The 72,089-nt window shown below is 40.6% G+C and overlaps 3 protein-coding genes across 3 annotated transcripts in view; all 3 read right to left on the minus strand.

Moving 5' to 3' along the window:
• Nucleotides 1-5,227, minus strand: part of UTP25 (UTP25 small subunit processome component) — a gene marked incomplete at both ends in the record, with an annotated part of 13,921 nt that extends 8,694 nt beyond the window's left edge. The window contains 4 exons of the mRNA XM_079550211.1: nucleotides 1,843-2,058; nucleotides 2,839-3,088; nucleotides 4,202-4,241; nucleotides 5,127-5,227. Of these exons, the coding sequence (XP_079406337.1) occupies nucleotides 1,843-2,058; nucleotides 2,839-3,088; nucleotides 4,202-4,241; nucleotides 5,127-5,227 (607 nt within the window). The remainder of the gene's footprint in view (nucleotides 1-1,842; nucleotides 2,059-2,838; nucleotides 3,089-4,201; nucleotides 4,242-5,126) is intronic.
• A 4,803-nt stretch (nucleotides 5,228-10,030) lies between these two features.
• Nucleotides 10,031-16,048, minus strand: MRPS10 (mitochondrial ribosomal protein S10; the record flags this gene model as incomplete). The annotated part of the gene is made up of 7 exons (XM_079532643.1): nucleotides 10,031-10,117; nucleotides 10,389-10,478; nucleotides 11,508-11,616; nucleotides 12,040-12,179; nucleotides 13,693-13,765; nucleotides 13,857-13,915; nucleotides 16,013-16,048. The coding sequence occupies 7 exons, from the start codon at nucleotides 16,046-16,048 to the stop codon at nucleotides 10,031-10,033; spliced, it is 594 nt and encodes a 197-aa protein (XP_079388769.1).
• A 3,236-nt stretch (nucleotides 16,049-19,284) lies between these two features.
• TRERF1 (transcriptional regulating factor 1) lies at nucleotides 19,285-40,936 on the minus strand (the record flags this gene model as incomplete). The annotated part of the gene is made up of 14 exons (XM_079532648.1): nucleotides 19,285-19,606; nucleotides 20,273-20,481; nucleotides 20,971-21,159; nucleotides 21,912-22,025; nucleotides 22,890-22,978; nucleotides 28,221-28,296; nucleotides 29,470-29,573; nucleotides 30,295-30,434; nucleotides 31,178-31,238; nucleotides 33,357-33,726; nucleotides 36,920-37,168; nucleotides 38,076-38,226; nucleotides 38,950-38,996; nucleotides 39,569-40,936. 14 exons carry the CDS (start codon nucleotides 40,934-40,936, stop codon nucleotides 19,285-19,287), a joined length of 3,489 nt encoding a protein of 1,162 aa, XP_079388774.1.
• Nucleotides 40,937-72,089: the final 31,153 nt, after the last annotated feature.

Genomic DNA, 72,089 nt, shown 5'->3' on the forward strand with positions numbered 1-72,089 from the left:
TAAAAATAAAAAAGGAATGTGGGGAAAGAAAAAGCGCTTACTAAAGTAATCAAAGTTTAAATCACAAAACAAATGTTGGGCAGGAAAGCACTGTGCGTAGAAAAGATCAGCAATTTTCTGCCTCAAGCTCTGACACTGATGAACATCAGTTAGCACTTCCACTCCTAGCAGGTGAAGTGGGATGTCAACAGTAAAGATCTAAGCGAACTCACTGCCCTCAATTTGTGGTTCTGCTGAGGGCTTTGCATTGCTGGGCAGTGACATGACAACAGTTAGTGATAAAGCAGAGTAAGATAAGTTCAGGGGAAAGGTAGCAAGGATTGCCAGAAGTGAGCAAAATTACGATTCATCTAATCAGCAATTCTTTTTGGAAAGGAAAGAGATGAGGAACTGTAAAATCATATTATATTCAGAGCCTGGTATGCACAATTAACATGCGAAGCTTATTTTGAAAACCAAACCCTGTATACTGCTGCAGCACTGTAACACTCACTAAGAAAGAGCAATGAGAGGACACTAATGCCTGCCAAAGGATACCTAATCCACATAAAATTATCCAACAGAAGTCCAGACATTTGCTAATCACGACACTTGAAAATACCTTCCCAATAAAGCACAGGAATAGGAATCATTCACTCTTCAGTAAATTTTACTGATTTCAGCAGTTGTAAAATAAAGTCAGAGAATGACATGCAGCAGGGTCACTGACCCTGGAGGTGTTCAAGGAATGTTTGGACGTTGTGTTGAGGGAGATGGTTTAGTGAGAACTATTGGTGATCGGTGCTTGGTTGGACAGGGTGATCCTGTGGGTCTTTTCCAACCCTGGTGATTCTGTGATTCTATGATTTTCAGCAATTCTAGTGGCCCTGAGGATTCACTTTCTGCTGTCTTAGGTGATTCATCTTCCACAATCAGTTATAAAGCCGCTTCTATAACAATCCACTGAAAAGTAGTGCATCACTTACAGGTTGAACAAAGCTTTTAGGATACTCGGCATGCAGTTGGAAAGCGTTGGTTCTCATTAAAATGCAATGCCAACAGCCTAAGCAATATCCTCGTGGTAACAAGAATGAGCTGTTTCTTCTATCACATGGCCCTTTGATGCTTCCACACATTCCGTGTATCAACCAGGCTGCCTCCCAGATTTAATGTCAGCTGCTGCTCTAAGATGACAAGCCAGCATCACTAGGGATGCTACATACACATTCCTCTCTCTCAAACTATGCCATCTGATATTAAAACCACAGAGCATGAAATATGAATAGGAGCTCTGCAAGTGCCAACATGCGGCGTATCACTGAAGGATCACACACCCGTGTGCACAGCTATTTGTATTACACACTCCAACACTGGAGCTCAGATTTCACCCATCAGTGCACTGTGGCACCAGCATGCTGGGCTACACCCTTAGAAGCTACCATACAGACCCTCTATTGATGCCTCCCTGATCCTGGTGTAGTCAGACTCCTCTGCACATGCTTCAAAACCCAGAGAGCCTCAAGCATTTGTCTAAAAATTATAAAATGCCATTAAAACAAAAGAACAAGATAACATCCTCTATGTGTATTTCTAGATTCCACTAGTTTGGGCCTTAACCAGTTACAGCAGAAACCATGCACAAATCCCTGTCCATATCAGCTACAGGAAACAAACAGTTCAGCTGTATGCATGTGTTAACTTTAAATGTCCCTTATGTAACAGACTCACACGTGGGCAACACAATAAACTGCGTAACCAAAGAACTTGGCAGCTACATAGCATCTCATTAGAGAGTTTGATAATTTATGTGTTTACAGATGCTCAAAAGGCAGATCACCAATGAACAATAATACTACATTTTACCTTCTGAAAAGGCTTGTGAAGAATTGCTCTCTCTCTTATCTGCATCACAGTCTCCACTCTCCTCTTCCATGAAATTGGTTTCCAAGCTAAACTCCGCTTCATGTTTCACATCAGTAAACTCCTCAATTGCTCCATGATTCGGGTCACAGGAAGTTTCCACCCCATCAGCTTGCTCCTGGCCAAGCGCCTGTTCTGTTGGGTCTTTAGCTGTGACTTCTTAAAGAAAGAAACATGTTATATTCTCCTGGAAAAGCTACTATCAGTAGCCACTTCTGGCTGCCTATGTCAAACACTTGTACATTACACTTTTTCCTTCAAAAATCTTATGCAAAAAAATAAAAACAGGCCTTTTGTTTTACCTTTTTTGGGTTTTTTTATTATTATTTTTTAAAAGCTATCGTTGTCTGATATGCCAGAAGTTAAATAATACAGAACATAGTTTCCCTGAGAAAATTTAAGGAAAAATATATTCAGAGAATAGAAGTTTTAGCTTCCAAAGAATCTAAACTGAGAAAACAGAGTCGACTCCTCCCTCCCAGAATTTCCTTGGGAACTTCATGAATGAGGATGCTTCCTCAGATGGGAGGAGGTTTCCTTAAAATTTAAACACTCTTTACGCTGCTGTGAGGCAAATCTTTCCCTTTGCTCAGCAGCAGCAGCCAAGCCAGATGCTGTGTGAGAGAACAGCTTGCGTCTCCCAGCGAGTGGGTGAGAACCCCTGGTATGCTGCTCCATGTGGATTCCTCCTGTGCTGCCACACAAACAACATCTGAGGAAGAAGCAGCAGGCTGGCTGCTGGGAAATGAGCACAGCTACCCTTTGCCCTGCTAAATACTCCAGCAGTTACTGCTCACACTCACAAAGCGGCAATGGAGCAACAGCCAGAAGAGCACCCAGCCAACCAGCCTGTCTGCACCAGGATCAGGGCTAAAAACAGACACTATTCAAACTTGCTAACTGAAACAATAATTACCAAAGCACAGCAAAAGAAACTACCTTCTTCTTGCTCTTGTACATCATTCTGCTCTTCTTCACCTCCAACAGCTTCTTTGGGCTCCTGGGACCCTTCGCGGTCCAGTTCTGCTTCGCTCTCCTCAGCTTCTTCTGATTCACTTTCATCTTCCTCCTCCTCACTCTCAGACTCAGGAGATGCCTTCAGGGTGGCCAGAAGCTTGTGATAGACAGAGACTTGTTCCACTTCAGTCTCTGAATCGCTTTCCGCACTTGATTTATCAGAATTGTCAGACTAAATGTGAAAACAATAACAACAGCAGCAGTCTATTAGACAGCAAGCAAACACCCTCAGCTCCAGCTCCCATACAACATTTTTTTCTTCCCAATCTACCCCTATGCAGATGCAATGAGATTTTCCCCAAATCTCCATTTTATGTCAACAGTTTTATCAAACATTTCCACGTAGACTCTGAAAGGACCTTGGCAGACTTATGTCCTCATGCTTTGTTCTGCACTGATTTGACTCAGAGCATCACAAAGTTCTTTCAGCCCCGGAGAACAAATTTGTTCTCGTGACAAACAGGCCTTTGATTTTCCTACAAAAACCACATGTAGGAGGGCATACATACTGAAAATGCTTTTAGCTTTCAAAAAGAAAAATGGAATAACCTTCAGCTGACCAAAGTCCACCAAAGAACGGTCAGGTCTAGCTCAGCATCTAAAGCTCTAAGCTTCAAACAAGCCAGACTCCAAAAGTTAGGTCTGTCCCAGCCTTACACAAACTAAAAACAACATGCCAGGTTACAGCCAACTTCATAGCAAAACCAGGACTATAAGCACAGCAACATTTATTTCTTTCTTAGCTCCTTTCAGCGCAAAGCAAAAGCTCAGTAAATAAAAAAAAAAAAAAAAAAAAAAAGTGCTAAAGGAAACAACTGAGCAGAGTCATTAATTACTTTCTCCACACTACAACTTTGAAGTCTTTAATTGGTTCGATGATAATGGAGGTTAACAAGAACGAAAACTGAAACACTGTAATTTGAAGACAGGAATGAGCATGAACGTTTTTTCATTCAGCAGAGAACAAAACATCTCATTCCCTAACTCAAGCACCACTGTGTATAAATACAATAACTTAAAGCATGTCTTACTTTTTGCCATGGCTAAGTAACACTAAAAAAAAAAAAAAAAAAGCAAGAATAGCAATATTGTATCCTGTTTCTTCTGCTGTCCCTTGGTATTGCAGTTACGAGTCTGAAGAACAATTTGGAATCACAAAGAAATCATTCATTTTTTCCTCCTAAAAACAGGTTTTCTAAAAGGAACAACCAAATCTTCCTGAACAGTGTTCCACTTCACTGAACTATACAAAAGGTAAAGTGAGGAAGAAATAAAAATATATTACCAGTTCACATATTTGAGTTGCTTCTGGTCTTCCAGAAACCCTGAAAAAAATCACCAAAATATCTTGCTGTCAATGATATTATGTAGAGAATAAACACAGATGAAGAAGGGAAGAAATTGTTGAGCCTTAGAGTAGTTGAAACAAAGCTTAAAGCCACAGCAACACACAATTCTCCTTAGGGAAACAGTCAGGGCTCACCCTGACAGGCTACTCAGCTCATGCTACAGCCTCTGTGTGGAGCCTGGGTGTATACGATCATGAAGAGAAACATTTTAAAGCATTTCTGCCTTTAATCAGAATACCAAGTGTCAAAAAGAACCTGAGCACAAAGCATAAATACTGGGAAAAGTCTTCTGAAAGTGCTGAGCTTCCTGCAGGACACCAGAACCTTGCAGGACACCAGAACCTAGCAGGACTTGGAAAGAAATTCCTTCCTCCCCTCAGAGGGGACCAGACCAGGCCTGAGCTACGTGAAGGAGGCCTGCAGGGAAACTGCAGGGCTTACACAGGCTGAGCTGGAACTGTCAAAGCAGCAGCCTGGCTCAGCACAACGTTCATTTACATCTGTAAGCTGGACTCAGGGCACCCAGCCGTAACTGTTAGCTGAAGAGGAAGACGGAGCGGCGCGGCAGCTGAGGGCAGGGTCGGGCAGGAGCTGCTGCTCCCTCTGGCAGAAGCCTCACCCCGAGCGCAGGCATCGATCCCACCCGCAGCTCTCGGGAAGCAGCTCGTACAGCAGCCAGCCAGACGGGAGCCCACCTGTGGCACTGAGCGCTGCCCGGCGGAGCGGGGAAAGCGGACACGTGCTACGGGAAAAGCGCATCAATTCACCAGCGCTGGGGATTCTGCCAACGGGACGCTTTGACCCAACCCTTCCCAAAAGGCGCACGGCCTGGGCTCAGGGCACAGGGCCCGCAGCGCTCACCGGTCGCACACGGGGTGCTGCTCCCCGAACTGCCGCAGGTGTTTCCTCTGCCTCTTGCTCAGGCCGCGCGTCAGCTCGCTACCGCCGCGCCGCTTCCCCATGCCGGCAGCGCCGCGCTTTACGGCACGGCCGTCAGGGGCGGCTGTCGCAATGCCGCGTGGCGGCGCGCTGCGGGCGGCTGCCGCGCTCTGCTAAGGGCCGGCTGCGGCTACAGCGCCCTCACAGCAGGAGATGCGTTCCGGGACGCTGCCGGCTTTCTATAACGATGAGGGACGCTGCCGTGTGCTGTTAAGTTTTCATTGTATATATTTTTATTGAAATAAATGTATCGTTCTGTCTCTTATCCAAGTGTTTTGCTGTAAGTTACTTAGGCAGCGCAAGTTAAACCACAGATGGTAGAATTTTAATTCCCCTTTATTTCATACGCTTCATTTTGTTGTATATAATGAAGATGCAAACTAAGATACAAATCCCAAGTAACTCAGAAGACAAGGCAGCTCACTTCTTCCTTCAGCACAGCCCATGCTTGCCTATCGTTCTGTTTTCCATCCCATGCATCACTCCCATAATACCTGGCACTCCGTGATGCATTCCTGTCCTTTTCCTTACACAAAGAAAGGCAGTATCTTGGTGTTATCTTGACGTGCTATTTCACATAAACTCAGAGATTAAAAGGGAAATACCTGTGAAGATCCAAAAACAGGGCCATGACAGAGCCTCCCGCTTTGACAGCTGCTTCATGTTTTATGAAATAAAATATACAGCACAAAAATGACCCAAACTTTCTATTTCTCACAGGCACCATAATGAAGCTGAAAGTTCTTTGCACACAAATGGTCACTGAATCAGAGTGTGCCATTTCAGCAGGTCAGTTCAGTTGAGGGACTTACAGGGTGATATATGGTATTTTCAATTCAAAACACAACAGGTTTTGAATTATACACGTGGAACATTCTAAAAACAACAGAACGAATTTTACATTTCAAATAACTAAACATTGGTGTTGGTAATATTTGGTTTAAAGGGGTTGTTTTTCTTCATTGTACTTGCAGTGCCCTGATAGTTAAAAATTAATTGGATGAGGTACGTAAGCACTGGGCAGGTTCTACAAACCTGAAAAAACAAAACATCCGTTTATAAAATTGTTTACATAATATATTGGTCCGTATATTTTGACACCCAAAGTAGGCTGGCAACTGTTAGTGAAAAAGCATTTGCTTCAGGAAATCCACCTCTAACTTACAGTTACCAATGATTCTGATGACTGAACGGACTTGAAGACTTGCCTACCTACAGTGCCAGCATTTACCCAGTCCTATTCAGACTGAGACAGCCTTACTGACAGCATGCTGAAGTTCTTTGTCATATTAGGAACTTCTTTCACGATACTTCTCTTTGTACTTACTACAACTGTTTGGGGCTCCAGAACAGCTTTATACTGGCGTCTGTTTTCTGATTTATGGAAATTTATTTGCTCATACTGGCAGAAAATGCTAGAAATCTGCCTAAACAAACTTCAAGATGGTCATAAAGTAGTATTCTGACAGTAAGGAACTCTTACAAACACTGCTGCTTTCTTTCTGTTAAAGCAATGGTTTGAGTTGTCTGCCTTAGCTTTCAAAGTATGGGTGAACTTCATCAAATATTTGTCCAATATGTAACTGCCTGCATTCTTGAGCATTTTCAGTTCTCTTATTCTAAAGTGCTCAGTAAGAGTATACTAGCAGGCTGGAATTTAATAGATATGTGCAAAGGGTCAGAACTGATTTCAGACTACAAGACTACAAGCCTGTCTTCAAATGCCACAGAGCATAGGGAAACCTGAATTCTGAACTGGGCAGAGGGAAAGCAAAAATCTGAAGGTTTATTGTTTTACTGTTGCCTGAGTTCATGAACAGTAAGACTATATAGAAAAAGAAAAGAAAAAAAAAAGAATTAGGTTATACATGTTAAAATCTGGCCCTTTGAATGACTGTCCTGGGTTAATATTTGTTTGTTAGATAGGGCTAATGAAGTATCAGCCAGGATTAATCTGTGTCCAGGCTACAGGGTGAAAATGTGGGCTACCGCATATTGAAAGTTGAGCTTTGTTACTGAATGTTATCAAGACTTTTCATCTTACGTTTCCTTTACAAAAAGGATACTGATTTTGAACTGATGCTAAGGATTCAGTTTAGTTCCACGTCAGAAAACCACAGAAAGGAGGAAGTATTAGTTGATACACACAGCAATACTGACAGTGCCTTGACTGTTTCAGTCTCAGACTGGAGTCCTCAAAAGGTAGGAATACTCTGCTGCGATGCACAGAAAATCCCATGAAAGGTATGTTGTCTTAACTTCAGGGTGTGAAATCAGTGATCCTGGTGATTCTGCTCTATGAATGCAAAAGCAGGCATTTCAGACCGATTACAAATCTGCCTGCGTGTCATTTAAGCTTTGGATGTCTAACTTAAAAAAAAAACAATACTGCATGCTCAAATACTGTTGTTTATAAGTAATGTGAAGCATTGCATTTTCTTACTTCCTCTAAAATATGTACTGAAAGAACAGGAAAAGAAGTAAAGAATCAAAAGGGTTACTGACAGTATGGTTAATCCAAAGTTCTTAAGTGAGGATCAGGAACTTGCTGTGAAAGTCAGAAGCCACATCAGTGGATCAAAAAAGATGACCAGAACATACCGCAGTTACCGTGTTATGCAAAGGCATAACCAGAAATAAAGGTGTTGCTATGCCTGAGGAAATCCCTAAACATGGAGGGAAGACTACAACAGGTAACAAAGGATTACAGTCTCAAAAAGAAGAAAACTTTGTGCAGGGAAAAATAAGGATGAGAAGTACGGCCTACAAAGCAGTTCTGTTAAATACTGGCCCGTAACAATCAGACTCTGCACAGGTAATTCTGCTTCCTCGGGGTGGAGGTAATCTGACAACTGGTAAGTACAGTTCTGTCAACACTGCTGAGGTCCAGAGATCGTTTTAAAGGTAGACAGGCTTCCCCCAGTATACGGTGAGGCTGCAGGCAAATAATTCTCCACTGATAACACCTTTCCAAAGATAAAGTATGCCTTCCTCCCTGGGGGCCGCTTATGTGGGTTAATATTTTCCACAGCTGCTACCTAAGTCTGATCCTATTAAGGTCTGATGACTAAAACCGTCAGTCAACTGAAAAGCCACACTGACTGGCCATTTAGTCAGAAACTGAAGGCCCAGAATAGACACCAAAGACAATAAAACACAACCCCTTAACCTTACTGAGCATCGAACTAAGAGGTAGAAGACTTAGTATTGAGCACAAGCGCATTTTGATACTATATACAGCTGGGATTTGGCAGGTGGCTTATGCAAAACTAAGACATGGCAAATTTGAAGAAAACATCATGCAGAATTGAAAGAAGCTGCTCCTCTCTGAAGCATCAGTTTTATCTAACCAGGCCAGCACATAGTTTCTTCCTTACTATTATATAATATGTGATACGATTTTAAGAAATGCTATATTATACTAAAAAGAGGAAAAGCTTGAAATTGTGGAAAGCAAATCTTCCAAGGAATAATCAGGCAGTATATCTTCTCCTAAGGGATTGCATTAACCACATTTTTTTTGCTTCCTGGGCGTATTGCAGAAGATGCTCAGGCAGCTTCCCTTCTGTCACAAACGGTACCAGTTTTACTGACTGCCTTGAAACATCTCTCCTAAAACAATTTTGGGCCTCTCTGCAACTAGAAAACATAGCTGATTTTCAAGTACAAGCTTGTTTTCTCATCTTTCAGCTATTTCCCATTAAGATTCTGCACTTCTGTCTGATAACAACACTAAGCTTCTTTTCTTTTGTGAATGTGACTTTGAGTACTGTCAGCAAGTATGGTCCAGGCTCTTTGGCTGTCTGGTCAAGGGCATTCCTTATGTAAATTATTTTAACAGCAGTTAAATTACAGCCAAAGTAGATTTCTACAGCTCTGTCCTACCTGCTAACCTAGTAAAAGCAAAGTGCTTAATGCAGTCTGAAGTCACTGACTGTTTTGCACCTAGTAGTATCTCTTTTGATTGACAGTGAAGTAACCTTCAAGTTAGTTGAGCACCCTTTTACTATCTGTACTCTTTTTTTCTCCCTCTAAGCATCACCTGTGTCCAGCTAGACTACGTTTACTGAATAACCAACCCACCACTTTAGAAAAAGGCTACACCTTTCCCTACAGTGAAATAAGGCATTTAATGCACCATTTGTCCTATGTACAATGAGACTTTCTAGCATCCATTTACTTTGCAACAAGGTCCTACAGCTACTTCATAAAATTAGAGACTTACACCTGCAGAAAGCTCCTATTTGTACTGGAATCAATGTGTTCTCCTTTTAGCAAACAGTTAATAATACTGGAAATGAGGCTATTGGAACTATAAAAGCATAGAAAAATCTCACTATATCTCAGTGCTCCTTAAGACTGCATTTTCTGACATACTACACGTTAATACATAAGCTGTACACACAACTGGCATTTACTTACTTCAAAGCACCACTAACAAAACAATGTCTAACAGTCTGGCATCCTTTACCTTAAACTTTACCCTAATGCAAGCAGTATCTCCTAAGTACTTCAGAATTCAGAAGCCACTCAGTGTCAAATGGGGATCTAGGTTATTTACAAATACGTTTTAGCCTTCAAAAAACACTACAGATGATCACAGTTTTTGATCACAGCATGCAGTCAAGCTTCTTCACATTACAGATGCTCGGTTAGTCTAAAAGTTCTGGAGCTATGATCAAGAATAACTCAGTAAAATAAGAATATTTACAGAATATTTAAGAATATTTATAAAACAGGACTTTTATTTATCAGTAGATTGTCTTAGTAAATTAGGTTGATAGGAGCAAGTAGTTCCAGTACTAACACCCAAGTACCTGGTGAATTCATGATTTGACTTCTGTTTCTTCTACTTGAGGTAGAGAGTCCCAAACTGGCTCCTGGATGTGTTCAGGTATTTTCTCTATCTTTGTCTAGTACGGAAGGAAGGACACAATTTATTATACCAACTAGTTAACATCTAACTACCATGCCTTGTTTATTTTGGTTTCAGATATTTATGGGATTAGAAGTGCCACCTAGTGACGTTTTTGAGTAATACAGCCTCCTTTCAATATTTAGAAAAAACAGCCTTCACAAACTACATGTGTTTCTTCTAGTGACTTTCTAAAGAATTCAGTAATTATTAGTACTTGCATCTTGACTTAATCTCACAGCAGTTAATAACATGAGATGGAAACTTACCTTTTTTACTTCCATGGCAACCCCTTCAGGTAGGTTTCGTTCAACATACTCTAAGTACACTGCAGCAGTACTGCCCGTTAGGTGTTTTAACTAAAACAGAAACAATGTGCTTTTTTAGTGAAGGACTATTACTAATACTTCAAATGGAATATGAAAAAAAGGAGTTTGCTCTGACTTCTCTAGTTTTTGCAGTGGGTCCAAGCATCTTACACTAAGCCAGCTCCCATAAAATTCAATACAGGCAGGTAAGCAGTACATATCTTATGCAAGTATAAAGTAGCAATTCCATGCAGAGCTGTATATATACTGTGTGCTCATACGTATTGATCATGATAGAAATGGACCTCAATAGTGCAAGAATCAGATGAAACTGCAGGTTAGGCAAGAACTCACAGCTTTTTTATACTCTCAAAATTCAAGCTGGATTGAAATCCCCCAACTCCAGAACTCTACCATGTTCTTGATTCTAGTTTCTCTTGGAAAGCAGAAGTTGTGTTTATGGTCTGTGGGCAGCCATCAGCAATGCTCTACTGTCTGAGGACTGAGGGCAGAGACACATTTTACTAAGCACAACTACACCATAATAGACCTACAGGCCACAAAAAGCTGGCAGTAAACTTTTATTCTGAGAAGGTCAACCACAGCTGCATACTAAACCATATATAAGTCTGCGTCACCAGCCACAGAACTAGCGGTTTGTACACACTTCCTTTCTGGTATTTCTCCCCTTACAATTTTAGTTTGTCACATGATGTTGCATAGGGCGAAAGTGTTCAAAATATCAAGCACACTCATGGAGAACAGAACTCTCAGTTACCACCACGACAATGACTTACCTGCAGCATTTTCCCTTCCCTGAGAAAGTTCTTACCCTACAGATTATTGGAAATTAAGAGCATAAAATATATAAAGGTAACTCTGATAACTACCTTATTTTTAAATCATTCTTTCATATACTGGTCAAAATCAACATTGCAGACAAAAATAAGATGGGCTACACATTCAGAATAAGTTGTGCTACATTTGATGTACCTACATCATTGCCCTCCTACTTTATTCCCAGCATTCATCTCCCCAAGCTAACTGAATTAATATTTCTTCCTTTTACATCTTTCTTACCTCCAAACAGGTGTAATGTGTTCTCATTTCATATTGAACTCTGTGCTTCTTGTAAATGTGCACAGATTTTAAAAGCGTAAGTCGTTCTATCTTCTTTGGAGGTCTATGTCTGAACAAAGAACAAAGAGAAGATGCTGTAATGTTGAATTTTATATAGATGATGTTAATAGAAATTATCTGAGATTATGGTGAAATTTCTGCTCTTATCTGACATTTAGAAGATCCACGAGGCAGTATGAAGTACTGGTACACGTTAGTATTAATGCTAAAGCACTGATGATTGTAACAAGAGTATTTCTGGTATCTTTCATGCAGTTACAATGCAACCCTACTACAGCAGCAAGTAGCACTGCTTCTGCTTTCTATCACCATGCTACCATCTAAGAAGTATCAGATTTATAATCTGAGAAGGAATGTCAGATTAAACTCATTTCTTCTAAAAACGGAAATACCTGCAAGCACAGAATTTGAGTTACAGTAGATCAGGTAAAAAGCATCTGACATCACATCATGCTACAGATCGGTTACTTACACTTTTTCAACAGTGATGCCAAGTTCTTTAGCTGCAAGCACAGCAAAATACTCGTAGCTGTCCAACACAGCTTTATCGTGGCCTTTAACCAAAAGGGACAGTCTCCGGTACAGTATTTCTGGTTCATCTGAAATAGACACCTGTGTTTTTTAAGAAAAGGTAAGTGTTACTGCTCCATGCTCTCCTTTATTAATCCAATCACTGCATATCTTCTTAGCCTGTGTGTCCCGTTTGTAAAAGAAGAAGCCCCCTCCCCCCCCTCCCCCCCCCCCCCCCCACAGTTATCCGCTCATTTGATATTTACCTGCAAGAGGATAACTGTATTAATCTCGATCAACAGAGATCCTTCATCTTACTGTCCCTGGTAAGTGTGAAGAGAAACCTAACTTCTGAATATTCAGGCAAAATTTCTCAATCAAGAACGCAAAGGGAATGTCAGCTAAAAGGACAACATTTGCAAAGGCAAGAAAAATAACTTCTTGTTAAAGCAAGATTGGAGCAGCAATATGAGCGTTCTAAATAGAAGTGTGAAAATACATGAAATTCTCAAACGTCTATTGGTTATCATTATGGTCAGGTACAAGAATTCTCACCTTCCTAAAATAAAGCTACTTAGATATACCAGTCTTCCCCAGGCATATTATCCTTTCTATTTGCCTAGGTTAGAAGGATAGAAAGTTACTATTGTAACTTTCAAGTTACAATGTTATGACTCTTAGTTTGAGCATTCATTTCTAATGGCCTGGGCTCACTGTTCATCTGAAAAGCCCTGGTTTATTCTCCTGCAGTTCAGAGCAGTAACTCCAGCACGCAGCACATGTGGCAGGAAGGCTGGTTTTGAGTTGTGGTTGAACCTGGCAGGCAGCTGAGCACCACAATTTGTTCACTCACTGCCTCCTCCCAGTGGGGAGAGAACTGGGGGAAAAAAAACCAACAAAGTAGAACTTGTGGGTTGAGATAAGAACTATTTACTGCAACAGAAAAGAAAGAGGACAAAAGCAACAGTAATGTAATATAAAAATAAAAAAAGAAATATGTAAATATGATATATGTGTGTGCGTGTATTCCTCTCTCACTCTATACACACACGCACACAAAGCAAGGGATGCACAACAAATCTGCTCCCTACACACTGATCGATGCCCAGCCAGTCTCTGAGCAGCAGCAGCCCCTCAGTCACCTCCTCTCACTTTCTAGCTTTTACAAGAAGACTCCCTATGGTATGGAATATCCCTTTGGCCAGTTCAGGTCAGCTGCCCTGGTCCTTCCCCCCCCTTACCCCTCAGTCCCCTCGCTAGCAGAGCAGTAAGAGAAGTTGAGAAACCAAACCATCCTTGGCTCTGTACAGTGCTGCTCAACAGTAACTAAAACACTGGTGTGTTATCAACATGGTTTTTCTCCTAAAGCCAAAACACAGACACTACAGAGGAGAAAAGCAACAAAGAGGCGACTGTGAGCTACAGGAATCATGCTGAAAATACTATCTCAAACAGCAGTAATCTAAACTGTTTCTTACTCTAAGGCCAATTTGACATCATCGAGACTTAAAAAAAAAAACACAACAAACCACCTGAAATAGAGGGATTTACTTCTTCTCTCCATTCTCTTCATAATTACAATGGCATACAATACCCTGCTCTATTAAAAACTTACCAGAGGATTAGTCTTAGGTTCCTCTGTATGAACATGGGATCCAGAGAATCGTCCTCCCACCAAGTCAAAGTTTCTAGATTTATGGGGAGAAATTAATGTTGAAGTTGCACTTTCTGAGGAAGCGTAGGGGAAAAGTGGAAGGGAAGAGGGTCTGTTAAACTTACGGAAGAAAACATTGCTTTTGCATAACTCTGCTTGCATAGTTGACAGGAAAAGATGATCCCTGTACAAAACAAATGGTCAAATTGCTTTTTTTTTTCTTCACTGGAAAGTAGGCAGCAAATAATACAGACTTATCAAAGGTTAATTGTATGAGCAACAGAGCATAATGCATTGCTTGACATTGATCTGCCAAACTGTAAAGCTTGCTCCATCGGAAAACACAGGAAAACAGGAGCATGGAATTATCTACAATCGTGTCATAAAAATAACAGCAAGCCCCCTCCACACATACACAAATCTCACAGAGCAAACAGACAAACAATCATCAAACAGAAACAACAAGAGAAATCCCACACATTAGGGAAATAATACAACAGTTTGCAGCTATGATTAACCAGGCACCCAAACAGCAATCACAAAGTAACTCTTTATTAGAAAATACATTTTGTGTGGTATCAGATCATTTTTATATATAGTAATGCTTTCTCCATAGTTGTACTTTGACAGTACAGTGAAACCTCCTCAGATGAACAGAAGTAGGACTTGCTGCTGTAAAAGCAGTTGAGAAGTGTCCTATAAAGGATACTACAGAAAAATTCAGCTTCTGAACTTAACTTGAGATTTCACTTTTTTTTTTTTCCAGCAAAACATTCCCTGTGGTTTTGACTATTTGTCCCATTGAAGAGAACACAGAAACAGTTCCAAAAAGCACATTAATTACTGAACTTTTTTTTTGGTGTGCGTTAAGTATTGAACCCAAATGTCAATTAAGACATACCATACATCTTTCTTACCAAAAAAATCTCTCCCTTCTGACATGGCTTTTAGCTTCCTACCACTAACTCACCATTTGGCAAAGGACTCCCTGAGACCTAAGAACGTTAAATAAATACATCTAAGGAAATTACCCTGATCCTTACACCTTCATTCTGTGTCTGAAATCAGAATACCATCTTCCCCCCCATTAAAGGCAGCAGGAAGTACAGTATCATCACCTGACGTCACATCAAGGAAAAGATATGCCCATAAGTGTAGAAGTTTATATTCAGCAAAGGGCTTACACTGTGTGTATGAGTACATGGCACAGAACCTATGCAGGTGACAAAGAGATTATAGATTGGGCAATCATTGGGTACATAATATGCTGCTGTAAGAAGACCAAAAAAGTAATCAGTGCTTTGCTTTTGTGCATATGCAGTCTCTGTTATATAGTCTGTTGCTTTATCTACCTGGCCTTGGAGAATAGATTACTTATTTGCAGGCAAAGATGCACACCCTTAGAGCATGCATACCATGTACCATGTCCTGTGCTTTAGAATACATAAGGTACAGCCCTTGTAAAACAGACAAACAGAACACTTACCTAACTCTAGTCTTTACAGTACTGCATGATTGTGCATATTATCCCAACCACCTGCAGCTCCATTTTGTCACTAGAAGTGCAACTATACACCGAATCTAAAGTTCTTGTAAAATAAAATTAAAGGTGCTCTATGCAAATTTGAATAAAGCAATGCTTGCAGTATCCCATGTAACAAAGATGGCATTCAGCATTAAAGTGCTTTAGCAGCTTCTTTTACCCTTTGACTTAAATACTTGATGCCCTTTTGCTAATGGCTGCCATAGGAGTAGAAGGGACAATCAAAGTGATACAGAATTCAATTCCCAATTTGAAACACCCCCAGTGCCAATCAGCCTCAGTCGGCTGGAGGAGGTCCTGGAGCACACAGGAGATGGATGCGTCCAAGGGGAGCGAGTCCACAGGGCAGCACATGCGCACAGGGGCTGTGTGGGGCTTCAGAAACCCAACGGGAAATGCATCACATCAAAATCCTCCCAACGTGTGAGAAGGCAATTGCTTTTCAAAGTCTGCAACAGCAGAACCACCACTACTTTATACTTGAAAAGATTTCCCAGTTTTCACATTGTAGGTTCAAGACCAGAAACAAGCGCAGTTCAAGACCTCCAGATCCCACTTACCGCTCCTCGTTACCCCCTTACAACCAGAGCAATAGTTACGACAGACTATAAAACAAGGCATTCCAGAGTCCCGACACGTATGGCGACGGGCAGAAGCGCGGCCACACGCCACAGAAACCTAACCCGCAGCTGCAGGGACACCAACGAGCAGGACGGGCCCCCAGGAAACGCTCCCCACCTGGCAAAGCCTCCTCCACAAGCACCGCGCCGCCATCTTGCCTCCAGCCAGAGCAGCGCGACCCGGAAATAGAAAGCGGCCTCATCCGCCACCTTCCGCTCCCCGCTGTCCTGATTACGGAAGAGCGCCCCCAGCCGGCATGACGGAGCCGCGGTCCCCTCAGGCGTAGCACTGCGGCACCGGCGGGCAGGGCCTCGCGCGGGGGAGGCGGAGGCAGGGCGCCGCAGCCCGTATGGCGCCCGCAGGCGGGCTGCCCTCAGAGCCGGGCTGGCCGCAAGGGCGCTGCCGCCTGTCACACGCGTTCCCTGCTGACAGCAGGACCTGAAACCAGCACAGATCACGGGCTGTATGAAACGCATCGATATTTTTATTTTGTTACTTCCTCTGCCGCCTAGAATTAACAGTCTGCCTTTTTTTTTTTTTTTTTTTTTTTTTTTACACTAAAGCACCTAAAATATGTACAACCATCTTCTAATAAAATAACAGTTAAATACTGAAAATAAGATTTTTTTTTTCTCATAAAATATGTTTTCTGTATGTACAGGTTTCAGCAAAGAGGACCGAGTTGAACAGCGAACAGTTTTCCATCATCAACCATCAGTAATAAAACAGCTTGTGTGCAACACAACTGCCCGACATATGTACAAAGAGAACAACAGCTGTGTAACATCAGCCAGTGCCACACTTGGGCAAGTCCATGTCAGGTACCTAAACCGTGTACTGTGTACGAAATTGCTGCTTTTGTCTTCGGAATGGTTTCTTTGGTTGTTGGATGACTGTCTTGGCTGTGCAGTACAGCGGCACCCGATGGCTATGACAGAAGCAGGCATCTATACACGTGTATTCATGTATCCACGCCAGGAGCAGCACAGCTACCTGCCCAGCGGTTGCTACAGAGATTTCACTGTAGATTCTTTAGCACAGAGCTACTCTTCAGAATGGAGCCCGCAATTTCCTACTGTACTTCACCCCGTTCTTCAAGAACTCTCACTGACTTCCGTGACCATTTTGCTTTCACACAGCTTTCTTCCCACCACCAAGATAGGAACCTGAAAACGTTTCCATTTTGCCAGGGTAGCAGCCTTTCTCAGAGAGGTTCTTGAAATTCAAAATGATACAGGCTTGGAAGAGGAAGCAGGCTCTACTGTATTGTTTGTGCCACATGCCCCTAGAAGCCAACCCAGGTCACAGCTCACCAGAGCTCCCACTTTGCAAACGCTAAGAGTTGTGCAGACTACAAGATTTACCATTGGGATTTAGCTGGGAGCTTACAGCTGAGCACTCAGCCAGCTGAACCTGGGTTGCATGGGCCCTGTGAAAGTGATGTCACAGCACGGACAGAATTGTTAGGAAGTGTGCTGACAGACAGGTCAGGAAAGGAAAGAAGGCTGGTGCCTCATCTCTTGAAACACACAGGCACAGCGATTGAGAACATCATCCATTCTGTAGCAATGGGAGCAAAATCCCACCCTCTGGTCAAAACTAACTAAAATGTCTCTGAACCCCCAAGACAAATAGAACAAACCACACAGATGGGAACTTCACTAAACTAAAACTGAGAAGTGACTGCTGTTCTCCTAAAGGGTTGTTCTTTACTATCAGAACGTTTGACATGAAGTGAAAACTTCAGGCCATTTGAATTTGCGTATTTGGCTTTGACAGAGAAGTCACCTCTCTGCTAGTGAGTCCCACTGGTTTTGAAACTGTGGTCCAGTGCTCCTATACAAAGGTACTGTGGCTTACCCTCATTTTGCATAGTTACACAAAAAAGACAAGACAGTAGAAAATAAGATCCTCCATCTCTCAGAGTCCACTTAAAGTGTTAGAAATGTGGCAAAAAGACTTCAACAAAAAAAACCAAAACCCCACCCATAAAAAAAAAACCTGGAAACTGGAAGATCTGAAGTCAGTCTTATAAAATATTTTATAAAATTAGCAACACTCCTCCACTGTGAAAGATTCACAAGATAATCAGTGCTACTACCTGTGAAAGTTCAAAAATCATTGCTCTTGTTGTACTGTTCAAGGTCCACTCAATCTAACTCAACTTCTTCCCATGATTAGATTTTCTAATGATTTTGTAGGGTACAATTGTTTTTAGATTTTATTGAAGTAGAAAACCAAATCCAGATGTACAGAAGTGAATTTAGACATCAGGCAGGTAGATCTGAGCCTGAAGAAAGAGAAACAGTAATTAAACAGTGTCATCTCACCTTTGGGATATGTTTTATGAAGTAAACAACACTGAATTTGATGTAATGAGGAAGACTGAAAACGGCACAAGAACAACACTTCATGTGTAGAAATAATAACTAACATATGCTGAAGGCATATACTCCATCAATCTCTGTTCCACAGACAAGAATGTCTCCTTGTATTTGCCTAAGAGAGTAAGCTCCTGCAATGCTCAAAAATATGTTCCTAAAATCACTGACATGGCTATTCAACAATGTGATTTATTGTCACATCAAAATATATTTCCTGTGCAATCTGATTGCCAAGGCAGTGTTCTTGATTCAGTGTTCCCATGAGTTGATGTGAACCACAGCACAATCATCCTTCTTCAATTCCTGAATTAGGTCATTTTAAAATCAGCAGATCAAAGCCTTGATAGAAATGAAGCTCTAAAATGTACAATGTAACCAAAGCTTTTATGAACTGCCTAACATATATGCATTAAGGCAAGACAGAACTGAAAAAGTACTGTGATACTAAAGATGATACAGTCACTCCTGTATTTATTTCACAGTTAAAGCAGATTTTTTTCTCTACTTCCCTTAAAATTACAGCACAAAGAAAAAGAACATAATCATCTCCTTAATAAAGATGACATTTAGTTTCTAGAAGATGCTGGAAATGATCCAGTGCAGGCAAAAAATAAAATTAAAAAAAATCCATCAGAAATGTGTGAAGATATCCTTGTAAGTGGAGTAAAGTGAAACCTGGAAGAGTTTAAGACTAAAGATCCTACCGAGGGAAATGACAGCAGAACCGTGACCTTTTCCGATTACTGGCCTTGGAAGACACCAGCAAAATAAGCCCAGATAAAACACCTTATAAGAATATTTGTACCAAGTATTTATTTCCTCCCCCCAGAAACACAAATTAATAAAAAAAGGGAAAAAAGCATATTTCTTTTCTGGACCTGGATAAAAGAATTATCATTTTTCATCAGGTAGTTTACAATCAGTGGGGAATAAACGAACAGTCCAGGTTCCCTGACTGATGCATTCAGGGTGTGCTCAGTAGCTGTCTTTATCAAACAACTTTATTTACAACTCAGCATCATCCTGCAGTAGATCTGCATCTTCATCATCCAACAAAAGGTCAGCATCCATGACTTCATTCTCTTCCATGACGCCACCTAACTCCTGAACAACATCGTCATCAATGTCACCGACATTTCCAACATGTTTAACCAAACTCATGTGATCCAGAGGGATCAAACTATGCCCAGCTGGCCCAGTAGTTCTCACAATAGTGGCTGCCATTTCTGCTGCCACTGCAGCTTTCTGAGCCTTCTGCCTTTGCTGTTCTTCATGTTGTCTGTGTGTCTTCATATGAGCATTGCGGCTTTTGATTTTGAAAAATACTCTAAAATTTTAAAGGGGAAAAAAAAAAAAAGCAGATAAAAGTACATTGCTTTTGATGAAGGGAGCCAAAAAACACTCAACAACCTATCAGTACATTTGCCTCCTTGTCCTGAAATAGAAGTCTGCAATGCCATGGTGAGAATTTCAGGGACCGACTACCAGATTTGTACATCCTGTCAGCATCAAAATGGCCTACTCTGACTCTGCTGAAGCTATTTTGCAGTTCCTGCAATTGCTTCAGTATCTATGCACATCCTAATTCTGCCTGAGCTCAGTTTCACTACATTCTTCCACAAAAAGCAGAAAGCGGAGGAATCTCATGTTAGAATGGAAAAACTCAAGCAAGGAAATAAAGAAAGTTACCCACGCCCATGCCATGCAAGTCTGTAACAAAGCAGGAAACTGGAGTGTCATATGTAGGAACTCTAATAGAGAAGTAAATTCAGGAATATTACATGAAATGCTGCAGGGGAAGCATCCAGATTGTCATGCAAACCTCCAAACTGTCATGCAAAACCTCTGAAGAATTTGGTAAGAGAACATGATGTTTTATGGGGAAACTGTTCTTTCGAGACCATGAGAGCAAAATAGTTTGTTGCAATACTATTCATTTGAAAAACCAATAGGCAGAGGCGGTGCAGTACTGCAGACAGTTATATTCACTTACTTGCCACATTCCTTACAAGGAAAAATTGTTGTTGGGTCGGTCTCGCCACTTGTTGTGCTGTGGGCAGGTGAACTCTTGATGGAGCAGTACCCGCTCTGTGTACCAGATTTCTGCTTAGTGCCTGCAATGGTGCATCGTGGCTTTGTCACCTGATTTGTACCTCCATGAATGCGAGCGTGGCCATTTAGTGCTTGTCGGGAACTGAACACCTGATGGACAGTAGAGTGGAGAGAATTAAAAATAAAAATCAAGACAGAATTCACTGCAACAGGAACTGCATGAAGAAGTATAATGAATGCATACAATAAAAAACATCTGTACGTGTCAGATATGCACATTAACAATTTTCCCGTTCAAATGTTGCTTGCTCTCAGCTATTCCCCATTAGAATTAAACTAACCTAGTTGTAATAAAAGAAAACCAATGAGCTATCTTACTCTTATAGTTATTTAATAAAAAGGTAATCAGGGCTGTCATTACACAGCACTTCTCATCCCTACATCATACAATTCTATGTACAGATCAGCATACTGTCTGTATTGAATAATAAGGCATTTCAAAGCAGACAAAATCATTTGTCCAAAGATATTCAGGAGGTATCACTGGCCAGGAATAGCCTAAACATCTGATTTCCAAAAATCACTATATGTTAAGATACGAAGCCCCCGCTATTATTTGAAGACATCAAACACACGTACAGCACCACAGTCTGGCATTTCACAGATGAAAGAGGATGAAGAAAGTGAAAGACTCTGAAGGGTAGGCAGGTCTATAGGTCCAACAAGAGGGATAGCTGGTGGGTCAGGAGACTTCTGCATTTCCCTTTCTTCCTTTCTGTCTTCTTCAATCTCCTCATCTTCCTCTAACACTTCCTCTTCTCCACTTGTCTGAAATAGATGGAGCATTTAAGAAATACTAGGAATATGGCGAAGTACAGACACTAGTGGACAGCAGTACACAGCCAAGTCTGCTTCTAGGGTTCAGTGTTTTTCCCCATCCTGGCTGAAATTCTCATCTTGCTGGAGCTACCACAACTTCACAGATAAAGTGCAGGTAATGAAGCTTCACTGCTGCACTCAAAATGCCCTCCAACTATAGTACAGAGTTATGGTCCAGAAGCCTACAGATGCCAAGGTGCAATACTGCCCCCCACTTTTAGGATGGTGATGTACACTATATTCATAGTTGAATTAAATGATTTAACTTAAAAAAAATTACAAAAAAAATCAAACATGCCTCTTAAGAATGCTCGGAGTACCTTTAATTCAAGACCTTGCACACTATGAATTCATTGCCAGCCTGTATAAATGCTAGTTTTATCACAGTGTCTGAGCTTTTCAGGCATGCGTGGTCACACATACATATACAGAGGACTGATTTATAGATGTTTAATAGTTGAACTAGAGTTAGACAATGCACTGGTCAAAACACTACAGTCCAGGAATACAAAACTTCGGTGTAGCTGAGGTACCAGAACATTCATACAGAATATAACTTAGAATTATGGAATAACAGAAGTCAGAAAAGACCTATCTCACCTAGCTCATGTCCTATGTCACCTAGCTCAACTTCCTGCTCAAAACAAGATAAACGTCAAAATTATCAAGTGTTACATTGATATGATTTCTTCTGTACTTACCATGCATTCCTCTCTCTTCTTCTCTAAACGTGTTCTGTGTTTCCGTCCCCAGCGCAGGATTTTCTTCCAGGTATAGTAGTATTCCACGCATTGTGCAACTGTCTTAGACTTAACCTGCAGTTAAGTAATTGCAGAAATAGTTCAATCTCAAGTTTTCATTTTAATTCAACACAACTTTAATATATTCCAAGAGAAAGGTTTTATTTACCAAATATTCAAATGGAGAAATAAAGGCAATTCAGATACAACAAAAATACTCTTGCAGAATAATTTTTTTAATTATTGTTTGTAAGTCAAATTTGTGTTGACTGTTTCAGCTCCAGTACACTTCCCTGGAATTCTCTAGATTCTAACTGGATAATGACTGAGGATGTACACTTACAGTGTGTATATATATATATATATATATATATATATATATATACTATATATATATATATATATATATATGTATATGTATATATATATACACTCCAAGAATTAAGATTTGATTTTCAAAACCCTGAATGTTTTCCAACATTTTAGCCAACAACCAAGGTATTTAATTCTGCCACACAATTTGTCCTTTCCGCTTTGTGACACAACATGTCACAAATGAAGCTCAAACACAATCTCACTTTAAGAACACGTTTCAAGGCACAACACCTGTGACATAGGTAGCTGTTAACAAACTGCTGCAGAACACAAAGGCATTATTAGTTGGCCACCGCGTGTGTCCCACACTCACAATGCCATGACTTGGATTTCAGTGTGTCAGTTTTTACATATAATAACAAGAGGAACAGATTATTTATCTTTTTACCGGTGCTGCAGTTGCATAAAGAAGTACATCAATGGAAAATACCACTCCTTACAGCATCCTTCTATCTGCTACTAGTTCTATGCCTGCAATAAACTGGTCTGTCACTGGAGGGAAACTGAAGGGGAACAGAATGCAGCAAATGGCAAAAAGAGTTGGTAGGACAGAAGCCACCTTACCATTTTCTGTACAAATATAAAATCTTTGCTGTAGGTGGACAATGCCTCTTTGAACAGCCTCCTTTCTTGATGTGTCCATTTGTCGGAGCCTTAAAAAAACAACACACAGTGAATTCATTAAAAGCAATGAAAGCCTACCACCTTGATGTTGATGTAACACCAAAAGTGGGAAACCTCAAGCACATGCTTGTGACTGCTGCTACCCAAATGCAAGTATGGCTGTACTGACTCAGACTTCAAGTCCACCTAACCAGCGCTCTGTCTCCAGCAGCAGTCACAGGCAGTTGCCAAGGAAACAGTAAAATCAGGGCAAGCAAATATAACGCCTCTCCCTAACTTCTCCTAGCCTCTGACCACTTGCAGTTCAGAGGATTTCTTTAATCTGTTGCGATTTGCTTATTTCATAACCACTCTTCTAAGTGCTGATGCAATCTTCTTTCCAATTAATTGGGTCTCTTGCCACCACAATATCCTTTGCCAAGGAGTTTTGCAGATCAGCAGACCTTCTGCATGAAGAAACCACCTCCTTTTCTTTGATTCCTAGCTCCCAAGTAGCTTCACTGGATGACCTCTTGTTCTTCAAGTGGAAGAAAAAACAAACCCATTCTTTACCATCACTTCCATGCTATTTGGGATTGCATTTTGTTTCTGTCACTTCATTTTTTTCCTCCTCTCCAGACGAATAAGCCCAAGTCACTTCTACACCACTGGTCATGACTGTTGTCCCTCTGTGAACACTTCACTACTAAAACATTCCTTTAGAGACACAGGGACCAAAAAGGCAGATAATACTCAATCTGCAGACCTGCACAGTGGCACCACCATGTTCTCTAGTTTCTTAACATCTGACTTGTGGTTATTTTTTTCTTTAAGCTTCTGTAAAATGCAAAGGTGACATTTTCATAGAGCTACCATCATAATCCCAAGGACTTTTTCTAATGGGCAAATATCACCACGGAGTTGATCATTTTAGACGCAATGCTTGCACTGCCTATTCCTACATACACCACTTTATCTTCAGCTACACAGAAGTCCACCTATTGTTTAATTCTCCAGACACTAACTCTCAAAAAATCCCTTCACAGCTTTTCACTTGTATGGCTTGAGGTAAAACACAAATTCTTTGAGATTGAGGCCTCAAGTAAACGGAGAGGGTACAGCAGTATGAAAATCATGCAAAGTGCTTCCTGATCAGTTAATGGAAGCTGTACATACAGCTTTCAAATATTATTATTCTGTTTGCTTCACCAGCCTAACTGCCCATGAAAATGCAAAATCAACATTTAAATAGAAATAATGTGTGTCTCCTCAGCATCGGTCAAACAGAAGGAACACAGAACTGCTCTACTGCATCAAATACCAGTGTCTTGATTGTAAGAGTAGGCATCACTTACATTAAAAGAAGGATATACAAGAAGCCATAAAGCAGATGCTTTGAAATGACTCTGAGAAGATTCTACTGCAGTCTGTCTGAGAGTATGTGGAACTTTCATCATTAAAAGAAATTGCAAATGTTCCTGTCAGTGTTACCATTCTCCACACAAATGCTTGCCTCTGCATTGAACTCAATTAACTTGGGCTTGCCACCATGTGTGGTATTCAACTCTGCAGGTTATTTAAGTCTAATAATATACACATTTTTTATTAACTGCAAATGTTTTGCTTTTCAGTGTCAATTCCCAGGCTCACAGGCCTAGAGAGAGTATCTCATCACTCTGTTATATACTGAAAACTACAAAATTAACTTTTCTGCAACCTGTTTTCTGTACGTTTTCCCAGTACTGGCTATAAGCGTGCATTAGCTATTTCCACAGAGATTTACAGTAAAGCTCTCAGTTTAAGTGTCAAAAAAAGGCACTGGCTTCAAGCAGCAAATTTTATTTATTCTGTTATCACCCAAAGATCTTTCTGCTGACACACTGCCTTGCTGTCTTTCCTTCCCTGAACCAGTGTTGTTCCCTTTCTACACCACCTGCCACTCATTTGCTTTCACCCTCCCTTTGAGAAGGGGTAAATGCACTAATTCAATCCAAAGCCTACTCTACTATGCCAAAATAACATTTTAAAAAGCTTGACAACAGCCCAGGATGGATTTTAGTTTTCAGCAAACCTCTCCAGTTCTCTCCTGAAATAATAATAATGATAAAAATCACTTCTTTGAACTAATTCTATTGTACAGCTAGGGATAATTCAGGCCTTACAGATTTTCCCCAGTAGCTACGGTATTAGCAGAGACCCTTATAAGATTATGAGGGTTAATTGGAAGTAACCTAATTAATAGAATAAACCCTGCATTAGGAAAAGAAACAGAAGAAAAGCTGTTTTTAACTCCGGTTGCTGGGAAACCACTTTTGCTCTTGTTAGCTTGAGGGAGACATACAGAATGTGTATAGAGAAATCTGCAATGCAGCAAGAAAGAATTTTGGACTTAGGAATACAGATCAAATTTTAAAGATGATCTTTAGGCTTAAACATTTATTATACATTTCTGCCATATTAAAATACTGGTTTTGCTCTGATTAACTCACAGAAATATCTTTTAAGGATTTGGGGGCTTTTGGCCCAATCTGTGGGTTTCAAGGGAACTACACCTCCACTTAGGGAGCTCTCCTTGAGAGGCAGCTCAAATCTATTCCATTCAGCATATGCTAGATCTGACCCACACACTGTAGCATCTATCAGAAGTTTTAAGACTACCTGAAGCACGCTATTTCAGAGAACACCTTTCCTGCCATTCTTACTGCAAGAGACCTGAGAAATTCCACTGCTCAAATGAAAAACAAATCAAGCATCTAAAAAAGCACTCCTCTTGTATTGGGCACGTGCTCCCCCTCTCTTCCCTAATACACCGTCCAGACAAATCATAGAATCGTGGAATGGAAGAATGGTTTGGAAGAGATGTTAAAGCTCATCCACTTCCAAGCCCCCTGCTATGGGCAGAGCTGCCACCCCCAGCTCTGGCTGCGCAGGGCCCCATCCAACCTGGTCTTGAATGCCTCCAAGGATGGAGCATCCACAACTTCTCTGGGCAACTTGTTCTTCTGCATCACCACCCTATAAGTAAAAAATGTCCTCCTAATATCTACTCTAAATCTCCCCTCTTTCAGTTTAAAACCATTCCCCTCTACCCTATAACTATCAGACCAAGAAAACAGTTGGTTTCCCTACTGTTTATAAATTCCCTTTAAGTACTGGAAAGCCACCATGAGGTCTCCCCAGAGCCTTCTCTTATCCAACAGACAGCAAAGGATAAGGATGAAGAGAGTAGTGTGTTCTTCCAAGGAGCTGTCAGTCAACATGCCCCACTCTCTTCGTGAACAGAAAGGACTGAAGTTTTACAACTTCCTCTCACAAACCAACAGGTTTCAAGGACAAGCTACCACTTGAATCTTTGTCTGAGGTCAGTGCTGAGTCTGAATATTTACTGTCTGTGGTATCAGTTGATTCTCAGAAGTTCACTGTCATGCTCTATTATGGTCTACTCCACCTTAAATTGTGACCGTTCCTGATAGCTGTTACTTCTGAATACAGAGCAGGAAGCCCAAAGAGTTAACTGAAACAAATACCACTTCAAGTTACATTAAAGTATTCACACATTAGATTTTGAGAAATTCCCATATGCCTCGAGTGGCTGCTTATCAACCACAAAGACTATAATTCAAGAGCTACACAGTGCTAGAACATAGCTGTCAATGTAAGCTGCAATCACATGCTGCATTTGAGAGCATTATTAAGTAATGCTTTGTCTTGTTATTTTCTGTTGCTTAAATCCACACTGCTGAGATTTTGTCGGGCTCTAAAATACAGACAATTTCTTTTCCTCCTTAAGAAGTAGAGCTATTCTAATGTCCACAGGTTTCAGTGCTAGGTACAAATATTAGCATCTTCCCATGTGAAAGATGAAATAAAACATATTTCCTAGCTCCTCCCAGCATCACAATAATACACTTATTAAAACTACTGTGAATTTGCCTCAGCAAAGGCTACTGCTCCTCTGACACAAGCAAAAATTTTTTATCTGCTGAGCTAATTGAACCTCTCACTGATGATGAGGCTGCTGGGATCTCTCTTCATCTCCCTGATTTCCTCCCCTGGCCCACCTCACATATGCTTTGTGTTACCTCTTCAGACAAGAACCCCAGTTACAGCTCCTGGCTTGACATCCTCCTTCATCCAGCCCCATGTCCACCCTTTGGACTGCAATGCAGTTGTTTTCAAAGGCACAAGCTATCTCCCTCCTCTAAAAATCACAGAATCACAGAATCACAGAATTGTAGGGGTTGGAAGGGACCTCCAGAGATCATCGAGTCCATCCCCCAAATCTGATCTTCACCGTCATTCACTCTTGTGATTAGCCACCATCAGACACATTTCTGTTCTTGTCTCAGGTCCTGGCCAGGAGTTTGTTACAAAAGAGTCCTTGTTACTTAGAAATCTGCTACAGTCAGCAAGTAACTTAATTCTACACTTAAGTGACACAATGAGTATAACTGGAAATGAGTATATGACCCTGAACATTGTGATTGTCTGACTGAATACCAGAAGATTCTCAGCTTATTTCCACCACAGCCTAAACTGGAGATAAAGTCTTATGTCCCTTATGTAAAACTCCATGTGTCAAAGTAGCTGTTAGGCACTACAAAGCCTTGAGCAACAATGTGGACTTCTGCAGAGGAGGGACGTTTGCTAGCTTGAGCTATGCTTAGGTGATGATAACATCACTCTGTATTTCACAGAGCACTTCTGCTTCATAACTGAGATTTTTGCTGTGTTTGTTAAAGTTGACACCATTCCAAACCTGTTTCTTTTAGGCTAGATCCATGCAAATAGAGGCTCTGCATTCTGCACAAAGACACAAGAGAGCTATAGTACTGTCTCTTTCGACGGATGCTCATGATTATCACATTCACAGCACCACATTAGAAGAGAAAGGCATTACAGCAGACACAGAGTAGGAAAACACAACAGAGTAGGAACACCTTACTGCCTGTAAATTAATAATCTATAAATAGTAGCAGTTTTAAAAGAAGATCAACATATTAAATTTTAGTTAAAGAAAAATAAAAACCCAAGGCAGTTCTAAACCTGCAGAACCCTACACAGAAACATGAATACAGGGTTTCTCTACATAATTCGTCAAGTAAAACTGTCAAACTTGTAAACAAAAGGTTCTGGAAGTTCCACTCAGCACTGTCCACATCACCCTCTATTAGAGGCTGCCATCCCAGCAGCAGACAGCAGAGAGTGCAGCGGGATCCCACACACCAAGCCTGGGATGCCAGCCTTGGACTCTGGATACAGAGTAGATACAGAAATCGCAAGGAAACGTACCAGCATAGTGGTAATTTGCCAAAGGATGACACTTCAATCTCACTGGCTTCCTCAACAGCAGCTTCTCAACAGTAACCTAAATGAATAAGCAGAGAGAAAAGAAAAAAAAAAGAATTAGCAAATGCAGTCAGTTGCTCCATGCATTTGTATTTAGAAGGCTATTTGGTAGGATAATATGAAATCAGTTTGGTTTTTTTTTTTTGTCATAAAAAAAAAATCACAACAAATGATTCCAAACCCCACTGACACTGTAGCCGATGTAAGAGCAATTAATGCACACTTGTCTGTCCTTAATTAGCACAAATGCGGCTATTATCAATGTCCAGCAATTCCCTCCCTTCTCTTTGCCACAAACCAATGCAATTACAGTGTTTAATTTGATAGTATTAATACTAATATTTAATGACTGATTTGGTAACTTTTTTTTAGAACATCTGCTTAAGTCAACATCTGCAAAGAATGACACCAAAATAATTAGTTCTAGTTCGGATCATGAAGAAAGGTGATTTGGGGGATTCCTGATTTTTATCCCTGACAATGCATACCCCCATATAGTAAGTTTCAGTTTCTGACAGTCACCTGTCTCAGAGCCCTCAGGTACATCTAATTGAGCCTGAAGAAACTGAGATGTGAGCTAAAGAACACTGTGCCGGCCAATCTTGCCAGATTCATTCTGCGTTCTGCTTTATTTTGTTTTAAATTGGCATTCCAGAAGCTGGGGCAAGGCTTTGTCTTTCCTGAATGCTAGGCAAAATGGAGATTTAGCCTTAGTTAGTAATGTCCCCATCACAAAGCTAATGCAAATATTTGAATACATTATTTATATGAGAACTGCATGCAATTACCTCGCAGTTCTGAACAAATAAGTAGATGTGATTGCTGCTACAAAAAACGGAGTTGTTGTAAGGGCTAAAAGAGGACTAAGCTCTCTATGGCCAAATACAAAGCTTGTGAAATATCAGGTCTGGAGAAAGCACTGGGAGACATTCAAAACCCCAAGGCTATAAACTAAGTAATCTTATCTATCTGAAATATACAGTAAGCCTTCAGAGAGGCAGTGCTTTGAAATTTAAATTTATTAAAGAATAAAAGGGAAAAGTCATTCCCCAAAAATGTTGCAGGATGTTTAAAGCATCACTGCTAATCAATCAGAAATCTCTTTTTTATATAACCGTATCTAAATCCATTTAATAAAGCATGCTAACTTATCTGCAAAGAGGAGCATCTCTCCCTTTTCAGCTTATCTTACCATAATATCTCCTTTTGCCTCAAAGAGAGAGTGCAAAGCATATTCTGAGTTAGTTCCTCCACCAGGTAACACGCTGGAACAGCTCATATTTAAGAGGTCTTCCACTGTCAGAAACAAGTCCACATGTTATTGCCAATACAGTACCTGTCAGTTAAACAACCTGAGACAAGGATCCTGCAATGTCACTCACAGGCAATGCAGTCCAGGGCAGCAGCTTTCACATTCTCCCCTCCCCCCCCGCCCCAGCAACTATCTCCCGATTTCAGGATCACTCTCTGAGGAGAGGATATGCCTGGATTTGCAGAGTGCACCCCTGGGGTGTGATGGGGCATTACAGAGCTAGAGACAGAGGCCTGGCTGTGAGCAGTGGCTCGCACAGGCACATATGGTCACTGATGTTGCTGCAACAAGAAGATTCCAACTAGGGCATAGAAAGGGAAATGCACTGCACTAAAAGCAGGAACAAACTCTGCTCAGGTCTAGGAGGAGTCATTCAGACAATCAAATTTATCTATGTTATGGTCACAGGACAAACCCAGGAGCCACCTCTCATCTGTGATCTCTGCCCTTATCATGCAGTTCATTGCCCAAAAACCTCAGCAATGACCTATGCCTGTTTGCTACTAGAGAACACTTCATCTGCACTTCACTTTAAAGGCCTATGATACTCTGAATCTGTAATATGTAGTTCTGGTCTCTTGCCCTGCACTCTCAGTAATTAATGCTGTCTTGAATGTTTTGTACAGGACAAATGAAAAATCAATGGGAATTTCTTCAGAAGGCACAAGGTGATGTATGAGCTTCTAAACCAGCAAGTCATTGTACCTCTTTGTTGGAAGACTTTGTTCTCCAGTTCTGGCCACGGTTTCCAAACCAGAGTAGCCTTGTGCACATCTTTCTCCATTAGCAATTTATCCTGCAGCTCAGGAATATCAGCCTGGAACCTGGACCCAATATTAATTCGTCTGTAATAACAAATGAGCAAATAGGTATTCAACTACACAACGTGCAGAAAAACCAGAAGTCACATTTGTGTTCACTTTGTTTCCAAAAAAACTTTTACTATACTGGAGTGGCAGGAAATTGTGTCAGATTGCTTATTAAATGCTTTACTCTCAACAGGGTAAGTATTTTGAGTATTAGAGAGAATTGATCTCTTGGGAGGAAACTAAAATTTCAGTGCATGATTTAAACTATATCAAGACATCGTACCTTACAGATAACCTGAGTGAGCCTATGCACAGACTGCCTAGCAAAAAAGCTAGATGCAGGAAACACTAGCTTTCTGTTCCACAGAGAATGACTCTGCGGTAAAGAGCAAAAAGACATTACTGTCAGGAGGGCAACCTTGCTTGCAGACTGCCCCAACGAACCCACCACACAACGTTTTCCTCCAAAGCGCCAGAGGCAACATAAATATAAAAGCAAAAGTAGTGGAACTGTACGTTCGTGTGGTCCTTTTCCCGGACATTACCAAAAGTTTTCCACCTTCAGCAACTTCCGCTAAGCATCTCCTAACATTTTAGAACCAGGACATCCATATCTCCCACAGTCACTGCTCCACATACAGTAGTAGCCTTAAACACATCCAGTCCAACACTTTCAGGCAGCTGAACACTACTTGCTTGGTCCAAAATATTTCATGCTCAAATCCTAAGCTGAAGCTAGTCTACAGAAGCAAAGACAAAAGAAATATTGTTTTTCTTACGGTTCAACAGTCTGTTCGCCAGGGCCAGGCGTCACTGGAACTACACTTCCATCAATGCTATCTGAAACAGAACAGAATTCCTGAGTTTACAAAATATTTTGGTAACAACCATGCTGATGCTCCTCCTCCCAGGCTATACTGCCACATTCCTATTAACATCCTGCAGAAATCAGACATCAAGGTACCTCTGAGATAGCCAGCAACACCTGGGATATATTTGGCTCAAAATAATCTTGTTCATGCATAATCAGGTGTATTTCTCATGTAAAAGAGCAATCAGGCACAATACATGGGATTAAGAAACAGCTGGGAGGTTAAAACAAGTTCACTTTAAAGGTCACAGCATCAATAACAACTAAAAGTTTTCTGTGTTCTGCTGGTCTGCATTAGTCAGGGCAGTAAAATGGCTGAGTACAAAGAACACACACAATATTTCAGGTAAAAATATTAAAGCAATCCTTAAAGCAATCCTTATTTTGGTATTTGGATCTGTAATTGCATATACAGAAATCAGCTATACACACTTCTCTTTGAAACAGAACTTTAGTTTAGTTTAGTTTTTTCCTGTTTCTATCTGAAAAGAGGCGGTTTTCTGTCAGTGTGCCCTAAGTTTACAAGGCTATGCAATTGTAACTATGTAAGGCCTTTCAGCGATGCCTCACCCCTGCCTCTGATTGTATCCATCAACATTACATCTTTGTTATACCTTCAGTAACTGCTACAGCATTCTTGGACTTGTTTGCCACAGTCAAAAAAGTTTCTTCTGTAACTCTCTCTCTGTAACCTATGATTTCATCTAGCTTGACTAAAAACTACAACCTCTGCAAGTCAGAGGTACCAACACTTAGTATTCTGAGAACATCCTTTCACTAAAGCACCAAGAATGTCTTCTGTGAAAATAAATAATTTTGTAAAAAATTCTGCATCAAAATATATCCTCTACCTCCACTCCTACTCCCCCGAACAAAAAAACCAATCCTGCAGTCAGGGGCTTCCATTTGGCTTCCGCTTTTTTAGGAAACTAACAACTACATTTTAACAACATTACAAGAATATAAAAGATTTGCACCCAGACCACCTTCCTGAAGGAGGAGATAGCCAATCCCAATTGGCAGCTCCAATCCCAAAAGCAGCTCCAAAAAATAGTAGGCAGACAGGCAGACAGGAAGATTTTAAGTCAAATTTGTAAGACTAACATAGCTCAGAATCTATGCCTTCCCCAGAGCATGACATAAGGCTATAGCATTTACCCTTGCTCTCTCCAAGAAAAAGCCAGCCAGCATAGGTAGTTCATGTCTTTTTGTCATTTGTTGAGCATTGGTGCAGTTCTGCACCACAGAAAGGAAAACGGGGCTAAAACCAAATCAGCACTAATTACAGGAGTTTGTCACATGGCTGTTGTTGACTCTGAAGTCAGTGGTTCTAATGGCAGGACAGATATCAATTTGCCAGCTTCCAAGAGGAGAGCAGGAAAAGTGATATGAGCTTCACTTTTTCTGGATTACAAGACAGAGGTGGTGGTCTGGTGAGTAAGACTTTTAACTTGCTTCTTAAGTTTTCATACTAGTAACCTGTTCATTTTACAAAGCGAAAAATGAATTGAGAGCAATTGAGAGCAATGGGAGCTCTAAGGCACCGTTAAAACATACAAGTGTTTGGTGACCATGTCTGAAGTAACTCAGAGTGCAGCTACCACCTTCTTTCTGCTGGGAAAATTCTTCCATTCTATTATGGAAAAATGACCCTTCCTCAATATTTAGGTATAGAAATAGTCTAGATTGCTATAGGTTAGAAGCATCTTAACTTGCATGGGTTTCTACTACCATGATCAAGTATGATTAGGCACCCTTTCTTGCAAAACATTGAACAAAATCAGAAAATTAATCCTATGTCTCAAAGCAAGCCTTTTCCTTCCACTTCAGAAGACCCTATGTATGCAGTCCTTACAAAGGCAGACCCCACTGAAAAATCACAGCTTTATTCACTGGTTAGGCTTCTCCACTCATTTTATGCTCTACAAAATCCAACGCAAAACCAACAACCAAAGATGGATTTTTATGGCACTGCAACATAACGAGCCATGCACACGTGTACATGTAAAATCATCCATGAGATAACACTAGAAAAGAGCACAGCAGTATTCACTACGTAACTGCCACACTCCGAACATAACACTTACTGGACCGACAGAGGAGCACCCGTGGAGTTGGTGTGAGTGGAGTGAGCGGCAGCTGAGTGTGCGAGGCACTATGAGATGATGTGATAACACTACTGAAGAGACCAGACCCGTGCCGAACAGGACTAAGCATCGGTGGTGGAGTGTAGGGGGGGAGCTCGTGTGTTCGGTCCAGCAGATGGTCTCCAAGGACACGGGGAGAGCGAAGCTGGCTCTGGTACAGCGTGGCACCAGAGTGGGATGTGCTGAAGTTGAAGGAAGGAGGAGGTATGAAGAGAGGTTCAGGTCTGTGCCGATACTTCTTCTTGTCTGGTAATGGTTTGAAGTTTTCTTCCAATTTTGCAGCATTTTGATGAGGTTTTTTGCTAATTTCCTAAACGAAAACATACAGAACATTAATACTTAGCTATACTTAAATGTGGTTTGCATTGCACACAATCCCCTACAACCTAGGGCATATATTACAACCACAGTAAAGCAGATACCAGCAAGCAGTTATTTGGGTGCTGCCACAGTAACCCTGGTCAGTACAGAAGCTGATCCTGCCTAGACACCACAGGAGAGAGAGGAAAGTCAGGAAGAGCTGCCTTCCCCTCCCACATGGATCCCTTTGGGTCAAGGCAGGGCTGAGCTCAGGCATGGACTTGGGGAGGCCTCTGCTATAACTTTTGAAAGTGCAAAGAACAGCCTTCCCAGGGCTGTAATCTTTTTGCTCACTCCCAGCACCTCAGGTACTTCTGTTTGCACTGAACACATACATGCTATTGGAAGTTATTTCCCTATCTAGTCCCACTTCATGTAAGATGTTTTCCAATGCATTTATTTTGTTAGGCTAGGAAGGACGTATAAGCTCAGTGAAAATTACTGCAGCACTCAGCAGCAGGGAAAGAAAAAAAAATGTAATAAATTCAAATTCTTCGGCTCTTATCACTGCATTCCCATCAGTTTGAGTACAGTCCAGCTGCAAAAAATCCTGAACTTAACCCTCTCCTCTTTTCCTGGAAGGAAATTAATCTTTTCCCGTTCGGGAAATTAAAGTGCTCTAATGCTCTAGAGTTTGAATGTTAAACATCATTTAACACTAAATATCCCCAAAATCATAGAAAGCAAAAGGTACAGAAATTGTGAATCCTCAAACCTCTCGGATTTCCTGAGGGTGAGCATGAAAAAAGTTTACAGGGTATACTTCAAAAAATGGACAGAAGCTGGAAGGTGAACACAGCAGTAAGTACACTACTTCCAGGTGTTCAGACTGTAGATCTTACTTAGGATCAACTTCCAAAGCAGAAGAAAATTTTTGACAGATATTCCAGATGAATCACTCCAGAACGTCTGCATCATTTATAAATACTATTACTATATAAAAGTAAATTACTATGATGTATGTTTAGACAACATATATCTTTACACCATGGGTGGTTTCTGAGAATCACATTCACCCAATAAAACTCATGTTAGAGGAGCATTAGCACTGTCACCCTTTATCCGTTATGTTAATGCATTCCAGCTTGTGGAAATGTTTTTGATTACAGAGGTCCTGTCCTCTCTGTTAGATCATGGCTGTATCGTCTCCAGCAGCTGTTGACATCTTTGCTTTCCAAAAGTTAAGTTTCAGAAAATTCTTCCTTTTGTAGGAAAAAAAAAAAATAGCTGTTTTACAGAGAATTTTGTAGATAATGAGCATTCAGAATAGCAAAAGGGTGAGGGTCACCTTTAACCAGAGACACAGTCCATTATCATGGTAACCATTCAGTGTTCAACACAGGCCAAGGGGGAAAACTCCTAAACTTAAGAAAACAACACCAAATACAAACTAACACTGACTACTAAAAGAGATATGGATGTTCATAGACTCTCAACGCAGAATCACGCCAATACTTTTCTGAAGCTCCAGGAACTGCTGCCCATTATTCAAGATTTTATGTATCTACCTGGGCTCTGCTGCCCCACACTGACAAACACAGTCCTCCCTGGACAGAACCCATCACCTCACCATCCTGTACTCTTGCTGAATATTTACTTCCTTTAGCTATTTGATTTTCACCGATTGCATCAATTTGTGAACGCTTTACTGGACAACTGAAAGCACAGTACAAATACAACACAGCTCCTGTTCCTTAGGATAAAAAAATGAGAGCGTCCAATAGCAAAATTCCCTTATAGAAGAGAAAGGAACTGTAGATCTCTTGATCTTTGAGTATTCCCAGTGCTATTGCTTATATAAAAGATAGGATCTAGAAAGGAAACTCTTTGAATTTAGTTTGCTTGGGCAATGATAAAGGCTTGCAAGCATAATTTTGAGTGAATGAATGCGCATTTAGCCAGACACTGGTAGATTTAATCACAGTCACTTTATAAGTGTTGCAGAAATACACAAGCCCAAGCCACCTACTCTGGTGTCTCTAGAAATCTCCCACTCAGAGCTCACAAATTCAGAAAAGACTGTCCCTTTCCTCTCCAGAAACTAGAAATAGTAAAGTGAAGCTGCACTGCTGAGTTACAAGCTAAGTACTGTGACATGCTGGCTTCCACAATAGAATGGAAATTAATGTGTAAAACCTCCATCTAAATGGATAAGAGATTTTCAGATTTTCTGTGTATTTAAATTAATGTGTATGTCCGAATGAAGGATCAGGAGAGGGTGATAAATACACAAATACTATAAAGAGCTACCCACAACTGTACATGTTGTTGCCTCGTCTTGACGCCAGATTCATGAGGAGGAGGAAAAAAAAAAATTCACCAGAGCATGTCTCTACATCATAGAGATAATACTGTAGAGTGCTTTATGCTCCTCAGTAATCACTTATCATGATGCAGTCTGCAAGTACGGATTCAAAGAAACGAGCAGCATCTATTCCTGTGCTGGAATAGAAATAAACAACACCACTTGTTTCAGGACTCTTCGGGAAAACAATAAAGAGCATTCTCACATCTCACTCAAGGGCTCATCAGTTCCTTGTGCTGCCTGACAACTTCAGCTTTATAAATGACACGAAAGCAGTAAGCATAACTATTTTTCCTATGTCAGAATTCCAGTGATTAACCCTTAGATCTAATGCATGCAGACAGAAAGGGGAAAACGACTTCATTGTAAAACTCAGCCAGCAAGCTTCATACTGGCTTAGAGTGCTCACTAAGTACTACACACTGCTTTCCTATTTACAGCTGAAATAAGAAGCACATACGTCTGATTTAAAAAACAGGAAGAAACGAAACTGCTGAATTTAAGCAATAACATAAAAACAAAGCAGCCTGAAAAGGAAAAACAAAACCAGTAAAAAGATACTAAATCCCTTTGTTCTAGTGGGATAAAAAGAATATCACATTCCAATTTCGAATGACTTGTTTTCAGCTGAAGTCTCAATTCCTCAGTAAAGAGAAAATTAGTATTTTCCGAAGTCTGAGGAAGAAATGATACGATGCCACAGCCTTTTTTGCTTATTAGGCATCATTAAGATTCCAGAAAATGTTCTAAAACATGAACATTTTAGAACACGGCAGCACTATAAGCAAAGGGATTTAACAGACACAGCAGACTTAGCGGCAAGAAACGCAGCACTCACAGAGGATGAGCAGGGGTTGGCCACTTTTGGACTGCACGGTGGAGAGAAAGTCATCTTCACGAGAACGGGCATCTCATCGTCTGACATAGAGCTGGCAGACTTGTCTTTGACTGTGGCAGTGCTGGCAGAGGGCTGCGTGCTGGGTTCGGGTGACAGAAGCTTTACAGGGACAGACACTGGCATGACGATGGGCGCGAGGCTATCCACCTCTTTAGGCAGCGGCTGCTGTGGTGGCTTCTCTCCTTCATCCTGTACAGACAATTAAAGGCTTTCAGCCCAAGCGAGGGAGGGCCACTTCTGGATTGATAAACTATGCAGTGTATGCACTGTGGCTGAGAAGAAGAGGCCAGGGTTACAATACAGAAAATAGCCTTGCTTCTTGGACTCTGCATTTGCCTTGAAGGAAGTTGACAGGTTACCTGACTCCTATGTAGGATTTAGCCTCAGTGACAAATAACCACATTAAGCATCTTTATAGGATCACTTGCAGAAGGGGCAATAAACACATGCCCTTCTTTTATCACTATAAAGGCAGAATTCCCCATCACTCACGTAGAACCTGGTAGCTCTCTGGCTTTCTGTAGTACTCCCCCATCAAGAGAGAATTTTTAAAATATCAGGACACTGAAAAACTGGTCGATGGGGCAAATTGCCTTTATTCAGAACAATTCAAACCCACATTTTTCATTTCGTATTTGTTGATACCTGTAGAACTACAACACTTTGGAAGAAAGCTGTCAAAGATTCAATAATCCTGCTCCTTCAGTTAAAGTCTGGGAATGCTTCCAATAAACATCCCTTAGTCATCTAAGTAGTCCAAACGAAAATAAGGAAGACTTGATGTTCCTGATATTTCTGATATAATAAACAAACACGAGGGGAAAAAATTCAGAAGCTTGTGCCATGATTTTGTAGAGTGTTCTCGTAATGTGCAGAGACATAAAGAGGCACAAATTTTGTTCCGTCCTCCACCATTTCTCACTTTTAGGTGAAACTGTAAATCATCAGAATTATTTGTGTGCCTCTACATAGACGGGGTGTGACATAAAACAGTGCCGAGGAGAACAGGTATGATAGCAAAGCAAAGCGTGGCAAAGCAAGCAAACATCAACATGTAGAGAAGAGAATCAAATACTGAAGTAAAATGAACTGCTACCTGTTTGAAATTAGGAGATGTTCTTACTCCTCCATGAGACCTCATGTGACCATTCAGAGCAGGCAAACTCTTAAACTCCTTCAAGCATACTGAACACGTTAGCTTGCTCTTCCCATCAGCTCTCTCGGGAAGTGTTTCTCTGTTCAGGCCACTATTGTTAGTTGAAATTTTTTTAGCATGGAACAGAAGAAGAGACATCAGTTTGGCATGTTCCTTTCATTGCAGAGGAAGATTTTCTTTTTGTCAAGGAAGTCAATAAAGTTTTACAGCTACACTTTTAAGAAGCCACAGGTAAACACTTGGTGAGTGCTCTAGAATACATGGGTGATAACCCAGATCAGTTGCTCGCAAGATACGGAGAAGGAAAGTTTTGAGTAGAACATGCTTGTCAAAACATGACTCTTGGCTTGGATAAATCCAAGAACCCAGGAGAACTAATGTGACAGACCTTCAAATTCAGAACACTCGGACGTAATGTCCCTAAAAAGGACAGATAACAATGTTGGAAGACACCTCAACCCTGTAAGGGTGAGATCTTAAAAAAAAAAAAAACCAGAAGGTCTCTGCTGCTGAAGTACAACTGCAAACCATGCATCATCAGTCGTACTCTTAAAAATGCAGTGTTAAGTATGGAGTGTTCCTTTATTGGTTTGGATTGGTTCACTTTTTGTGGGCAAAGACAAAGCATTCAATTTTATTATGGAGGGATGGGGAATGGAAATCACACAAACTTATCACCACAAAACACTAAGATAAAGATGTTTCTAGAAAAGAAACATCTATGATCTTCATGGAGTGCATTCCTCTCTCTTCAAACTGCAGCACTCCTTTGTATTTCTTACATTTAAAGCAAGAACACAAAAAAATATAATACCTTTGTTCTGGGGACAGTGGCTGCAGTCTGCCATCTGACAATTGCACCTGCCATTATAGGAAGAAAGTGGAAAAGAGGGGAAAAAAACAAAAATAATTTTTCAGGAAATTCTGATATATAAATGAAGGTTCTGACAGCTTTATTCTTGTATTTTGCATATGCTTCTACTAATATTGCATGCCTCTGAATTGAGAACCTTACATTTATCCAGCAAATCAGTGCCTCCACGAGCAATGCTAATAAAAGCTTTCTTACACTCACCTCTTGTTTGAAGGTTTCCCTCTGCTGCAGTAGTATTATGTTTGGAAACAAGGAGCTAAATTTTTATGCACATTGAGGCATATGAGTGTTGAAAAATGAGCAGGAGCACCTTGACTCTGAGCTCCCCAAACTCTCTCACGAGGGAACCACTAGCCTCGCAGCAGCTGCTTCATGCTGCTGCCCACTGGCCCAAAGACAAGACAGCGATGTAGAACTCTGTTAACACAGTTCTCCAAAACATCCCAGCAATGCCCACTGCTCACATCTTGACTACCCAGCTCCACCATAACATTTCATTTGCATACCTGGCTGCTTTTCCGCTGGACAAGTTTGAGCAGGGATCCAAAATGTCACCTACCTGAGGCCACCCAGGGCCGGGAGAGTCTTGCTGAGAGCTTCTGTTGTTCAGATGTGCTCCTGAGGATGGCAAAAGAGTTCGATGAGGTACAGTGTTACCCGCAGAATTGACCTCCGACCGCGCAGGATCCTCAGCTGTCCCCGGTGGAGTGAGGCCGACGTGGGAGTTCAGAGATGCAGCTCTGCCTTCACTTGTGTATTGCTTCTGCTGGTCGTGCTGCTGCAGCAAACCCTGCGGGTACAAATGCCTGTACTGTTCGTGCGGATCCTGGTAGCAATACGGAGGCGCTGCTCCCAACTGGATGAGCTGCACAGGATGACTTGGATCCTGGGGGTACTGGTGGGGTTCATGCACAGTCTTTGGATCGGGTTCCCTGTGATACGGAGGAAGCTGCAGTTGCATTTGTTGCTGTTGTTGCTGTATCTGCATGACAGGCTGCGTTTGGTAATACTGAGCTATTTGCATCGGACACTGCCTCTGCTGCTGCTGCCGAGTTGGCTGTTGCTGCTGCTGTTGGATCTCATGTATTGAGAGTCGCTGATGTCCCTGCTGTGGCTGAGCATAGTACTGAGTCTGCTGCAAGTGCTGCATCTGTTGCGGTAAGAGCTGCTGGGACTGCATTTGTTGAACGTGCGTCTGTCCTTGCTGAAACGCAGAATGAATCTGCATTTGTGACAAATGCTGCTGGTAGTCATAGTACAACTGTTGGTGCTGCATGACTTGCATTTGTTGCTTTTGCTGTGTGCTTGCAAAATTCTGCGTCTGCTGTGGCACTGGTTGATATCTTTGTATGCTGGAAGTTACAGGCTGTTGCTCAACTGCTGGCTTCTGGGACAGTAGCTGCCTGAGCGCACTGTCACCAGAATTATCCGCCATGGAAGTCTCAGTGTGTAAAACCTGAGCCATGTTGTTGACTTGAATTCTCAGATTTTGGTTAGCAAATACTTGTGTAAAAGAGTCCAACTTATGCAGGACCCCACTGGTAATTTTTTGGGATCGATTTTCGCTGGGTTGAGAATAAGAATATTGGTATCCATCGTGAGATTCCCCCTGCCCAAGGGGGCTCCACATTGCGCTTTGATTACTCAAATTGTTCCGCACTGGGACGTGGTTTCCTGAGCCAGAATGCGTCCATGTTTGTCTAAGTGTATCCATTGACCCAAGACTTTTTGAACCTACAGGCAAAGCTATACTGTCTCTTGAATCTTGGGGAAAGTGAGGGGAGAGAGGGGACGCCTGGGGAGCATCTATAACAGATGTCCCATAACTATGATTTAGAGATGGAAGGGAGTTCATTTGGTGTTGGTAGTATAAGTTCTCATTGCTGTTGGCAGTATGGTTAGTTTTATACAATTGCTGGTCCCCCATTTTTGGTCACTTCTGTTCCAATCTTACAGGCACGCGAACCATTGAAATCTCTATGAACCCTGAGATAGCTGAGTGAGGGAGTGAGGGGAGGGAAGAGAAGCTAGGATTACTTATAATTCAGCATGTGCGTGTGCAACAGAAAGACTAAGATTTCCTCCAGTCTGTCAGTAATTCCAATCAGACTCAGCGTTGCTTCACATCTTCAAAAAATGGACCACAGCGCAAATCTTACACACAGTAATAGATTCAGTGTGCCAGGCATCTACAGAGTAAGAGAAAATAAGAGTAAGTGTCAGCCTTCTACACATTCTGTTATTGTTATTGCCTCAAAGGAAACCAAAATCTCCTAATTCAAAATGCATAATCATATACAAAATTGTAGTAGCTGGCCTACTCCAGTGCAGTTAAGTTACTTCATCTCATCCCATTATCCTGCTTCATATCTAGTTCTCACATAAAATCATTCTGCCAGATCCAAAAAGTCCCATTCTTTAAAACCGAACTTTTTATTTCTCCTGATGCATATGAACACTTGAGCAGCTTTAGCTGGCCACATATTGCTCTCTTTTGACTAGCTTTAGACAGCTTACTATAAAGCCAAACCATCTTTTCTAATGCTGCTAGTTGTCAGAAGCAAAACACTCAGTTTATAACACAGAATAACAACAGATACCTCCACAAAGGCCTGAAAAGGAAAGTAAAACAAAAGCCAGGGCTTTGAACAAAGTTGACAGAACTCAGATTACCAGTACCTGTACAGGACCAACACCTAAAAGTACAAACAAAGAAGTGAATTGCTGCCCAGAATTTGCACAGAGAACTGCAGAGCTTCTCGCAACTTCCAGGGTACTTACAACACATTCCAGTGGTATGAAAATACACTGTCACTGAAGAATAAGAAGCAAGACTAATGTTCACTGCTGTAACAAAACAAAACAACAACAACAACAAAGTAACCAAAAAACCCATACTACAATCAAAAATCACCAGCATATAGATACTCAAATGTATCTGTGCTTGTAGATTTATTTGGTTTTCCATTTGGAATCTGATTAATGCTAAAACCAAATAGGTCCTTAGAAATCACACCTTGGAAATCAGAATCAACAGAAATCTGTTAAAGTCATTCATCTTACACCAGGGATGCTGATTTTCAACTTCTGCTCTCCTCTCTCACATTCCTTCAGTTTGCAATATTTTAATAGACTAATTTACAGTAACTGCAACCATTTATCATTCTTACCATATAAACCACAATTCAAAGCAACATTTTAAAGATGCCTGTACTGTCTTTCAACATTTCAAACAACAACAAAAAATAAAGGTATATTACAAGGTTGTTCCTGTTTTACGGTGGGAAGTGATCACATTGTCTAACGTTATGCACACATGCACAAAGGCACAGTATGCCTATGCACATACAAGTATGTTTCAATGCAAAATATTCTTCTGAACTTTATCAAGACCAAAAAAAAAAAATATTAGGCAACAACCTTAACCCTGCCCCTTTCCCATCTGGCTTTCTAAACATAATACTTTCCATCTCGGGCTCCTTTGTACTCATGTCTTTACCTTTTTAAACTCAGGAAAATCCTTGACCTGAATGAATAAATGTGAGGTCACCGATAAAGAAAAATTTAACAATTGCCAGATGTATATTAATGAGTTCTGTGCTAGCAACAGTAAATAAGGCTAATATTTAGCTGTGGGCACAAAAAACCCCTACTTTTGCTCTAGCATAATGTAAGAGAGAAAACCATAGCTCCCAAATGAAGAAGGTTTTCAGTGTGTACATAGTTTTTGTGTAAGCAATCACTAGCATGTAACTTTTTCACATGACAAATGATGGCAGAGAGTAACTGCAAGTTTATTTCCCCTTTCAGAAACATACATTGCTTCCTATTTTCTCTGAACACAGTCCCTTCCAAGGGAGTCAATGGTCAGGTTGCCAAAGATTTTTTAGCCACAACTCAACTTCAAAGAATGCCTATTTAAAGTTAGGAGGAGAAATTAAACAAAGCCTGCAAAAGCATTCAAAGGACATAAAAATAAACACTGTGTGGTATTTCACACTCAAAGGCCATCAACTTATGCAGAAAGAGGGGTATGCTACAAAGGAATATATGCATCTCCTTTCATGCCTGCCAAGTTCAGAAAGCTCAGCTGAGACTCTGAACATCTTTCCATGAGAATGGGGCACGAACGGATCAGTCTAGCTACCTTTTCCCGAGGAAGTATGTCCTATTTTCACTTATTGATAACATCAGAATTTACAATAGATGACTTTTTTTTTTTTGGTTTTGTCTCTGCTTTTTAAAGTTTGTGTGAAATGATAAGCATTAGCCAAATGACAAGAACTAGTACTGACACAAAGGCTCAGCTTCTCTGTTCTGAGCTGAGCAAACCCAGGGATCTCAGCCTCTCTTCATACTCCTGCCCTCTGGATTCATCACCATCTTCGTAGCCCTCTCCTTTGGACATTCTCTAATAGCTTTATGCCCGTCTTACATTGTACTAACCAAAATGCAGCCAGCCCTGGAGGTGAGGCTGCACAGCAGGACAACTCTTTCCCTCACATGGTAGCAGTGCTGGGCCTGGGGCACCGCAGGGCACAGTTGGCCCTTTGGTCTGCCAGGGCACACTGCTGGCTCACATTCAACTTGCTGTTAACCAGAACCCCCAGATCACTCCCTGTTGCACTGCTTCTCCAGCCTCTCATTTCCTCTGTTCATATACCCAGGGCTGCTCCATCCCTGGTGCAGAATCCAGCACTGCTCTTGGTAAACTTCATGTGGTTGGTGATTGCCCAGCCCTCCAATTTGTTAAGGTCTCTCTGCAAGGCCTCTCTGCCCTTGAGGGAGTCAGCAGCCTCTCCCAATTTAGTGTCATCTGCAAACGTACTTAGCATTCAACTCCTGCATTCAAGTCATTGACAAAAACATTGAAGAGAAGTGGCCCCAAAATGGAGCCCTGAGGAACTCCATTAATGACAGGCCACCAACCTGACAGAACACCAGCTATTGTAGCCCCTTGTGGCCAACAGATCAGCCAGTTGCTCACTCATTATATATGTATTTGTCTAGCTGGACATTTTGTCCAGGAGGAAACAGTACTGAAAGCTTTGCTGAAATTTAAAAACATTACATCAGCTGGCTTCCCTTGGTTAACAAGGTGGGTAACCTTGTCATAAATGGAGATTATGTTCATTAAACAGGATTTTTAGCTGTTAACGAATTTTAAAAAGCCATTTTTCTTATTCCCCACAGTACTGGCCACCTTCATCTCTAACTGTGCTTTGGCTGCACAAACTTTCTCCCTACAATGATGAAAAGCGTCTCTATAGCACTCCCACTTTGCCTGACCTCACTTCCAGTGGTCACACACTTTCTCTTCCTCCCCAAACTCTAGGAGATTTTTGCTCAGCCAAGCCAACCTTCTACCCTGCCTGCAAGACTTCTGACACTCTGTAATTGTCTTCTCCCCTGCTGTTACGCAGTAGTGCTTACAAAGTGACCAGCACTGATGGACCCCAATGCCTTCAAAAACAGTTTCACAGGGGAACTTGCAAACTAGTTCCCTGAGCAGCCTTAACTCTGCTCTCCCCATACTCAGGGCTGAAGACTTGGTGGCAGTTTTTGTCATACTACCAAAGAATTTCAACTCGACTATTTCATGGTCACTGAGATAACAGATATTTTTTTCAGTACTTCAACAGGCTTAAATTCAAGGTCATGATGTTGTATACAATAGCATCTGCAATCAAGTTTAACAAAATGCGAACAGAATATATTACTTGTTGGATTAAAACCTAAAAAAGAAAATATCAGTGCTGTACAAAATATAATTAAGGCCTAAAAGGCAGAAGTTAGTCTCTTGCCAACTGAGAAGCCATTGGCAATGCACTTCTACTTCTTGCAATGACAGGAAGAAAAGGTTGTTTTTTCTCCTTTCAAGCACTCATGCTTAAACACCTCTAATTGCAATTTGTCACAACAACAACTATTACTACTAAATGGTTAAATCAAACAACTCAACTTCTGAAAGCAGCAGCTTTAAAGCAACAATGGTTCTGCAGTTGTATGCTTCTTTTCTTTCCAACAGCCACTTACACTACTCAACCTATTACATTTCTGACAGTGCGGATATATCCCAATTACGCAATCATTACAAAGAAACAGAAACAACTGTGAAAGGACAAAAACATTTCTGTAGACTGCCTGGGAAGAGAAATACCCTATTTAATATTGTGGATGATATCTGGACCCAAACTAATGGGAGTTCAATTGATTTCAGAAGAGACAAGGTTTCACTTCAACTCTTCTAATTTCAGCGTGGTCCCTGCAAGTTGCACAGCTTCTTTCTCCAGACTGAAAGCCACAAACATGTCAAGCTTGCTGAAATGTCTTTATACATTTCAACCATCTTCCTCTTCAAACACAGGCAACACTAAGGCAATACAAATAACAGTCACTCCTAGAAGCACACCATAGCTTAATTCTGGTGTACATAAATGGAAGAATGTTCTGATGTTATCAGTCTTCAATAAAGATGATCTTTACATCCTTCATAAGTTATATCACTGAACAGTTAGAAAATCTTACAGAAGGCAGACAGCAAAATATCAAAGAGACAATAATTATTACTTACTTTACCAAAAACAAAAACAACAACAACAAAAAAAGAGCTCTATAACAGAACACAAAAACAGAAATCTGCACAACATGTCAACGTCAGTAAAAAAACATATCCAATCCATCATTCTTTTGAACTCCCTGAATCCACATGAACTTCAGCGAGACAACCACACCAACTAAGTCACTGGTCACAAGTTGTGCCAGGTGCAGGATGCAAAAGCAGGACTGAACGTCAGCCAATTCCAATTTCAGAACTGCATTAATGGAGAAAGATGACAAAAGACCATAGGAGAGTACATAATGAAGGAATTAGATGCATTAACAGACCATCAAAGTATTGTGACACTGATCTAAGCCACTGCAGCATACTGCATGGCTGCAAATCAAAATGGAATTGGATCCTACATTTTGTCCAATTCATTTCAAAATTAATTAATTAATTAATTCATAACAAAAACTACAAACTTTTAATAAATGAATGAACTACTATTTAGTCTGAAAACAGAAGACAAGACAAGAAGGCAGAAGCAAAAACCTACAACTCCTTCACATTCAACAGGCTTCTGCAGGACAGAGCATTTAGAACTTCTCACAAGCAGTAGCATTAAGAGATGCTAATTTGCTGGCACAATGCAGCCAGGGATTATAACATTTTGGTTGAAATAAGTTTAACCACCACTTTCAGCAATCTAAACAGCTTTGTTTTGTTGTGCGGTTGTTTTTCTCTCTCTTTTTCTTTTTTTCTTTTTTTTTCTTTTTTTTGAGTAATAACTCAAGGCACGCCTACTTACAAAAATGCGTCACAACTTTGAGTTCTCCCCACACTGGAGACATGTTTTAATCATGCCTTACTGCCCTTTAGTCGGACAGGCTGAGACACGGCTTTCTCACATCTGTATTTTCACTATTAGATTACAAGCTCCATTTTTAATCATGCGTATGTCAAAATCCAAAAGCAGGAGTTCTGTTTTCCTCCTTTCTTCCTTTCAACTTTTTTCTACCACTTAGTTTCCATATAAACAAAACAGGATTTATCTTATTCTTGGCCTTTTTATTGGAATGTTTTTACTGGCTTACTTTGTAATTCAGAAATGCGAGATCGTCTGCTATGCTATGCCTACATTTAGCCAGTCATCACTCACATCATATCTGTCTCTGGATTTTCTTTAGGCCAGACACACAAATATACAGCAGTTCCTTCCCTGATACACTCTCTCCTGCTAACATGAAGTGCCAGGAACCCCTACTACCTGGGCTGCCTACAGTCCAGCCCTTAAGTAAGTGACAGCCCAGACAGGTATGATTTTCAGCTGAGCACTGCTGACATACTGTCAGTATTAAGAACCCACGAAAGAGAGTAGGTTTAAAAACCAGGAGAGAGCTATGTGAGAAAGGACATACCTGCATTACTCATAGCCAGCCTCCAGGAGCAGAGCTGACACTACCCCTACCTCTTAACTGTAGCAAATGGTGGATGCCTGCAAAGCACAGCAATGGGGGAGGAGGAGCGGTAGGTTTCAGAGCCCCTTGTGCTTCAGAGCCACTGCTGAGGTACCAAGTTTTCCTCTACAGCTCCTCGGTTAACCACAGTTCAAGCCCAAGCTCCATTTCTTTTGTTTGTTTGTTTGTTTGACGAGAAAATAAGCATGGGAGAAAAGCAGCACAGTACTGAAACAGAATGAATAATTTCTAATGCCAAACAAGATGGCATTAGCAGAGAGAAAACAAGAAGAAAGATGATAATTCAAAGAACTACCCGTTTTCCTATAGAAATTCTGAAGATGGATCAGATGTAACAATAGAGGCACGGACTGAAAACAAGGGTAAAAAGATACAGAATCATGGCTTGAATAAATAGCAAAATAACAATATGAATTTCAAGGACCAACTATAATTTATATAGCTATCTCAAGGATAAATACTCAGGGCTGAAAACCTTATCATCCCAGTCCTGGATAAAACCACTTGTATGTTTTGCACTGCTCTTGAATTCTGACTTTCTCTGAATGTCAGAGGTCGCAAATCCATGCTCATATCTGCACATAAACACAAAGGTTGGAGCTGTTAGGCAAAAAGACTACCACAGGAGTATGCTAGTGTAGAAGGAACAGGAATAAAATAATTGCAAAAGTGAAAAAGAGATGGAAAGGAACAAAAATACGTGGTATGCTGATTTTACAGAAAGCACATAGGAAAGCCATATGCTCTTAAAATGGAAGGAGAGATTAGCTGCTTTTTAATATTAATGACAGTAATTCTTCAATAGTTGCACAAATCCTTCAAAAAATATCATTCCCTTTGCAGACGAGCTCTTACTGCAGTGCAGTGCAGTTGGAAAGGCTGGTAAGTCTCGTGTGGCTGCTCATTTGAGCTGTTCCCATTTCCACTCTTAAGAAAAACTAGAATGTCCTAATTCAGTTTAATAAAGAACAGATTGGACTTGGGGGAGGGGAAAGCAACAACGACACTGGGAGGGGAACCGAGCAATTTCTCCATTTCAATAAAGTTGAAAAATACAACAACAACAACAAAAACAACAGAAAAAACAACAGTTGATCATCTCAGGCAAGTTTCTAGAAAAGGGGGAGGAGAAAGGAAGACAAACAAGCAATAACATTTTCTTCTCCTTTTGATCTAAGTTATAAGCAGAAAATGCATTCTGAGGCACTGGTAATTTAATGAAAACTTTTCTCCTAAAACTAACAGCACTCTTGTTATTCAAGAAGAAGAGGCTGAAGAAGAGGCTGATTTCTAAATAAAGCCAGTAACTCAATTTAGTTTAAGGGAGATAAAGTTCCACAAGTCCCAAAGAAATGAAGAAAGCTGCTTCAGCAACCCACATCATCTTTGTTGTCAGTTAAACAGTGCTACAGTTTTGAGCTACTTTGAAGTGTTCTCAGAACTGTGACTGAAGCAGGTAGCACGTTATTTCATAAAAATGACATATAAAACGGTGTGATCATCTCACAACACGGATGAAAAATCAAAACAAAAACCTTGATTAGGGCCAGAAAGGCACTGGAATTGCATATCCCAAGACTAAGTGACCAAGAAGCATACAGAAGACAGGATTTATTACAGGGGCTGATCAGCACTGACAAAAACAGATTTTTAATATTCACCAATACATTACTGCGTATTTGATCAAGGCAGAAGCTGTCTATGAAACTTCATTTGAAATGTCTTTACCCAATCCAGGTTTACTGACTGCTTATATGAAAGAAATTGTAACAGCTGCTGCTGCTCTATCAAGGGCAGTACTTCCATGTGTTTCCTGGAATATCAATGCATCCCCTTATCCCAATTGCCCTCAAGTTCATATTCTAGTTTGCTGGTATTACTGAATCGTGTAATTTATTTTTCCTCAGCAAGTCCCCAGCATGAAGATCATAGGGATAGACGGGTTAGACTTTGCCCACTACCGCACATCAAAATCTCTGCTCACTAGTGCTGAGCTGGGAGAGAAGGGGGACATTTCATGCCTTCCCATTCAAACATAAATCCATCAGCTATCACCGTGGCCAGAGCAGCTGAGACACTATTTTAGCATAAGGTGAAAACCCTTATGCTACACTTCATCTGTTTCTTCCGTGACCTCTACAGTGCTTATATTATGAAGCTTGTAAGATGATCGACTTTTTCTGTGAATGTTGTGAAACAATCAGAGAACAGAGAACATGGGCTGAGATTTGCAAAAACAGGCAAGAAGGAAACATCCTGAGACAGATAAACAGCTAGAGAAAAAAACAAACAAACAAACAAACAAAAAAAAAACATTAAAAAAAGCAGGTAGAAGTAGCATTTGTGAAATACCATATGGATAAGCTTTCCGTAGGGAGGTAGCAGCTATTTTGAGCCAGTGCCTCCCTCAAAGGAGGCCAAGCTTTCCAAAATCTTGCCAAAGGACCCTCTGAAAAATCAATCCCTCTAAACACACTATGTTGGTATCTAGCTGTGGGGCCACAAAAAAACTGAATGGCTACGTGGAACTGAGCACCACAGCTTCTTTTCTTTTAATTATGGTAATGCACATTTTGTTTGTATGAGACGAAGCAGGCAATTTAGGCCTTTAGGAAACATATGAATGCATGGGAATCTCCTGTGCCATACGTACTGGAGCACATAAAATGTACTCCAATGTAGTGTCTTAGAGAATACAGTCAACATACAGCTAGCCTTATCTGAGAAGTCCATCAATAAGACTACAGAGACTCAGAACCACAAATTTTGAGAAACAGACAGAAAGCACACACCGAGCCTCATTACACGACCTAGCCTCATAGAAAGTGGACACATGATGTTCCAACAGTACCTGATTTTTGATTACTCGTGAGACTGTTGTATCTTGCTGTGCTGTCTTCGCCATAACATTTCATGCCGTTCTCATTCTGTGATCTCAAAATGATGTATCTAAACGTAAAGCAAAAGAACAGAAAACAATTTTTTAACCATTACCTTATAAAGTATCACCAACTCACTCCATAAGCAAGCCTGCAAAATGAGAATCCTATCACAGCACAATCAAATATTAACTTCTATTCATTATGATATCTGTGCTACTCTGTTATTCAACTCAGTATTGCAGGGGATATCTCTCAGCAAGGCAACTCCCTCAAAGAACAGCAAGAAACCCCGTTTCCATATTGATAGTGAGAGACTGCTTTATTGTCAAATCTCTGGGACACATTCATGGTCCTTCAAATTACAAAGTAGTATCAGTAAATTCATCTTTTCTTCTTACTTACCTTGGCACCAACTGCAAAATGAAGAATAGGTTGACTCAAAAACTAAAACAAGATTGCGCTTGTATCACAGACACTGTAAAGATTTCGAAGGATCTTACGCTTCTCTGACAGGGCCCAAAGGCAGGCTAGATGTTGCCTCTGAGAGGAGACCTTGCTGTCCAACAGCTTGCAGCATGATTTAAACAAGAAGGTGTAGCATTCAGGAAGGGAGGGATTGATGAAAGTCAAAGATGTGGGCAATACAATTAGGTTGTCAACAAATTCAAAAGAGATACCTCGTCAAAGCATCTTAAATTATTTAAATAAAAGCGATGCATTTGCTTTGTTGGTGCTGCTGCCAAGACAGCTTTCAGGGAAGGCCATGAATGAATCACAGAACCACAGAATTGAAGGGGTTGGAAGGAACCTCTGGAGATCATCCAGTCCAACTCCCTGCTAAAATAGGTTGCCTAGAGTAGTTTACACAGAAGAGCATTCAGGTGAGTTCTGAATACCTCCAGAGAATCAGACTTCACAACCTCTCTCAGCAGCTTGTTCCAGTGCCCTGCTTAAAGTTCTTTCCCATGCTCAGATGGAACTGTCCATATTCCAGTTTCTGTCTGTTGCCCACTGACCTGGCACTGGGCACCACTGCAAAGAGGCTGGTCCCATGCACTTGACATCTGCCCTTTAGATATTTAGGTTTTGGAAAGCTGCTGCAGCCATGAGACAACTGTATAAACAATGTCTCACAGGAGAAGGACACAGGTAACACCAGGCAGCTTGATCAGTATTTTCCTCCTCTCACCCACTGGCTGTCATCTCCACACCTGATCCACCCACTGAAATTACTCTCTAAAGGCCTCTGATAATAGGTCCTAAGCACCATGACATAACTGCATATAGCAAGAAGAAACTTGTTGCCAAATCCAGTAGTTCCTTGAACAGTACAGCTCCCCTCCCTCACCCTGCCAAGGCATGGGGAAATGAATCCAAAGGGTTTCTTCACCCGGCCCAGCACTAACCTCTGCAGCCCATGGCATGATCCCCAGGAGCCAAAAGAAATTGAGGGGTTCACAGCACAATCCAAACAAATTTGATCCAAGTACACACTGCAGGAGAAAACAGAGCTCCTTACGAAGCCTAACCTATTCAAAATGTCCTTTTAAAGAACCCCTCAGCTGATAGTAAATAATGATTCCATTGCACAGAGACACAGGAATAACCAACTTCGGATGCAACCAAGTTTTTGCTTTTGAAGTTATTGTATTGGGTTACAGTAACTACAATTTGTTCATGCCTGAATTTCATTATGAATGTGAGCTGAAATGCTGCAGATATCTCAGAAAGCAAATAGTTCATTAGCTGCTTGCAATCTATCTGCTGATGGCTTTCTCAGTGAATCCTAAATTGAAAGTATAACTTCTTTAATAAATATGCTGAAATAAGAAAGGTTATTATAAAGTCTCGTCTATTTACTGCTTTATCCATCTCATTTTTTATACCAGTATTTCATATCTTTAGATGTCCACTGAACCTTCCAGATGACTGACTACATTTGGAACAGGATATACTCAGAAACATACGGAAAGCCCATGGTTAACTCTGGTAGCGACAAAAGCTGTTCAACACAGTTGTTTAGAACTTGCCAAGATCTGTTTAAGCTTCATTAAAAAATAACTGCTATATCATGAGCATCGACCACAGTCACACTACATAGTCTTGCTTGCTTTTTAGTTTATCCATCTAAAAATGTCAAAGCATTCTGCAGACAGACCATCCCAAGCAGCTTCCAAGAGAGGCCAGCCCAACTGACAGTGAGAAAAGCAACAAGAGCAATGCCCCAAAAAAACCTTTCCTTATTTTGTATTTCTTTTTGCTGCTTTTCTCTCTACATCACCTTTTTGCTCATTTCTTTCATTATATTGATTTATGCTGCTGAGTCATTCACCTCCATCAGCAGAGATACAGTAATACCCACATGCAGTTGTATGGAAATTAGCAGGCACATGCAGAGCTCTTTTGCGTAATACCACAGGTAAAGAACAAAACTTTGGGCACCTCAGAAACAGAGGTAGCAAACTAATGACTAATAAAACACTGAAAATAGTCCCAGTGTAATTAATGCAGAATAAAACCAAGCACCGCGAAAGTACGTAAAACTCACAAATGATGTTTTGATTCCTTGAAAATCGATTTCATTACATTTTCACCAGCGTCTCATTTTTTAAGTTTGGATTCAAAAACAGTCTAAATTAATATTTCTTCACCGTATTCTTTGGTTTTATTCCTACCCCACTTCTTAGATTCTAGATGGAACCTAAGCAGGGTAAGGAGAAGGGAAGGGAAGTCTTCAGCAACATTTACAAATTAAGAGCTAAGTCAGAGATCAGCTATCCCATACACACAATATAAATTATTCTTCTCTCTTCATTAGGATTGATGACACTGCTGGAAAATAAGGAGCACATAATACCTTTTATGGGAATGTAAAGCACGAGCGAATTAGTACGAAGAGAATGCAACTAAATCAATTTCTCATCTCAAGATAGTAATGAAGGCAATTTCTTGAACTCGACTACGTTTATACCATATTGATCAGCAAAGCTTCACATTTAAAAGTTAAACTAGTTATTTTTTCAGGGATAAAATGGAAGCTGTCAGTAAACTCTAGGCAAAATACCAAAGGACTGGGAGCTGCACACAGACCAGCTATGTTAAGCTTTGGAAACAAAGCTTTCAGCTACCTGCAAGTTACGAGACAATGTCACAGGAAGACATCTAAACAGAGGCTATGTTAGTGGGTGCCTTCAGAGAACAGATTAAAGGAGAAGCAAAAGACACACAGGATCTCTATAAGGGACAGCATAAATGCCAGCACTGGTTCCACCACATATGGTTTTACCCTGCGGTAGCAGCTCAGGGTCAGCCTTTTTTCTGCAACACTTCCACTCCCCTCAGCTGCAGTCTCCATTCTGAACACACTGTGTTCCAAGACACTGATCCCCTCCTGGATGAACTGCTGTTGCTCTAAGGCCCAGTAGCAGGCTGGGATGAGATGAAGCTTTGTCTGGAAGATGAAGCTGCAACGCCCTCCCACCACCATGAGCAGGGGCACTAAGAAAACCATGCAAGTATGCCTCATGCTATTTGAGTCTGTACAGCATTGCCCACATGCTCCTATGAGCAGTGCTACAGCTGCAATTGCACAGCAGTTTAGACACGGGAAAGCTAGACAGATCGAACAAAGATGAAGATATTCATATTCTGGGTCAAAGTAAAATGACTTACAACATTTAGTGCTAGTGGTGGCAATGGTGATGAGGAGACGGTTGGGCTAGATGATCTTATAGATCGTTTCCAACCTTGTGATTCTATGATTCTATGAACATTGGACACACAACATATAGGATAGTTACCATTCTTACTTGAACATGATGGACTTGTATATCAACTGACATCAGGAACTTAACTGATGTGCAAGAGTTAGTAACTCAGATTCTCCACGTACCATCAGAGCACCCTCAGAGCACACAGGAGTAATTAGTGATTTCTCTTCTCCTGCCCAGTGGCAGCCTAACTAATTGCAAACAAATATCAGCTGATAACTTCCCAAAGTTGAATAAGTATTCTAACTGAATGAGACAAGAGTTTTCTCCACTGTATCTTCCATTATTTCCATTACAAAAAGAGAGAGCATCCCTTTATCTGAACTGGTTTATCTCAGTTAAACAGTCTTTAAATTATGTTAGGAAGAGAAAAAGGGAAAATAAACCATCTTAAGATAAGAAACATAAGAACAGTAGAAGAATACATAAGTTAAACACACAATACCAACAAAGAACATAATATCAAGCAACAAAACAGGAAACAAAAAAGTTGGAAGCACATGAATTATCATCATCAATTGTGTACCATTAAATTTGTTCACTTAACAAATACAGTCTCTCCTTTGATTCAAATTAGGCTTTCAGTCCACACCTTATTATCTCCAGAAATTCAAATGCCCTTCTGAGGATTGGATTCTTCATGTAGGCTAGACTTTTTTTTTTATGTGCTCATCTCTACAACTTCAAACGTTTCAGCAACGTTGCGTTCCATTGAGTTCCACAGCTAATCTCTTAGACAAATGGCACATCTTACAGATGGGATGCTACAATACAGGTAGATTACAAATTCCAGAATCAGCTTTTCACATGCAGGATCTGGCACTTCAAATAACAAATGCTGTACAATATTAGATTTTGTTTAAAGCAGTCTCAAGTCCAGCTACTGGTTAGATGCCTGCCAGCCACACAAGCAAACGGATGACTAAGGTGAAACCTGGGAACAGACCACCATGGACACTGCTGATGACTACCTGGGAGACGTCCACTTTCAATGACACATCATACAGCTGCTCTGTGTCACTGACCAGAGGACAAACCAGCTCTGTGGGCAACTTTCAGCTTGCCCTATTCAGGAGACTATTCTTTGCTACAATTCCTTTTATCTTTCATTATGTAACCACAAATAATTGCAGCAACAAATTTGAGATCCAACATTGTCTTTTTCTACTGGAGTCTAATGATTCTTTAATCTTCACAGCAAACCCACCATATGTACAAAGCTGGGCAGGAAGGTTATAAGGAAAAAAAAAAAAGTTCATAGGTTCCTTATAAAGTGCATGTAGGTATAACAAGGAGTTATAAAAGCATATTCTCATTCTGGTGTTTAATGTTAAAAAGGTAGCTTAATATCTTCTTACCTACATGTTGTCACTTAAAAAGGATATTCCATTACAGAACTATCTAAAAGTTAGAATGGTTCTTCAGTCTGCAACATGGACTCAACACAGACCAGTCAAGGTGAACAAAGTAAAATTATACCAGTAATAGGCTGTCATCTGCTGGGGGAAGGAGTGCTGGCACGACGCTTATCTGAGTTTGACAGGCATTTGCTGACAGAAGAATCTCAGATTCTGACACTCCTTTTCCATCCCCACCTTTGAAATGTGTTTCAGCAGTTAGAGCCTTCCCTACCTATTTCTACAACTCCTGCACTCAGCTGCTTCCTTTTCCCTTCTCTTAATTCCCAAATCCAGTCCTTTCCACTTCCAAGATCCACATTCTTCTCTTGTTTCCACACCGCACTTCATCCCTCTGGTACCAGCTAGTCTGCCCTCTTTGACTTTTTCTCATCTCTTCCAGCCCAGCTTCCTTCAGATCTACAAAATACACCTCTTATTTCCAGGTGGAATTTGGATAGTACCTGGGCCCAGCGGCAGACACAACCTTCAAGTGTACAAGGGAAGGCCTTCCCTCCACTGGACATGACACTCATTATGTGTTTACCAAAGTTCAGCTCTGCAGAACATGGAGATATGGAAGACATTCATCGCCTGAAGGATGTTTATGAAATAAAGATGTAAAACTACATTTTGCAAATCTGACATGGCACAGGATTTTTTGACAGGGTTGCCAAGAGGCTGAAAACTCATAAAAGCTCAAAAAAGCTGCAAAGGAAACCTAGAGCCACATTATTGGTAAGGTGAAGACCATAAAAACCATAAAGAATCAAAATCTATTTCCAAAAGCAGTCAACATCAGATTATAAATAATGGAGAGTGAAAGAAGGAAAAGATGCAACAATATCTTGAATGAACATTTAAAAGAATATTCTTTCCCAGCCTCCAATGACCCTGCAGCTTCTCTAGTCAGAAGTGGCACCTGTTTAACTGCCTGTGAACCCATCCCCTAGGTTTAGGACCCATGCCGACAGCCAGCACCCATGGCCTCCAATCACAGTACAACAGTCTAAGAGCTGCCCAGGAACCACTGCTCTTCCACTTTGCAGCTCCCTAACATTCATTTCACCCAATGTTCCCCACTCCCTTCTTCATGACATCTGTGATTTTTGTAGGTCTCATGACGAACACCTCCCTGACTGAGGACTGCTAGTAGCTTTCTGTGCCTCTGTACTTTAGCTTTTTCTTCTTCACAACATTTTGTGGTTTGGGGGAGGTGACAGGGAAGGCGAGGAGATGCCAGAACTGCACACAGTACTCAAGACAGGTGAACATCACACATTTACACAGCGGCACATTGATGCTTTCTGTTTTGTTTTCTATTCCACCACTAATGAATCCTGACAGTCATTTTACCAATAATTATGCTGCCATTTTTACAGAAAACTAACTACAAAACCCCTTTCGAGAAGAGCAATGCCTGGTGCAGAATTTGTCTCAGCATACACAGAATTGTGACCCCCCCCCCCTTCTTCCCACATGCATTACTTTCATTTATCTACAAGCAATTTCCTCTGGCATTTTATCATCGAATTCACTCAGTACAAGGAGTTCTCCTGCAACACATTGCTGTCAGCTCTTCTCTTCGTTATTCTTAATATCCTAAGCCCACACTCTTGCAAAATTTCAGTTTCCTATTTAAACTATGAGGCGACTGAAACTGTTCAAACAAATCATCACCAAGAACGACAGCAGTAAACAACCCTACTTCTCTGAAAAACCCTCAAACATCACTTTCCCTCAGCAAAATTACTGGAAAACAACCATTCTCCTAAATGAAATTCCCCAATCACTCAAAAATTCTTCAAGCAGGCACTCCCCTTAACAAGCTTTAACCCTAATTGTTTCAGTTTGACAGTCAAGAGCTCAACAGCTGAAGGCTTGGAGCTATCACACCATGCCAATATGCCAGCTCTGCCCTGAGAAGACAAAGCAGGGACTCCACAGCTGAGGAAACACAACTATTAGGTCAAAACGAACAAACAAAAGCCCACAACAAACAGAACAAACAAGCAGACAAACCTAGAACTCTAAACAGCTACTGCTCGGTTCCAGATTTTCCATGCAGGAGGTAGGAGGGGAAAAAAAACCCACCCCTTTGCAGGCAGAATCCTATGCAGCGCCAAGAATATTTTGAAAGACAAGATGTATAATAACTTCTTAACTGAATATTCATTTTTAAATTGAAGGGAAACATCTTCAGGGAGAGTGGGCGTAAAGAATGATTTCTCCTCAGCCATCGCGCTATTTATTAAAGGCTGTGAATACCCAAAAGAATTCAGCTTTGGCCTTTGTACTGTACACTAACAAGCTTAGTTTACTGACATTCACATCGCATATGGAGCTCTGCTTCAAATGACTCCTTTGAAAGGGACAATTAAATCAGACAACTGGAGATTGAACAACCAACAGAGCTAATTAAATTCCTAAGTCCTATTTGTGTATTTATCCAAATCTTCCTTGCTATTCCTGCTGAGAAGTGGAATGGGTTGGACTGGGAGGCTGAGTGAATGAAAGTCTGCTTTTCTTCCTCTATAGTTACTGATCAGTTTGGAACAAAATTTTAGGCATTAAATCAATGCAGCTAGTGGTGAAATTTGTCTTACTGTGACAGAAATATTCCATTTTCCCTTGCTTACATTTTAAATCGCTTTCTGATATACCAGGTTATTATTTTTTAGCCCCTTTGGTTCCTTACATAATTAAATGCTGTGCCATTCAACTTTTAGAATTACTTTTACCATTTTCAGAGGAACGCTGACACATAGAAGCTTTCTCAACTTTATGTGATGAATTTTTTCCTCCCAAGTATTAGCTCCACTGAGCATCTTTTTATTCATTATATTCAAAGCCCTTGGCTATCCCTATACAAATCTCTTTCTTCCCTCGTATAGGCTTTTCTCTGCAAAAGGTGTTATTTGCTGATCCTCACGTTCCTCCACAACTGTTCCATGTAATCAGAAACAGCACACACACACAAACACACACACACACAAAAAGGCAAAAGAAATATGCTCTCATACCATGGTGCCTTCAGCTTGCAGGCAAGGCAGAATGGCCAAGCAAGCAAAATGTAATGACTCATTTTTGTAAGAATTTCAAATTTTGCATTTTATGATTGCAAAAACCAACAACACTTCCCAAATATCTCCTAGGTCAGCTATCAACATTTTGCTTGATATTGACACAGATACAAAACCTCTGAAGCTTTGCCCACAGACTTGTACAATTTGTGTGACTGCCTAACATTTGCAGCATACCTGTTCCAGGTCCCTTCTAAGTTAGCTTTCAAGGTACTTCCCACATTAACTGCAGGTCCAGCAGCACAACTCTCAATTTTGTGATGTGACAAATCACACAGGACACCTTACAAGAATACTTAACCAATGATGCAAGAAAAAAAAAAACAACCATGCATCACTCTGCAAGGAGCAAGCTCATCCTGCTTAACGCTTACATGAGAGAAACATAAGCAGAGAAACAGACGAGGGTAATTTTTTCTTTTTGGCCACTGTCTGTGTCATTGGTTTGTCTTAGTTTTTAGTCTGGGTTTTTAATCTTTTTAGTTTGTGGACAATCAAGGGGGAGGGCAAGGGAGAACAGAAGAGCACCATAAGGAAAGCCTTTTAGGATAACATTTTGTTTCTGTCAGAACTGCCAGCTAGTTTCTTGGCAGAACAATAGGATGCAGTTTCCACAGATCACCTAACAAGCAGCAGGGAGGAAACCTTGATAGAAGGCACAGCCAAACACCATTGGATCCTCTCCCAGAAACAAACTAAGAAACAAGAAAGTGATAGTAATAAAATTATCTGTCACCTATGGCTCTACCTTACATAACAGCTGACCAAGTCATCCTTCAGAATTCCTGGCATGCTATCAAGCATCAAACTTTTAAGTGAAAACGATTTATGCCTGACCATTTCACAGTATTTTTAGCAATATTACAAAACACTTGGCACACTGTCACGGTTCAAGAAGTAAAAGGCTCTGCCCATAGCTCCTCACTGCCCACCCAGTGCCCTGGCACGGCACTCTGCACAGGGATGATGAGTGGGGGCTCGAGACAGGAAGCCAAGGATCAGCTCTCTTTTCAAGCCCCATTTCTGTCTGAGGTCACAGTGACCCGATTCTAGCAGGAATTACACATAATCACCCTCTAAGCAAGTGGACCTGTGCCAGCTGAACCTCTCAAAAGTTTTGTTTGCTAGAAGGTTTCAGAGGACATATTCTAAGATCCTGTTTACTTGAGTCCACCAGGTTCCCCTCTGGAATAGCCTTTCACACTGCTCATCAGTTTCTCAAGCCATTAGATCTCTGCTAATATCTGAGATTTCCCATCTGCTGTCATCTAGAGACACCTCTCTGAATTACCTCTATAAACGGTCTGCAAAAGATCAACAACATCAGAACAAGCTCCCATAACTTTAAAGAAATTAGGTAATATGCCTAGCATCAATTCTGCTCAGGAAATCTTGCATTCAATACTGTGTTATTCTGACGCCCATGTATCAAGCTTCTAGACTTATACTCCAAAAGTCAGTGAAGCAGATGAAAGTGTTCATGAAGCAGTGCTAGTTACCCCAGTATCTCTTTATGGAGCTTGCCTTCATTCTGAGCTCTCTGAAAAAGTTTCTCTCAAATAAATATACAATATTTTTACAACAACATTTCTCATCAATCATTTTTTTGTGGATATTAAATTTCACAGTGTGCTATCTGGAAATCTAGGCTGGTCCAGATTGTGCTTTCAAAGACTCACCCTGTAATTCTCCTACCAGTTTGCAGAAAATGCATTTTATCCTCCGATTCAGAAACGCATAAAAAGATTTTCTATGGTTATCTTCGCATCAGAGTATTTATTTACTGCAGTGTTTACATGTACTGCAAGCCATCTGATGAGGAAACGGAGGGAAAAAAAGCAACCATCATCTTTAGAATACATCATTTCTGACATCATCTCTACTTAGAGATCAGCACAGTTTTGGGTTTTTTTGGAGGATAAAAGTAAGCGACAGAGACTTCAGTTTTTCATCATTTACTGAATCTCTGGGATGCAAGGCCCACTTACCATCAAGGCCTAGATACAAGCTGAAATGCTAATTAAGGACACAAAAAAGGTAATCTTTTTCGATAATTAGTAAGCAAGCAATTCTCAGAAGACTGTTATCTGATTTATCACAGGATTCTGGAAAGAAAATGGTGGTGCTGACACACTCGTGGTTTCCCTTCTGCTCACTTTTCTCTTACAGCAGCCTCAAGCTCTCTGGAGTATCTACACAGGAGATCTAACTAGAAAAGTAATTTGTGACTTGGACTAGGGTAGATGCTAATCTCCCACTCCACACATCCTTGGGAACTGCCCAGGAAACAGTAGCTACAGGCACTGTGACCAAAGGATGAAGAAGTGATGACACGAACCTCAGGTAATTTTAGTTCCAAATGCAGACTTCTTTATGACTGAAGTATGCAACAGATAATGCCATTTTTAACAGCCCTCATCACCACAAATACCAGCAAAAATAACTTGGGGCTGGAGTGATGAGGGAGGACATGCTCTAGGTTGATTTAAAAACCACAATTAAAACAGGAGGTAGAAACAGTTGCAACAGAAAAGGTGAAAAACTTCATGAACATGCTGAGCAAGCCAGAAGTAAAAGCAATTCTCACAATACCAACCAAGCCTGAGCAGTCAGCACTTCAGCCTGTGTTAGCCAGAGGTAGCAGCTCATAGTCTCCACAAAGCTTAAACATAGACACGAGAGAAGTTTGTGGGTGCAGGCACACAGAGGCACAAGCCTCCAAGAACCAATGAAAATGGCTCTCCAATGAAAAATATTCCCACTGAGTGCATGGTGGCACATCTCTGGGTGAGGACTGGCATTACCACGCTGTGGCCTGAAGATCTCAAAGAGGTGAAAAGCTGTGCCTTTATGCCCCTGCACTTAGGAAGGCTGCTCTGTAAGTTGTGCCTCCGATTCTATTACATTACTAAGTCAGAGGTGGATGTTGGTGGTACGGCAGTAGAGGTTAAACCTTCCCAACAATATTCCATTACATTTTGTTGCCATGCAACAGATGGCAGCAGAGGGGCAGTTTGATAAAATGGATTCTGATACGGAAGTGCTTATGGAACAAAAGTGTGTCACTGAATTCCTTCGTGTGGAAAAATGGCATTTACTGACATTCACTGACAATTACTGAATGTTTATGGAGATGAAATAGCGGATGTGAGCACACTGAGGCAGTGAGTGGTGCATTTCAGCAGTGGTGACAGCAACAGTGGGTCACCTCTGCTGGGTCAGATTGTTAAGAGCACAACATGCAGGCTCTTGTTCATCTCTGGTGAAAATGCATAGCTAGTGGTGGTGACTGCATTGAAAACTAGCATTTTGTAGTTGAGAATCTGTTCTACAAAATAGTGTTATTGTGATCTCTGTATCGATTGTAGTTTCCATGGAAATAAATAGGAGGCAATACTTTCAGAGCGTAGTACATAATGCCAATGGCACAGCATCTGCATTCAATGCTATGCAAACACCACTGCAGATCAAGAAAGAAATCCACTAGAGGCAGTCTCAATTATATTGTATAGAAATGAATCCATTGTTAACGAAAAGATGAAAAAAATTCTTCTAAAAGCTGGCAAGTCACAGCATTGCACTGCACCATCTGAAAGTCAAGATTTACCCTCACCAACAGCAAGGTCGATGGGACACACAAGGTGAGTGAACCCAGTGCAGCACCGGGGCATTTCACAACAGCCGTTGCCTAAGACTTCTAAATAAGAAAGGCATCAGCCCATCTTTACTGCATGAACGTAAGGTAAATGTTCAAACGCTGGTCACATCTGACACAGACATCAAGCAGAGACCTTATGAAGAAGGCTACAATATCATGGGTGGTTTTTCTCCTATGGATAGATAGCCTTCAGTAATGGAAGTGCTCCTTCATCTTGAAACAGAGTTCTTATTACCATGCTTCAGTTAGGAGGACAAGTGCTGCCAACAAACAATTTAAGTATTGCACATATGATTTAAACTTACCTCCAAATACTTGACATACAAACATTTCTTTTTTATGCTAAGAATTAGGCCAGAACATCAACTTGTGCAACGTGTTTGTTTTTAATAAGCAACGGACCCCAGAAAAAATAACAACTAAAAATCAAATAGTCTCTACTGAAATTCAGAGACGAGGCTTCCTCCTTTGTCATGAGACCAAAGGTTATCGAAAGAGTACTGTTTTTTTTGCCATGTTCTTAACACTCCTGGACTGCAAATTCAAGCTATAGACATTACTAGCAATTGTCTCCAGAAAACATAGGACTACTTAAATCATAAAATCCTGAGATGATTAGACCTTAGATTTCTCTCATGTGAGGCTTCTGACGAATTTATTGAGAAAGGCAAGATTTGAGAATGCTCATACTTCTCCACAACCCAGAGACTAGCAAGTGCGTTCTGCTCATCCTCTCCATCTCCAACAGCTATGCAGCTTCACTGTACAGTCCGTGGCTGAACACAATTTTAATTCTCAAGGGGATTACACAGTTCATTTAACCTGGGGAAAAAACCTGATGGGTTAACTCTCTGGACATGACTGTAATGGTCTGCTGCCAAAGGTGTAGGTCTTTCACACATGCAAGAGACGGGCCTATTTCAGATGTTCCCAAGCACAGAACATCTAGTCAGCAAGAGGTTTCTAGCTCATGCCATCTCAACATTTTCCTTACTTCTACCAGACCTTACGTCTACTTCTGAGCTTCTTACATGCTTTTAACAACACGGTGATGCTTGGTGAAAAATAAAATCAATACCAAGACACTGGACTCACATGGTCTCATTGGACTCATTGTACTGTAATTTTAGCTATGTCCGTAAATGAAAAAAGCCTCCTGAGTGTTGGGCTAAGGTCAGAAGGAACTTACTCTGGAGTTCAGAACATGACTATTGCCAGTGAGTTCAAGACTTTTGTAAAGTCCAAAACTCTAAGATTTAAAGTCAGATGGAAAATCCTGACATGCTTTGGCGTTTTCACTCCATTTCCATGCCTAAAAGCTCACCACAGATGGCTAATTTTGGCCTCATGTGGCTGTTAGCATCTCTTTATCTGTAATAAGCATGTGAAAGGAAAGAACATGGTAGTCTGGTGAATGAGTAAGAAAAGAGTGTTCTTCCAGTTCCTCTCTGTGATGCTTTAGAAAACATCATCTATATCAATCAAACACCTTGCTGAATGACTCATGACTGTCGTATCTGAACTAAATTGTACAATGCCAATAAGCAGAATCAGAACATTAAAAATTATATAACTACAGATGATTAAAGTGTATGAGTATCATGAATTCTGAATCTAAAGAATGGGTGACATACTGCATTGCATCTCCTTAACACTGGAACAAAAAAAACCCATATATTTACTGGCATGCCACCTGCCTTTACAAAAATAGGAAAATTAATATTCATCACAAGAGGCAAGAATTCAACACGTTAGGTAGCCTGCGATGAAAACACCGAGCACAGTAGATAATACCAAATCAGTTAACTGAAGAACACCAAAACAGTCATTTAACAAATAAAAACTTGACTGTGTTTCCAAATTAGCAACCAACTGGAATTACACTTATTTGCTGTTTTAAAATAAGCAAGGAAGCAGATACACAGAGATCTGGATTCACCCACCCTCAGATACATCGGATTTTAGCATTTAGGGAGAACTGAAGAAAATACACCACCTCTTTTCTCTTGATTTAATGTTACATTTGGCACAAATCTTCACGCTCAGAAAGAGATTTGGCTAGACAACAGATGGAGTATTCCATTAAAACACAAGTGGCAAAATGTGCCCACCCTTCCAGTCAAAAACAGCAAATCAGTTCACAGTAACATCTGTCTGCAGATCACAAGATGCTCACATGGATGCTTTCCCACAAAATATTTTTTTCTTACTCTTGTCTAGGAATGTACTTGTTTATAAGTTAATTCTGAAATTAAGGAGAAAAAAAAGAATTTAAAAAAAAAGGTGAAAAGGCAGCCTCTGGTATTATTTGCAGCAACATTCAGCTACCCAGAAAAGCCAGAGAAACTTCAATAGCTTCAAAGGCAGGCAGATGTACAAAAGCTTATGAATGTCCAACAAGGCTCCGGTGCACGTGGTTCAGTAACAAGTGATTGTTTCCAGGTAAGTGTAACTAGGAGGAAGAAAAACTCAGTTTGCTATAGGAAGAGATGTGGCAACATTTTAGAAAAGAAGAAAGAAAGAAAAAACAGCATATTAATTGTAATGCTTCTGTAGTTCTGCTATATTTCAACTAGACACCACTTCATTTAAAGCCCTCAGTTCAGCAGCAGGCACCCCAATGAGCACATTTTTCATGGTGCAATTTCTAAAACAAATAAAAGCAAAGGTAACCCTGGAGTGGTTTGTTAACTTATATAATTAGTCAGGAAACAAACAGTACAAGTGAATAACAATCATGTTAAACGCATTCAGAAAGACCAGGTGACTCAAAATAAAATAAAACAAAATAAAATTCTATGACAACCACATTTACCCCAAAGAACTATCTAAAATAGGTCTTTTTTTTTTTTCCAAACAAATGTATGAACATTTTTCATAAAAGATAATTAGCATTTCAACAACAATTTACAAAAACTCCCTCTCTGCCCTCAAAACCAAGATGTGACCACTACAGGTAGAAATCTGTCCCTTATGCTCAGCAAGTCAACTCTCACTGATCTCAGTCAGATGGAGGAAGAGCCATAACAGGTTCAGCACCGTTTTTACTATTTGCAGCTAGAGCAGGATATGGGAGGTGCACAGGAGGAGTGTTAAAGATAAGTGGAGAAGCACACATGAAGGAGAATTAACGTCTCTGAACAGCAGCTGAAGTATCTCCCTGAAACCAGAGCAGCTCACCAAGGACAAGCCTTGCATCTTCAGAAAGGAAATCCTTGAAACCAGTGCCTCAAATCCAGGCTGGATTCAGCCTGGTGGTGGTGGAAGGTAGAGCCCCTGCAGACCACCTTGTGCACTCCTCAGATGAGCAAGGCACAGCCTGGTGCTGCACTGCCCGTGTCCTTCTCCCCCTTCAGCTGATGAACCCACAACTTTTCTCACTATTGCTGTGAAGTCAGTCGTCAGCCATGAACTGCAGTGATAAAGAGCAGACCTGCTTGCTCAGTAGAAGGCATCACCTAGAATTGTGCCATGTTATTCCTCCCAGCCCCTCTGCATTGAGAGTGAACTCAGCCATGCTAAATTTCCATCAGCCAACTACTAGCCCTGTCCAAGCTGTTACTCTTCTCAGAAATGTAACATCATGGGGAAAGACTCCTGGACAATTTTTCATTTCATTTTTAAAATGGAAACAAAATATATTTTGTCTGTTAGCAGCACTTTTCCAAATCATGCCATATTCCAAACTTTCCATCTCTTGAAATTCATGAGACTGCAACAAGCACACACACTATCTCAAATCTGCTGCTGTCCAGCTCATCAGTTCACTTAAGAAATAAATGCCTAAAAAAAAAAAGAATCCCAAATTTGGATGTTCCTTTGGCAGAATGTTTTGAGACAGTTTCTAATAACCCAGAAAATGCCTATCAGCAAGTGTTAGTGGTGGAGAAATGGGATCTGTTCACACAGATGCTCACGTGCTAGCAAGCACTGTACCAAAAGGAGTAAGTCATGTGTGTTATTTACTGCACACCATTTGACTGAGTAGTTTCAGTTTGTATTCTGATCAATTCACAAAGGCATACTGCATATATAGAAGAAATGTGAGGATATATTGCTTTAAGATGTAAACATTCCTCCAAGGGCTTTTTTTTTTTTTTTTTTTCCCCTGTAGAAGATTTTTTGCACTGGGCAAAAAATAAAAATAAAATACCCAGTATTTCATAGCAATGCCTTCACTGTTCACTCTGAAGACGTCTCACTTGACAACCCTGGAGATGGGATGCCGCTGATACCACCACCAGCTCAGTTGGCTTGTCCCTCCGGGTTTCCCACACACCTAGCAAAAAGAAAAAAGGTCCCAGAAAAGGATGTGACCCAGAGCACTGAAGTTAAATTCCTGCTGAGCTGCCCTGAAGAAGGGCCCCTCTGTTGTTACTGATTGCAAAAGAAGTCTAATGAAATTAACTGATCAAGTCTGAAGCCTAAAATTAGAATTGTAATGCATAATAACTACTGTTACTAGTACTCCTGTCTTTTGCCGTTGAGACCATAAACTGAAATGGCAGTAAGTTCAAACCTTTTTTCCTTTTTTAAACTAATAGGTTTTCAGGGACCAGATGTCCCTGGTTTTCTAGACAGGCTGAGGTACAGTAACCCACTGCTAACAAAGACAAGAGATGCACTGCTGCATGTTATGAGAAAGTAGGCTGACACGAGGCAGGTGCCATGGTACAGAATGCAGAGTAGGCAAAAGCTTCTGTAAGGCCCAACACTTTCCTGTTGTTACACTGGAGAACAATGAGACTGCCACCTCTGGAATTTTATTTCACACTAAAACACACAAAACTCACACACCCAACTGAACAGCTCCCAAACACACCCCACACCCAAACACTCAGGCAAGTAAAGTTGCCCACCCACCCCGAGCCCTTTAAAAATACCCAAATTAGAATGACCTCAGGACATACCAAAGTGCTGTGTGCACTATCAGACCATCGTCGCAGCAAAGGCTGAGCAGCACCTTCAGCACAAGGTGCAAGGCACCGAGCCTGGCCTTTCTCACAGGGCAAAGAGAGTTTTTGCAAGAATCTCGGCAGCCCTTAAAGCTGCTGTCATGTGTCTGGAGAAAAAAAAATCCCAGCACCCAGTACCACTCCCACAAAAAAGGGGATAGAGCTTGTTCTTATATAAGTATGTATATTATTTAACACTCAAAAACAACAGTTCCATCATATCTATGCAAAGCGGTGAGGAGCTGAAGGAGAGAAGAAAAAATATATATATTTATACCCTTGCTATATCTATTGTATCTATCCATTTTGTCTATTTGCCTCAGGGTAAGTCAAGGGCCCTCAATACACTGCAGAACAAGGACCAATATCCATTCCCCTTTTCTTCCTCTGCTGTAGCACAAGGTAGACTGAAGTGGAAATAGATGCAAACATTATGTGAATTATAAACTGTTATTTCCTAGGAAATTATCTTTTGGATCTGGAAATAAGCAAAACACCTTACAGGTGAGGTAAACAATTACATGCCACCATCTTTTCAAGCAAACAACTGATCCTGTTCTTGTGATTATCTAAATGAGTTTTGCTTAAACAAACACATGCGGCTGAGATGCACACATTGCTTCTGAGGTGGATGTGAAGGAGAAGGCCTAGGTAACAAAAATAGCTTTCAAATAGATGTTAGTATATTCACGTTGCAAAGAACATAAAAGGAGGCAGGAAGCAGGGGAGGGAAGCGTCTCTTTCATATCATATTTAAGTGACAGTACAAGTAACAGTGACTTTCTTCCTGAACTGCTAAAAGATATGGGTCCATTGCATAATCCGGCAATAATCTTGTAAATTCTATTCAGATTTTTTTCTGAACATTACAGGAATTCACAGAATTAAAAGCAAAAATCAGGATTTTTTTTTTTTTCACTCATCACTCAAAGAAACAGATGCAAAATAGAGCAAGTTTTCCTGTAAAAACAGCTCTGTCCTACTTTGTGAACTAGTTATTCCTAACTGTAGCAGCCTCCCCTTGTACAGAATATTCAGTAGTGCTAAGAAGATTCTCCGTCTCTACAAATTAGATATGATAAACAAGTAGGTTTATTGCAGACACAAATCCACACGCAGCAGTGTAACAGCTGGCTGATGAAAGCAGATGTGTCTGCCTATCTCAAGCCCAAACTCATTTGGACGAGCAGCACTAAGAAGAGGAACCCAAGGGAAAGGAGAAGAGGCACAACTTGGCGAAGAACTCAGAACAGGGTGAAGGGAATGACTGCACACATTTTTAAGATTTCTTCCTGGCAAAAAACTTAGACTAAGATAAATTTCACTGACATTTCTGCAGATAGAGGGAGAAAATTCTCTGGAGATTCAATGTGAAAAGTTATTTAAAACATGCACAAATTTCATTTGATAGTCAGCCTTTCAGTCAACCTATTTTCTGCACTTCAGTGGAACAGGGAAAAAATATTTAAATCCTTAAAACACAATATGGAAAAAGCATTTTCAATTTCAGAATGGTATTTTTAGGTCCAGATGGAAAGTATCCAGCAAGGATACTTTACCTCAGTGACATCTTAGATGGTCTGTATGAAAAGAATGTATCCAATAAGCAGATAACTCAATGCCAACAATATAAAGAAAAAAACCAAATGCAAGTCAAATTCAATTCTACTCGAAGATGTGGGTTTCTAAAGTACCACAGGAAAAAAAGAAGGGAAAAAAAAAAAAAAGCCATTTCTGCAGTAAAAACGAAAGAATAAGGCCTTGCAGTATTAAGTTATTTAATACCTCAATGCTGTAAGAAATTTAAAAATGAGCAAAACTCAAACCTCCTACAGATAACTTTCCCTGCAGTAGTTTCAAGGCAGAATCAATGCCTGTTTGCATGAACAAAACCCTCTAACTGTAAGTCACATCACCTGGTCAGGAACTGTGTCTTGCAAAGAAAAGTTGCTGTAACCTAACTCCTGAGCTTCAAAGAAACTAAGAAATCTTTCACACATTTTATGTAACATTTCCTTGAAGAGATCTTTTGAGATCATCATCATCCCCTCAGATGCTACCATCCCACACTAATCCAACCAGACTGGGATGCTACCATAAAATACCTCCAAACTACCACAGAAGCTGGAGAGTTTGCACATTTGCTTGCCTTTGTAGTACTTACTTGAGAAAGATGAACATGTATTATTCTGCAAACTTAAGTAAAGTCAAAAGCCTGGTAAACCTCACTTCACGTGAAGGAGAGAATGATACATTTGCACACTAGAGCAGGCATGTCCAACCCATGGGTTGCATGCAGCCTGGCACAGCTCACACGGGGTGCAGAGCAGTGCCAACTCGAGTTATGGCAAGTGAGTTTATGGATTTTGATACAGTGGCTAAAACACAGTCCTGTGAGCAGTGAAAAATATGCAGCTGTACTTTCCCTTGTGATACAGGAATCTGAGAAGAGGCTTCAAGATTGCCAAAACATCAATTTTTTTTGTTTATTTGCGACTCCATTTTCAGTAGACTTAAATACATTACTCAGGAATTTTTAAATGGAGCCTATAGAGTTGCAATCCAAAATTCCAGCTAGAACCTCCCCAGAAAAACCAAGTCACAAGACTCCTTCAGGTAGACACATAGTAGAGCAAGACATATACAGTCACTAGAAATAGTTTGAAAGATGTAGAAAAACAGTTCTCTGCATTCAAAAAGAACTAACCATAAATAATGTGCTTAGGACATAAGAAAGGGCAATGCAAACAAAGGCAGTAATGTCTTGAAGGTGCATGAGTTGCAGATTTGATGCATATAATTCAAATATTTTCAACAGGATATAATTCCCCAGCATAATTTCGTCAACAGAGACAGAATTTCTACTTTTTTCTTTATTGCTCATGAGTATTTTGGACTTCTCAATGTAAGTACATATTTTAAAAGGCTATGAATTTGACTCGCAAACAATACTTGACAAAATCCTTTTAGGCTACTAGGAAAATTGAGTTTTATTAGGAAGAGCATTTATGTAGATTGGAAAGCAGCAGAGACAAAGAAAATACATAAGAACAAAAGAAATAGCTTTCAATAAGGCAAGAAGAGATCAAGGGAGGGGACATCCTCAGCTCTGCATCAGGCAAAGCAGTGTTTTTTATATCCTTAAACAAACTGGAAAGAAGGCAATATGTCCTCTTCTCCCCATCCCACAATAAAAACCCTGAAAAGCTGAAACTGACAGGTGACAAAATTATTTACAGTTGTTCAAAATCAGAAAACCAGAAAGAATTCCAGATGAACCACACAAGGCCAGGCCAAGGGGCAAGTTAAATCCAGTGCAGATCAATAAAAAGCGAAGTGCATTTAAATGAAAGAAGTACTTGCTGGGTTTAACGCTTCTGGAGCAACTCAATATCTGATTCAAGTGTTCAGCAAATGAAAGAAAATCACTGCTCAGATACTCGAAGATATAGCTGAGAAATATTCTTTCTCCATTCTAAAGACGGAAGCGTTCCCATGATTATCTAAGGGATAACACTGACAACACTGTTGTGCAGCAGCACACATCACTGGCATGTTCCCATCAGAATGCTGTGTTCTGCTCATATCATTTGATCTCAAGAAGAACCAGCAGATGTAGTAAAAGATTCAGAAAATGGAGACAAGAATAATTAGGGACTAAAAAGACTGCTGCACAGAAGCAAGCTGAGAAGTTTGAAGCAATCACACTAACCGGAGATGGATACATTATCACAGATACACACACACAAAAAAAAACAACAGAAAAAAACACCAAAGAAGTGTAGAAAAGACTGCAGTGCTCCTATATACTTTCTGCATGCAGAAGCAATGACATCTTTGAAATAGCAATATGCTTACAGCAGCTAAAAGGAAATGTGTATGTTTGCTTAGTTGGTTTCGTTCTGTGGTTGTGCTTTGTTGTTATTTATTTTATTTTTATTCACTGCTCAACTTGCACTATCTTTTGCTGCAAGCTATGATGAAGACCTAAAAAGTTCAGAGAAAGATAACAGTTTTATACAGTCCATGACAATGAGTAAATTGTACGAGAAAGACCTGCAGGGTAGAACAATTTCATAGCGCAGAATCAAACAGAACAGGTTCAGAATTTCAACAGTGGGGCTTCAATACAGCTGCTACCTTAGGAAAAACATTTTGAAGTATCTGGTACTACCCTCCTGAATGGTAGGCAAAAGACAAGCATAGGTTGCAGAACTGCTCCATTAGGATTCCTAATCCTCTTCAGAAGTACGAAGTGGTGTTTCCACAGTAAAGCAGAGGAAGCTGGGAACAAGAAGATAGATGAAGCTTTACTGAGGCTTCAGCCTAGGGACGCTAGACCCAGCGTAAATGATTTGAAGATAGTGTTGTTTTTGCAATGTTTGGGAAAAAAATTGCATTAACTGAAGAAGAGATGGCTGTCACACTGAAGAGGTCTGACACAAATGGCCTCCTTCAGCCTCTATCCCTTTGCAATTTCTCAAGTGTTCACATACAAGGTGTTCACAAGGGGAGCAAAGTATTTTTGTCATTAGTACTGGAATGCACGCTCTTCATCAACTTATTCTTAAGTGTATGAACCCCATGTTCTGCATGACAGCATGAGAGATTTTTGTATCTTGAAACCACACCAGAACTAGCTTTGCCTGGCAGGCTTTCAGCACTTCATTTACATATGAGTCAATGCTTCTGCAATACAAACATTAATGATGCATTCCCCATTGTCCTCCTATTTATATTCACTGTTTAACCTGCAGGCATCCCAAGTTAATTAAACAAATCAATCCCATTGAGATAATTGCGTCTCAAGCAAATTAACACAATTATCCTTTTTAAAAGAAAATCCAAGTAGTATCCACTGTATTTATTCATATAAATCATAAACTGAATCCTCTCATTCTAGCTTCACTGCCATCTAGGAACTTGTCTTAAAATGAAAGGTATAACGACACACGAAACCGGCTATCATTTGCCTGCTGCACCCAGCAGCTTCTCTATTTTCATCGTTCACTGCACTGAAGTCAGAGGTGCCAGTCAGAAGTAAAGCTTCTTGGGGAAGAAGGAAACAAGGAAGGATCTCATTGCACTGGGCATGCTGTAGCTGTATCACTTTGAAAAGAGTCCTTGCTCCAGAACAGTAGTGGCACTTACAACCTTGGCAAGATGAGCAACAAGCTAGTTAACTCAGTCTATTGGGGTTACAGATGTTCCCCATCCTTCTTTCCTCCAGCTCAAACCCTCAGAAAACAGAAAACCCTCTGGAGCAAAACTGAAATTCTGCAAAAGACATCTTGAGCCACAGACAAGATTACT

This window comes from Tetrao urogallus (assembly GCF_951394365.1).
Source record: "Tetrao urogallus genome assembly, chromosome: 2".
In the NCBI taxonomy this organism is placed as follows: Eukaryota; Metazoa; Chordata; class Aves; order Galliformes; family Phasianidae; genus Tetrao; species Tetrao urogallus.